At 39.2% G+C, this 72,089-nt stretch overlaps 2 protein-coding genes and 1 pseudogene across 2 annotated transcripts in view; all 3 read left to right on the top strand.

Annotated features, from left to right (window-relative positions):
* The window catches only part of LOC143555808 (wall-associated receptor kinase 2-like), a 19,062-nt gene extending 10,204 nt beyond the window's left edge, over positions 1 to 8,858 (top strand). The window contains exons 2-4 of the mRNA XM_077045300.1: positions 5,808 to 6,524; positions 7,287 to 7,460; positions 7,598 to 8,858. Coding sequence (XP_076901415.1) covers positions 5,808 to 6,524; positions 7,287 to 7,460; positions 7,598 to 8,817 — 2,111 coding nt within the window. The 3' untranslated portion in view covers positions 8,818 to 8,858. The remainder of the gene's footprint in view (positions 1 to 5,807; positions 6,525 to 7,286; positions 7,461 to 7,597) is intronic.
* Positions 8,859 to 13,974: 5,116 nt separating this feature from the next.
* Positions 13,975 to 14,511, top strand: LOC143555804 (unknown protein 1-like). Its single transcript, XM_077045298.1, has one exon. The coding sequence runs from the start codon at positions 13,975 to 13,977 to the stop codon at positions 14,509 to 14,511; it is 537 nt and encodes a 178-aa protein (XP_076901413.1).
* A 9,925-nt stretch (positions 14,512 to 24,436) lies between these two features.
* On the top strand, positions 24,437 to 55,263 carry LOC143555807 (wall-associated receptor kinase 2-like; annotated as a pseudogene).
* Positions 55,264 to 72,089: the final 16,826 nt, after the last annotated feature.

Here is a 72,089-nt window from a genome sequence, read left to right as displayed (position 1 = left end):
CCTCTATAGCTTATCTCCCCCTGAGATGCCAAGAACTCCTTCAAGGTATCTATTACGTTCCTATGCTCAACCTCAACCAAGAGTAATCAGTAAAAAAAAACATAAAACTATCTAAAAAAAAATTTAAAGTATAAGGGATCAAATTTCAGTCTAGTTAAGGACTAGCACGTTTTAGAAAAGATCCTAACAGGAATCATACTAACTATGTGACTGTCACATAGACCCGTGTTTAGCTGTATTATGACATAAAGAGACAGGTTGTAAGCATGTAAATAACTTAAATGGTTTTCATCGTTTCTGTGATACGGATTAAGGTTCAGTTAAGCTCAAAAATTTAAGTTGGCAACAACTCAGAGGTAATGATATCTTCTATCTATTCTCAAAGCGTATTTGGCTATACCCAAGTCACCCCGAATTGACTTCGACCCATAGTGTCTGATTATCCTGTAGATACACATTGTCTGCTTCCCGGTCTCTTCTTACTCCAGACTTGAGAAGTCTTGATTGTTACTATTTCTCATAAGTACAAATATTTTTTTTTTTTTTTTTTTTTTTTTTTTTTTTTTTTTTTTTTTTTTTTAAACAAACATTCGTATTGACTTCGGAGTATTAAACCACTGCAAGTCCCGAATCTGGATCACTGCAGTGTCTTGAAATGCTTTCTTCACGGGAATCAGAACACTAACGGGCTCGTGTATGACTGGGTAGTTGCTTTTCTGCCTATCATTCGGAAAGATCTGTATGAAGACATACAAAACTCTTAAGAAGTTTCCACGTAAACTCGAGTAATTTAAGTTAGTATCACATACACTTTTACGCACCATAAAAATCACCATGACATACAATGACTGTTCTAAAGTCTTTTAAGCTTAATAACTTCACTAGTTAAGCCCACACAATCAGTATATATATCATTTTCCAAGGTTGGATCAATTTTCTGTTAAACACAGCAAAGAACTTCTTACGAAGTAATAGACTTGAAAGGTAATTTCATTTCCCAAAAAAAAAACATTTTGACTTCAATCGCCCCGATCACGACAAAGTCTTCAGGTAAACGGCAATCCTGAAGATCCAATGGATCAACTGGACCGACCACATACTAGTATGTGTCCTTGTAACTAAGTATGAACGACTAATTTTCAGCGACAGAAAGAAAACACATCATAACCGCCCCGGTCACTTTCAGTCATCTGGTTAATGGCGACCCTCATTCTCTACAAGTAGGAACGAGGACCAAAACATATCCGAGAATATGTCCATCAAACTGAGGTAACCGACTAATTTTAAGCAATAGTGACGTTTTTTTTTTTTTTTTTTTTTTTTTTTTTTTAAATGAACACAAAAAAAACATGGTTACTCGTGATTGAGCTTCAGCTCTTCAACAAAGTTCATATTTTCTAACGTCATCTTCCCGTTAGTTACCGTATCCCTTCCTGTTATTTTGCCTCCACTCTCACCGGCAAAACTGACTCTCGCTCCTTGAACAGGTTTTAAATCTTGTAACAAATTTTTGTTACCAGTCACGTGCCGGGAACAGCCACTGTCCACAACCCAAAGATTATTGGAAACCCTGTTCAACTGTTCCTGCACAAATAAAAGAGATTATTAAAATTTGGGGACCCAAGACCTCTTGGTCTTGGGTCGATTAACCTTCTCAACCGAACTCACACACCTTGGCTGACCAAAATTAGCATTAGAAAAATTTCCACAAGTCCTAACAGGATACCTCCTTGGAGACTGATAGTGAGGCCAACCAAAACGACGCACATTAAGAGACACAAAAGAATTATAGCATTTGGTTTGGTTATTAGTAGTGTAAAAACGAGATGTGTTTCTTTGAAAACCTGTATTATCTCTCAAATTTGAATGGTTTTCATTTTGAACATTTAAACGATTACCAAAAACCTTAGTCTCAGTTTTCGAGGGCCTCACCTCTCTGATGCGTTGCTTCAGAGGGCAATCAGCAACAAGGTGCCCTGTTTGATTACATCTAAAACAACACCTATGTTCAGCTTTCTTTTCAGCAGATGTTTTAGATGTGGAGGCAGTATTACCAACCGTACGTCTCACATAAGGTGGGACATATGGGTTGAGTGGAGTACTCATTTTAGTTGATTTAACTTTTTCTCCACTAGTGGGTAACACTACCTTCTCTTTTGTCTTACCCGACTCGGATGATTTACCCGAATCAGGTGAGACTGGACTTGAAATAGAGACTTTCACACTTGAAACAGGCGAACTCATTTCGCCACTACTAACGCTTGGTTCTTTACTTGTAACCTTGATTGGAGCTGTCTGAGGAACTTCGAAATCAACAGATTTCTGAACACTAGGATTAAAAGTATAATTGTGGTTAAAAGGTGGTGGAACCTCGTGATAACCAATTCCTCCCCTCTTCGCAGAGGTACCTTGATCACTAACGAGATGATCAAGAATAGCTGAGGAATTTCTGAACTGCTCAAGTTTGCGGTTCAGTTCCACCACTTTCACCTGGTGGTCAGCAATCTGCTTTTCTCGATCAGCAATAAGTTTAGTTTTTTCTTCTAAAACCTCATAACTTAGATCAATTACTTCGATTTTCTCAGCAAGTTTTGTTTTTAAGCTTTTAACGTCTTTTTCACATGCTTTTATTTTAACTTTATAACTGTTTTCTCTTGCTTTCATAAAATGGTGATCTTCTTTAAGAGTTTTAAATTCAGCATCTAAACGAACATACTGATCAGTTATGGTAGCAAGTTGCTCAGACAATTGCTCACATTTATTACAAATAGGCTTAGTACTTACCTCGGAGAGTTGATCCTTGTTATCTGCCATGAAAGCTGCTTCTTTTCCAGTAGCTTTCTCTTCTCCAGTAATCTTCTCACATTCTTCATTCTCTACCTTAGCCATGTTTGCCTGCTCACCAGTTTCATTCGAATGCAGGTTCCAGTTGTATTCACCTGCTTCTCTGGACATCATGGCATTGATTTCTTTATTAACCTCAGTGTGCTGTGCAGACCGGCCTTGACCACGTTCAACTCTCTCGATTCTGCAGTCTTTAGCAAAGTGCCCATTTTGTTGACAATTATAGCACCTCACTTTAGACTTGTCGAACCCTGGCCTGCCACCAACAAACTTTCTCCCCGTCTTCCTCATAAACCTCTTCACTCTCCTTACTATCATAGCCATCTGCCATTGTAAATCCATCTCTTCCATATCATCAGCATCTATTTGATCATAGTCTTCATCCAGCATCGCTGGATCAACAACCTTTCCTTGAATATAGTTTTCATATGAAGCAATAAACGAAGCATAGAGTGCAAACTGCTCTTCAGCAGATTTGACACTCATTGGCATCTTAGAGTAGTTATTGCTTGAAGCACTGGGAGAGAAACTACTCTTGGATGCTTGAGGTTTTGAAGCACTTGATCCTCCAGCAACAAAGCAAACATCACCGTTCATGTTTACTGACATATTCCCTTCATGAGAAGAGTTAGAACCTGACTCTCCTTTGGAGTAGTAAGCAGCAGATTCAGGCTTCGAACTTGAGCCTGAGTTAACTTTGGCACCATACATACCAGGGTCTTGAACCTGATCCATTGGCGTCTCTTTACGAACCATATTAAGCTCAAAGGTTCTGAGCTTGTTTACTGCTGTCTCCAAGTCATAATTAGGAAAGTCTTTGTCTTCCCTCATTAGAACAGTGTACATTTCCCACTTCGGTGGGAGAGCATCGAGAAGTTTCTCAACTATTTCCTCCTCTCTGTAAGCAATAGAATAGTTGTTCAGCTCCGTCATTAGATGATAATATCGAGTGATAATATCATCGAGCGATTCGTTCTTCAAATACTTGAAGACAGAGAACTGGGTCTTTAATAGCTTAATCTTCGAGGCACGAATACCAGCGTTCCCTTCGAATCTATTCTCAAGAGCATCCCAAAGCTCTCGTGCAGAAGTGTACTTCCTGAATGTATGGAGAATCTCTTGAGGAAGAGCCATAGTAATTGCAGCATGGGCCTTGCTCTCGGCCTCATACATCTTTTTCTCTTCTTCCTCCATCTGGCTGTACTTCTTTACCACATCCCGACCTTCGTGTTCCATTGACGGTGGAATATATCCATCCTGGATGCACACCCACATCTTTGCATCCTGGTATTTAATATACTGAATGAACCTATCCTTCCACGCCACAAAATCGGTTACTTTCAGCAATCTTGGGGCCTTAGTAGCAGATCCCGCTTCGACTTCCATTTTGACTAAGTCTGAGATGTTGATTGATGACATCCTTCTTGAAGACTATTTTTTTTTTTTTTTTTTTTTTTTTTTTTTTTTTTTTTTTTTTTTTTAACTTCGCCGAGAAGTCAACTTCGCCCAAAGTCAACTTCGCCTGTTCGTAACTTCGCTAAGGCGAACTTATGAGGTAAGCGAAGTTGTGGTTAACTTCGCTAATCCTTATATCTTCGCCGAAACCCTAATCTCCAGTGACGGCAACTTCGCCTGAATTCAGCAACTTCGCCCGATGAACGGTAACTTCGCCCGATGAACACGAAGAACAGTTCAGATCTGAAACTCGGATTTTAACGAGAATTTTGAAGGTTTAAAGGCTTAAACACACTGGTAGGTAGCTTGAATGATTAAACACACCAAAAACTCGTCCCGGTAACACCCGAAATGAGACGAAATCTACACCCGCGTGAAATCCCGAACCTCACAATCGAGCCGATGGCTCTGATACCAATTGTAGGTTCCGGACGTGGATCGTACACGGGAAATCTCTAACAACGCAGGTGCGGAATCCCTGCGTAGGTAGGTTACGAGTGTAGATATAGAATAACACGAGCAATGAATCAAACACGTTATATTAATAACCAAACACGTGACTCGTAGTCACTAATACAGACTCTGGAACTAGCAAACACGTCTGCTTAAACTCGAACACTTGACTGAAACCCTAAACGAACAACCTTTTTCACGTTTCGGCTGAAACAGTGAATATATAAACGACAACTTCGCCACAGGCGAAGTTGTCTGTAACTTCGCATATTCAACAAGTTCGCCTGAGCGAACTTGTTGACAACTTCGCTTGTTCAACAAGTTCGCCTGAGCGAACTTGTTGACAACTTCGCTAGTTACACAATCTAAAACATAATCAAATACACAATTACAATACAGACTCGATTACAATTTCTAGACTATGAACTACTGACAAACATGTACCAACAGTAACTGATGAAGAGAATGCAAAAGCTGCTGGAAAGAGGCCTGAGGATCAAAAGGCAAACAACTCAGCTCCAAGAATCGGGAATCGTCCACACAAGGGCAGCTCAAGCTCAAACTCAAGAGCCCTTGTTTCTCAAACAGAAGTTCACACTGGTATGGATTGGGACGAACAGTTTCAAGAGCTGCAGAATCCGCTGAATATGGCTAGCATGGCTTTCACTGCAAACAATGAAGCCTCTTCATCTTCTGCTGACGGTCCTAGTGCATCACACCTTGATGAGGTAAAACGAAATCTTTGCACAGAAGCATGTGTTAACAAAGTTACATGCTATAGATACTTGCAAGACGAAGTTTTGAAAGAGAATGCAAAACTTCGTCAGTTGAACACTAAATATGTAAAAGCTGATAAGATCTACATTGAAAAGATCAAAACTCATCATGATGATGTCGCGAATCTTATACTTGAAATTTTTCGAGAAAAACATAATGTCATTTACATATGTTTATGTTTACATATTATACAACCGCGAGTGCTATGAACAGCGTCGCAAAGCCAGGGTTCCTAGCCATGTGTGGTAATCTGTCAGTTCCATACCCTTTCGGTATAGGCAAAGACACGGGTTGTTCTCTAGACGAGTCATTTTACGTGACTTGTAACACGTCTTATGCAGAGCCGAAACTATTCTTCCAGTCAAGCAACATACAAATATACAATATTTCAGATTCAGAATTCCGCATAGCCACAGACTCAGGGGTTTCTTATAAGTGCTTCAACAAAGACGAGACTCTAAGTTGGGATTACGGAGGGTGGTATTCGATAAGTCCATTTACTTTCTCTACAAAAAACAAGTTCATAGTTCTCGGGTGCGATGATTATTCTTTGTTCAGTGGGACAGACGGTGCAGACATTTCTAGTGGCTGTGTGACAATATGTAGCAAAGCGCAACATGGGACCGATATCAATGGGCAGTGCTCAGGAATGGGCTGCTGTCAAACGTCTATACCCGAGGGGCTAAACTACTACAATATTACACTTTACAGTTTTCAAAACCATAAAGATGTTTTGTCTTTCAACCGTTGTGGCTATGCATTTCTTGCTGAGGAAGGCAGTTTTGAGTTTAAAGGAGCCATTGATTTAATCGACGAATGGGCGGTTTGGGAGAGGATATTGGCCACTGTCCCGGTTGTGGTAGACTGGGTAGTTGCAGGGAATTGCTCAGAATGCAAAGGAAACAGCTCCTGCATTAAGATAGATGGCGATCGGTATCTTTGTAAATGCATTAATGGTTATCAAGGTAACCCTTACCTTGATCCAGGCTGCCAAGGTTAGATTGCTTTTCAACTTATCAAAATCATTTTCAACACTTATGTCAACATCTATGGCAAGTATTGTTACTAGTTTATGTCAAATAAATGGGGACCTAGCTAGCTAACTGATTTAATTTGTGTTATATATTGTTTTCTACAAACATGTTTTGACTAAGATAATTAGACTAGTCATTATCTTTACCATATCTCATGTTATAATTTAAATATTATATACATTATTATTATTATTATCTATCTATAGTAAAATTGAATTTTTGTGCCGCAACAAGTTTGATTGGGTCAAGTGATAGAATACTATTGAGCCACATCAAATTTTATTTTATTTTTTTGTCCTTTTGTTTTTATTTGGAAATAGTAACAAATTATAACTAAAATCAATTGAATTTACGTCGACTCACCACTACTACGCTCAGGTTTTATTGACTCACTGCCTATAGTAAAATTGAATTTTGGTGCCACAACAAGTTTGAGTGGGTCAAGTGATAGAATATTATTGAGCCACATCAAATTTTATTTATTATTTTTTTTGTCTTTTTGTTTTAATTTGGAAATGGTAACAAATTGTAACTAAAATCAACTGAATTCACGTCGACTCACCACTAATACGCGCAGGTTACTGACTCACCATTTTTCTTTATTAATTGAGTCAGTGATAATTTACTGTGTTTTGTAAGATTGCTTAGATTATGGTGTATCACTATATATCTTATTATGCTTTCTTTGAAAATGTTACATAATTATTTTTTTTCCTCTTTTAGACATCAATGAATGTGAAGATCCAGGAACCTACCCTTGCTATGGTGATTGCATGAACACTCTAGGAGGTTACACTTGTAGTTGCCCATCAGGATCTTTTGGGGATGCAAAAGCGGTAAATGGGTGTGATCAATACGCGAAAGACTCGAAAAATTCTTCTACCATATACATTATAGGTATTTCTTTCTTGAAAGTATTACTATGGTTTCATGTGTAATTAGCTTTGAAAATCAGTCTTTTCAAGATTGAAGTTTCCGAAAAATGAAGTCACTCACTAACTGAAATGTCTTGATCATATTACATTCACATGTAGCAACGGTGTTTGGCTTGTTAGCATTACTATCCGTCATAATGGGAATTTTATTTGGTATAAGGAGGAGAAAGCTAATGAGCTTCGGAGAAAAGTTCTTTGAGCAAAATGGAGGCGTTTTGCTGAGACAAAAGATCAATTCACAAGGGTCTCATGAGGCAATGACTTTGTTCAGCACCGCACAGCTTCGTAAAGCCACCAAGAATTACTCTCAAGAGAACATCATTGGCTGCGGTGGCTATGGTGTTGTGTACAAGGGTATTTTGTCTAATAAACGCGTTGTTGCAATAAAGAAATCTAAAATAATGGACGGGAGCCAAGATGAACAGTTCGTAAATGAAGTTTTAATCCTTACACAAGTCATCCATCGAAATGTGGTAAAGTTGTTGGGGTGTTGCTTGGAAGAGGAAGTCCCTGTACTAGTTTATGAGTTCATCTCTAATAACACTCTTTTCCATCACATTCATTCTAAAATGGGTGGAATGAGTTGGTTATCATGGGAGAATCGATTGAGAGTAGCTGTAGAAGCTGCCGGTGCATTCGCATATCTTCATTCAGATGCTATTATGCCAATCATACATAGAGATGTCAAGTCTACTAACATATTACTAGATGATAACTACACAACAAAAATTTCAGATTTTGGTGCATCAAGGCTAGTCCCATTAGATCATGAACATGTAACTACTCTTATCCAAGGAACATTAGGGTATTTGGATCCAGAGTACTTCAACACAAGCCAACTAACTGATAAAAGTGACGTATATAGTTTTGGAGTAGTCCTTGCTGAACTCATAACAGGGAAAAAACCCATCGGTGTTGATAGAGCCAACGATGGCAAGAATTTAGCAACATATTTTGTCAATGCAGTTAAAGAAAACCGCTTGTATCAAATTGTTGAACCTCGAATATTACGTGAAGGGACTTTTGAGCAGATTCAGGCCGCAGGAGATCTGGTAAAGAGATGCCTAAGTTTACAAAGACACGATAGACCTACAATGAAAATGGTGGCGGTGGAGCTAGACAACTTAAGGCAATTCACAGCCCATCCTTGGGTTCAACAACAATCATGCCAAAAGACTAGAAGCTTAGTTTTAGAAGTTGAGCAATCTGATCTTTACGAGGTCCCATTAGTTTCACATGGTACTAATGATTCAGAATCTTACCATGGTAGGACACACACGGCGTTTGAAGAAAACAAACCACATGGCTGCTTCTCATGACAGCCAACTTAATTGTTCATGATCATGACTACAGTTTGATTATATTAATGTTTAACTTTGATGCTTTGTTTGGACACTTGAATTTTTATAAATTGTGACACTTGGGGTTCAAAGTTATTTGTTGTGATATTGCTATGTTATTTTAAATTGCCAGACAAGTTTTATTCAACCTTAGTTAATACCTTAGTACGGAAAATACAGTTTGCAGGAATTTGTATAATGTAACATCCCAAAGTTTCATAAGCATATTCAAATTGCAAGACGAAAAATGTCTTGTTAGTTGTTACAAAATGCACGTTGCAATATTGAAACATATAATAGTCTTAAGGGACAGTGAATATTTTAAAAAAATTTAAAACTATAATTTTGGTGTTCAGTATATAATAATCAAAACTTTAGGTTGCTTGCAACAGAAATATAAGGCCTTAACGGCTGAAATCGCAAGTAAGCTAAAGATGCTAAATTAGGTGTAAAACATCGGGAACAACACGTGTTTTTTTGTTGGCCCAGATGGATCAAACAAACTAATAAACAAACGAATACGAGATATTGGGTGACAACCAGCGACTCTTTTCATATAATCAAACAAACTTAACAAACAAACATAACTTCATGAACATACAAGGAGAAGAGACTCCTCTTGACATAATCAAAACAATAACCTGGACCCCTATTTATAGATCCACTAAACTTACTCTTCAAGCCAATTACTAAACTTCCTCTCCAAGACGAAACCTTTCCTAAACTTATTATAATTCAATTAACTAAAATAAACATTACAAAATAAACCCTTAATAATTCAAGATTAACCTTCATATTTCAACAAAATCAATTTGGGGGATGTGAGTGTTAATTTGACTTCAAACCATGCATTGAAAGTAGATGAATGGTAACTAGATTTCATTACATGGTAATGTTTTTATCTATAAAACTTGATGCTGTTGATGCTTGTGTGATACAAGTTGCATTCTTGTTAAGGATGATATACTCATGTTCTTGAACTTGTCATGCGAACTACATGCATGGTTAATTTCTTAGAAATTGAAAATTTTATTCCATTGAATGGTGATGGATGAAAAATGGCGAATTAATAGAGCAAGATATATGATTTGACAGACAATATAAAACTTGGAGTCTGTCATGTAAACATAATTAATCTAATTGCTTTATATTTTTAATTTTCTTAATTTTGCGGTCTATAAAAACCAAAACTTTGTTTTTAGTAGGATTGAGTTTACTATCCAAAAGAGGGTTGCGTCGCAACTTGTTGTTCGTTTACATGTCACTTCATTGCAATCGTTTGAATGTCTTTTATATTGAAAATGATTATCATGTACTCAAAAAAATTAATAAATTAAATCTACATCATTTACTTAATTATTACTAAGAATGACATCAAATTACCTCTTAATCATTCAGACTTAAGACTATATTTTAACCATTAAGAGGTAGTCTCTTAATAACAATTAAAAGGCTAGCAAGCAGCCCCTAAATAAGGTGAATAGTTGGTTTTGAGTATGCTCAAGTCATGATATGTGATATCCTTAAAAGTTTCAAATAGGCAACACAATACAATAAAAGATATGGTTTGTTTGTGGGCAAATTAAAAAATATTGATCAGTACAATGACTGAATATTACAAACGGCGTTACTATCACTCATGTACCTTTTTTGATGGTGAGGAGCAAACCTTGTCAAGGACAATGGGTCCCAAAAATGTTTGGAACATCTTAGGCCGAGAATCTTGCATCCCTAATCACCGGTCAGGAAAGCGGGGTACATATAATGACGATAAGAGGGTGTTTGTAACACCGTGGAACATATTAGCATCACATGCGGTTGTGATTCCTTAGAACACCAACCTTAAATCTCACCAACATGTTTTAACCCATTAGTGTTTTATGAGACGAGAACTCCATAAGTTAGCATGTTTAATTAAGAGCAATCTATTAAAAGTGACCTACTAGTTACTTTATTTATATAAATAAACAAAAATAATATCGATTGCTATAAGATGCATAATGTTAGCAACACTTAATTGATCAATAGCTTTAATCAAAACCAAGAGTTAGAAGCCACTCTATTTAGTGCATATATAAATTCTTTTCGTAACAATCCATTTATTTTCTTTATTTACCTTTACAACTAACAATCCTCAATTAACTAAATCAATAATCATCTTAAAATATAATAAATAATAAATAAGTAATTAAAGCCTTTGGCCTAACTATGTTGTAATGTTGATGTCCATAATGATTAATGAGATATTAGATATATTAATAGGTATTGCAAAGGAACTTTAATAAAAAAAGACTAAATTAATAACCAAATAACTTAAAATTCCCTTACTACGCATGTTTGCATGGCCCTAACATATTTGTTACTTCATAGTTCATACATAGAATTTATATTTAATGTTCACATTTTAGTAACAGATGTAAACCTTTACTAAAAATTAAGTAAAGTGCAAAGCTACACCAAATCTCCATATAGTTGATTTTATTTTGTTTGTGTTTGAACAACTAAATGTTGCACAATACAATGTTTGAACCCCTAATCTTCTATATCACACCTTAACCGGAATGACCTCCAAATATTTTATTAAATTACTTTATGACATGATTAAAAAATATTGAATTGCAAATCAACACCAAAACTACAAACATAACCCTAACGTGCTTGTTACTTCCTACATAGGATTCGTAATTTATAAATTTCCAATGCTCATATATTAGTTAAAGACGCAAATCTATGAGGTAAACAAATTGCAAATCTACAACAAAAAAAAAACTCCAAATATTATTTTACATTATTTATAACCAAATAATATTTCATAGTTACATGAATCTAAATATTTTTGTAAAAATATTTTCTCCGTATTTGATAGAGGTGCACAAACCAGGTATTTTGTAGGAACCGGTTTTAGATATGGTCAAAAAAACTCAAAACCAGGTCGGGTAGAAACCGATTTCGGGCATAGTCGGGTATTTGACCGGGTTTTTCAGGTTTTTTTCAGGTAGGGTAGGGTCCAGTTTTGACCGGGTAAAGGTGGAACCGGTTCCGGGTACAGATCCGGGGAAAAACACAATACCAGATCGTACCCGCAGGTTGGATACCAGGTCAGATCCAGAACCGGGTATTTTGTGCACCTGTAGTTAAAGGTGCATAAATCGGGGTTTTCAAATACCCAATTTTGGGTATTAAACCGGGTATATAACCGGGTTCGGGTATGACATGGTATTGAAAAATCGGGTATTGGCAATACCCGGGTCAGGTTCGAGTCCGGGTATTGCCTCTAAAAACCATACCCTATATATTGATTTCGGATCGGGTATAGAACCAGGTTTTCTAAAACCAGGTATTTGAATACCCAATTTTCGAGTATTGAAAAAAAACCTATTTTTGGGTTTTTTTTTTCCGGGTATAGATTGGATTTTTTAAGCGGTTGCATTATTAGGGAATTTTCAGGTATAGATCGGGCATATGAAAAACCCAGTTTCGGGTATTGAAACCCGAATCTGGGTATGAAACCGGTTCTGGTTTTCGGGTATTACGAGTACAAATCGGATCCAGTTTGGGTACGGGTTTTGGTACTGAAATACATACCCTATCCGTATCTTACGGATAGGGTCGGTTACAGATTCGGGTATTAAAAACCCAAATATCAAAAGAACTTATTCCAAATTTTTTTCAGGTCTGGTTCTGGTTTGGGTTTGTTTTACGCCCCTCACTAGTGTCCGGTTCCAATTCTAATCTAATCCATCTAAAACAAGTGTAAACCCATTCATGGGCTAGTTTAATTACCTCAACGGTCAAATTAAATAGTCAGCCAAACGTCAAATAACCCCCATGCAATCTATTACTTTCCTCCTCTATATATTATTAAAATAAAATAATCACAAAAATAATAATAATAATAACTCTAATCCACCAACCACTCTCCGCAGGCGATTGATTCACCAGAAACCAATCTCCGGCATATATATTTCCGGTAAGTCCACTTTCTGTTTATTCATATTCTTAATTAGATTTTAATTTTAAAGTTTTTTAAAATAGAATTTAGTTTTTTTTTTTAATTATGTTATGAATTTGATGTTCAATTGATTAATTTATGGTTTAGTTGTTGTCATTAACCTAATTTGATTAACTGATATTAGTTTAATTGATTTAGTTTTGGTAATTTGTGTGTTCTTGGTGGTCTATGGTTATTAGGGTTTATGTGAGTTTGTGATATTTTAGGGCAAATCATGGTTCATGAAATTAATCACAAATTGATGTTAATTAGGGGTGTGCATGATACTGAAAAACTTATCCGAAACCCGAATTTGAAACAGAAAAAACCGATCCGAAACTGAAACAAAAACAATAAATTTGGTTCAGTTTTGGTTTGGTGTGTGACTAAAACCAAAAAACCGAACCTAACTGAATTTATAGATTTTCATTTTTTGTCCAAATCTAAGTAGTTAATGCGGAAAGATATCGGTCAAGGACCGATATTTGAGATATCGGTTATCGCGGTGAGATATCAGTGGGATATCGGTAATTTTAATATCATGCAGAATTTATATATATAGCACTTTAACACTAACAATTCAGTATACTCTTTTACTATTAACAAATTATCCTTTTGTAACTTGCAAAACACTAATAATTGTAGCAAGTAGGAACTGATTAAGATTCAAAACACCAACATTAAACACTAAAAGTTGAAAATTAAGTCTTAAAACACTGATATCGGGAATATCGGTGATATATCGGTCAAATATCGCTGATATTATCGGTACCGATATTTTGATTGATATTCTGACTGATATTTCACATGAGGACCGATAATCGAGATACCACCGAGATTGACTGCATAGACCCAAATTAATAAAAATTAATTAGCTGTTAACTAACAAAAAATTTTAGGCCCAAATTCAATAATTTTGGCCAACTTTTTTGTTCGCCTTAAAATTTCAAGCCTAAATAGCAAAACTGAAAAACCCGATAATCGATGCGCTAGTTTTTGTTTCGGTTTTAGCCCAAAATTGAACTAAGCCGACCCATGCACATCCTTGTTGTAAATTCTTGATTGTGTACATTATATGCAAATTTTGTAGAATATTAAATCTATATCTGATTTTTTTTTTCAGAAAAAAAAAGAGTATGAATCAGATGGATGCTGTTGAATTTGGAAACGCATCGGTTAAGAAATCCGATAAAAATTCCACTCTCATGGAATCCAAGAACAGTAATATCGGTGCTTCTATGCATCCCATAACCCCGTGTTTAGCCGAAGCAAAAGTCAAGTTTACACCGAATGATAGCCCGTCAAGTTCAACCCCAATGGAAGATGTTTTTGACGTGTGCGCACCTGGCCCGATTCAAAAGAAACAATCTGGAAAGTCTGCTTTGAGGAAACTTGATTACGGTTTGAATGATTCCGTCTTTGAAAATAAGCTTAATAATGATTCATCAACAGGGACCGTTTACGAGTCCGTGTTGGACGCTATAATACGCAAAGAAGCAGAGGATATCCTTGCAGATATTTTGGCTTCTGAGACTGACTCGAGCCATGATGTGCTCAGGACTCCGCCTGCTCGAGTCACTGGGCCAGCGGTGTGCCCTGGTGCACCTTTGAAGCCGAAGCGAGTCGAACACAAGAGGATTGTGGACATGAATTTGTGTCGAAAGCTTGATTTTGGTTCTTGATTGGTGATTTTAAGGATTTGATTCTAGTAATTTTAATTTGACACGACGATTTTTAGGACTACAAAGTTTATGTTTGTATTCGGTTATGGTTTGTTATTTGAACTGCACCAGGTACTGAACTGGTTTAGATTGGTCTAGCTTTGTTTCTTGTTACATTGAATTGATTATGTGTTGATTTGTGTAGTTAATAACAGCATAAGTTAGGTTACTTTATGACACAAATTTTTTTGTAAAAAATTTGTACATATGGATTATTTTGGTAGCTTTAGTAACAAAGAGAACAAACCTACTTAAGCAGATTGTGAAATCACATTTGTTTCTCTCTCTACTTATGCAAGTGTAATTATTATTTTTATGATTTTTGTGAGTCATGTAAACAAACTAAACGTTTAATAAACTGTTCCATGGCATGTTAGTCTATGTTCGTTAGTTCATGAACAAAACTTTTTGTTCACGCGGTTAAATGAATGAATGTGAGCACATGTGTCTTGTATTTATTTATGTTCTTTTACGACCATTCATTTAAATTCCTTTATGATCGTTTGTTTATGTTCATTCGTCCAAGGCCGGCCTTGGGGTATGGCAGGGTGGTCGACGGCCACAGGCCCGACACCCCGCTAGGCCCGATTTTTTTTTTAAATTATATGTATTTTTATTAAAACAACATGTATATTAGTGTTTAAACGCAATTACATAACGATTAGCTTGGTCTAGTGGCAAAGGGGAATCTTCGCGTGGACAAAGAGAGAGAGAAGAGAGGGCTATAGGTCAACCTTATTGATTGTATTATATAATTCACAAAATGATTTATTTTAGATAAATGGCATGAAATTTGGTCAATCATGGCGTTTTTGGATTTGGAGAAACCTTGTACGCATGCAATAAACGGTTTCTTTCGATCTTTACTTGTAAAACTTCATTGATGTTCCATTTTCCCACTTTTTTATTTTATTATAATGTTTGTCTCTAAAAATATGGTATCAGTAAGTGTCATTAATTCATTATATTTGCATGTCTAAATATAGTAGTATTTGAATCACAAAGATTTATATGTGATTTAAAAATATAATCCCTACAAAAAACTATTAAAAAAAGCTTGGGGCTTTAAAAACTTTGTGTTATAAAAACACAAACATGCATTATCGTGGTAACGTCATGAGTTGTTACTAAACAGTAGAAACTGCTCGGGCTGGGCCGTCTTGTATCATGTGCAAAGTATGTAGCTGCACAGGGGCCACTAACCCGAGGCCTATAAGTATTAACATTTTCTCAGATATAACCTATAAACGCAATTGAGTATGCTTTGATTATTTGGAAATTTAACGCAACTATTTTAGTATTTTGAAAATTTATCACATTTATCTTTATATTACCGATTACAAAGATTTAAGTTTTTTTATTAGGGGCTTATGTTTTACTCGCATAGGGCCCGTGAGGGTCCATGCATTCTCATAAACGACTATGTGCTCTGGTTACCACGTTGTTGCTAATACCGATGTGCGAGTTTCTACTTCTCGTTTTTATATTTTTAACCTTTTGTATTAGTCAATTTATTAGTTATATATCCTTGTTGAGATTTTAACTTATAACTTATAATCAAACATATGATGTAGACTATTTAGATTAATATTATTTCTCTCATCTTATATTATGTATGTAAATATATAAAGAGTATGCCATTAGTGTTAACTAAACCTTAGCAAAATGCATGCAAAACCAAAACACCAAAATGGTGAACAAGATGAAGAGAACGCCACATTTAGGGCCGTCCCCGAGAATCCCCGAAATTCAAAACACCGAAGATGCATATTATTATCGGTAATTCTAACTATACTCGCCGTCGGTCTCCTCATTCTAATTCTCGCTCTCACCGTCTTCAAATCCAAAAAACCTATCACAACCGTCAACTCTGTTGCCATCAACGACATAAACGCCTCCATAAACCTCATTCCACTGATGGTTTCCGTTAACATCTCGCTCCACATAACGATTTCCGTTAAAAACCCTAACAAAGTCGGAATCACCTACCATAACGAATGTGAGTTAACGAATGTGAGTTAACGGATGGTTTCCGTTATTTTTTTCTGACATCCGTCAGTTCCATAACGAATGTGAGTTAACGGATGTGTTCATATTCGTTCAAGATTTAACAAATGTGGAAGGTTTGGTTACTTATAACGAATGTGACTCATTCGCTCATGGTTAACGAAAGTGGACAAGGTGTCATTCGTTGTATACAGTTGTAGCAAAAGAGGAAGATAACGTATGAGGAGTAAAAAAAAGTATTTTCGGAAATTTTCTTAAATAAAATTTTTCGGGGATATTCCGAATGTGTGGGACACTCTTTTTGAAAATTTTGATGATATATTTTCCGGCTAACTTTTCACGCATTTCGACGGCCCAAAGGGGAGTGCTAGACTAAGTTAAGGAAATGTTTATTGAAGAATTTAGAAGATTTTGTTGGGACTTATATTTTAGACCGATGCATCGAATTATTATTATTATTGTGGGTGAAAATAATGAATATCTTTGGTCTCAACCAAGGGTGGATGGCTTGAAGACCAAGACATGCTAGACTAGTATAAATAGATATATTTGTTAATTTGTCTAGGATGAGTGTATTTTGTGTATTTGGTGAGATCTAGGGTTTATCTCTTTGAGTTAGCCGCCGCCTCCAGGATGAGATCTCCTGGAGGTGGCTGATCTTTATTGTATGTCTGAGTGCTATGTATGATAATCTTTTGATAAATGAAATCATACTGCCACTTCTTTATCTTTATGTTTCGATTGCATATATTTGTTCATCCAGTCTATTGTCAATGTAATAGATTCAGGCTCTCTCCCAAACACCACTCATCCGTCCAAATCCCCCTCTCAAGAGCGAATACGATTCGATCATAGCTCAGATCCGAGCTCCTCCGTTAATAACGACCATTATTCACGCTTCCGCACCGGGGCTCGGTACACACAATTGGTATCAGAGCAGGTCGCCGAATCGTTCAGACTAACCGCTGAATCTAATTCACCTCGCTCTTGAATTCACCATGGACGTTAAACCGTTGAGGTTTGTTGAAAAATTTTTAGGGTTTTGAAATTATTTGATGATTTGGGTAAAATTTATGTGGATTGATGTTTGGGTTGATGACTCGTTCGGAGATTCAACATCAATTTCATGTTTATTTGGTCATATCAGTCTAGATCTGATGTAACAGTGTTTTTAGCTCGTTTAGGGGCAAAACTGTTATTGAAGATGATTTTCAGATCTGTAACGGCTGTTGATAGATTGAAGATAGATGGTTGATATCGAGATGACTGGGATATTGCTACAACGACTACTTTCAGATGAAGAAGCTTGGTTCTTGATCTGAAAATTAGGGTTTTATGTGCTTGTAACTGTTTCTGATATGAGTGTGCTGCTTGAACAGTAAAGGGAATATTGAAGAACATTGCTGCTGGTACAATCTGATATGCAGAAGTCAAGAATGAACAGGTACCAGGAGCAATCTAATCATTGTTTATAGCAGCAGATGGAAGATGCAAAGGGAATATTCAAGCAGGTTCTGTATTGGAAAATCATTGATTGATGATGCAGAAAAGAAGTCTGGATGTCTCGAGCATGGTAAGAATAGTCTCGAGTATGTAAAATGACTAAGTGTTGCTTCGAGCACAGCTTATCTCAAGCATATCTTATATCGAGCACATCAAGTTTGGTTTCGAGCACATGAACCCGAGCACATCCTGGTTTATATCAAAATCTCTCTTTTGGTCTCGAGCACACTTTGTTCTACTCAAGCAAACCTTCTTCGAGCACACTTTGCTTTTGTGCATGCTCAGGAAAAGAAGAAAAACTAAGTAATTTTCGAGCAAGGTCTTGAGCAAGCTCGAGTAAAGACAGAAGCATGCTTGAGTAACAACAGAAAAATACAAGTGTTTTCTCGAGCAAGGGCCTCGAGCAAGCCCTTGAGCATGCTCGACACAGAAAAACACTAAGTATTTTCTCGAGCAAGGGCCTCGAGCAAGCCCTCCAGCATGCTCGACGTGAGAAAAAGACAAGTATTTTCTCGAGCAAGGTCCATGCTAGAGCAAAAAAAAAAATTGCTCATGAAGGGACTTTGACTTATGTGTGCCCGTGAACCGATAATCCATGAATGAATTACACTTGAGATTTTTGGTGCCGTTGACCGTTTGACCAAGCTGACCTTTACGGAAGATATATACCAGGGGTATTTTGGTAAATTTTATCCAATCATCAACAAGCAAAAGGAAATCAAAGCCTTATCATTTTTTCACAAACTTCATCAAAGAGCTTTACAAGAACAAGTGTTGACCAAGCTTACGGATTTCATCCCTTATGAGTGTCAACCAACATAAATGTTTTGTTTATCTTTGTTTATTATAGAATCAACAATCTTGATATGGATGGTCAAGGTTGTTTCACCCATACTTGATTTGAAGACACAATTTTCAAAGACAATTGCAACGAAATTGGGGGAGTAAAAATTCTTGAATTTAATTGCAAATTGCTTGCTTCAAATCAAGTGAAAAGACTCAAGTTAAGGAAAAGTTGATCAAGATCAATAATCCAAGATTCTTTAGAGACGTTCGTTTGTTTGTGAGTTTTCAGATTTCCTAATACAGTTGAGAAGATAGAGTCATCACTAGTAACATGGTGAACGGATGATCAGTAGAGTTTAACCTCCTATGATAACAGTCACTTGACAATCAAGAACGGGTTATGGTTGACTTGAATTCTATCTTGATTCAGGGAAAGGTTTGAAGATGAGTTACAAGGGAAGAAATGGGTTTGAAGAATGGAAGATTATTTGATGATCACATTGAGTTTATTTCTTTTTATGATGACCTTGCTACTTGAAGTTGATCTTTGAAGTTCAAAGCCTCGTTCATATGCCTATACAACTGTATCCAAAAATGATATAAGAGAGATGATTCGAAATGAACAATGGGAGAAGCTTAACGTGAGGGGGAGAATTTCAACGAAAGACAACGAGTTTTTGATGTGATCATGGAAGAAATTCGATGGCATCGGTCTAAGGGGGAGATTGTTGGGACTTATATTTTAGACCGACGCATTGAATTATTATTATTATTGTGGGTGAAAATAATTAATATCTTTGGTCTCAACCAAGGGTGGATGGCTTGAAGACTAAGACATGCTAGACTAGTATAAATAGATGTATTTGTTAATTTGTCTAGGATGAGTGTATTTTGTGTATTTGGTGAGATCTAGGGTTTATCTCTTTGAGTGAGCCGCCGCCTCCAGGATGAGCTCTCCTGGAGGTGGCTGATCTTTATTGTATGTCTGAGTTCTATGTATGATAATCTTTTGATAAATGAAATCATACTGCCACTTCTTTATCTTTATGTTTCGATTGCATATATTTGTTCATCCAGTCTATTGTTCATTGTAATCGATTCAGGCTCTCTCCCAAACACCACTCATCCATCCAAAACCCCCTCTCAAGAGCGAATACGATTCGATCCTAGCTCAGATCCGAGCTCCTCCGTTAATAACGACCATTATTCACGCTTCCGCACCGGGGCTTGGTACACACAGATTTATTCAAGACCTTGCCGAATTTGTCAAGAAAAGGGGGAGATAAAACTTTCAAGGATTTTATTCGATTGGTATCTTCCTACGTTTGTAAGGATTTCTTGAAATATTACTGCAATTCAGGTGGTAATACGTGATTGCAAAGCTACGTTTGACTGAGTTCAAGACTGATATTATTCTTCAATTGTGGATTGATTTTTTCAAGATTGAAACCTGACTATGTGGGATACGAGTGTCTGTCCGTTTACTTCTTTTCGAGGGATTTTATCCTGACAATGTTGCCTACGAGTATTCTGCGGATTGCTTTTGTTGAAGGGGACAATTCTTGTATGGGTTGATCGTGTTGAGGAATATACCGGTTTTGTCATCTGATTGAAGAATGAGATCGTTTCAGTGTTGATTAATGAAGGTTGGAATTCTGAATCGTATGCTCAAAACAGTAGTGCATCCAAGCATATTGGTTGCCGGAGAGCTTCAAAGAGTTATATTTTGGGATAGACGTTATCGAGAGAGTGAAGACCTAAGTGAAAGATGTTGAGTGATCGGTTTGTTCATGAAGATGTGTGACGAGGTTAAACGTAAAAACATTTTTGCTTTACCAGTGCAACAGATAGCCGATGATTTTCTGCTAATTGACTTGTGAGATTGATCCATATCATATGCCAGTTGGATGATCGGGATGATCACCTGGACATGCTTATTTGAGGGGGAGATCTGATACGAGTAGCTACAAGTTGTTGGTTTGCTTACAAAGAGTTATATTTTGTCTGTTTGCACAAGCCCGAGAATCATCAGCCAAGGTGGAGGTTGGTATTACTGCTGATGATATGCAATTAAAGTATTCACGGTTAAAGTATTGAACATTAACGTATTCGACATTAACGTATTTGTCGCTAAAGTATTCGATGTTAACGTATTGGAGGCTAAAGTGTTGGATGCTAACGTATTGGAAAGCATTCGACAGCTACGAAAAAGGGGGAGTCTGTTAGTACACAGATTTGGTGTCCACAACTGTTCGAATAGGATAGGGGTAGTTTAGTATTTATATTTAATGTATAAAGGCTCATTCTCTAAGTATGTTTAGCGAATGAGGCCTCATTCGTTAAAGACTAGGCTCATCCGTTAAGTTAGGAGCCCATTTGTTACTACAGTGTAACGAATGGAGGCTCATTCGTTAAGGTATACCCATTCGCTAATGGTGTTTAGCGAATGAGCTATGGAAAGACTTATTCGTTAGTGATGTTAACGAATGAGATGTCTCGTTCGTTACTACAGTGTAACAAATGAGGCATGCCTATAAATAGGCCTTCCATAGTAGTTTAGCATAGAGATCTATGCCATATTTATCCATTGTAATGTTATGCTGTCGGAATTTCTCCAGGCTTAATGTATTGATCTCCGTTAACATATGAACATGACTTAACGTATTGGTATTGCGACTAGATCTTGGCTCGTAATAATGTTTTCTCAATTCTCATGCGAGGATTTCGTTAACTATGCATCCATAATTACTTAGATCGTCACAGGATCCTCTTAGTTTGTTTGTTCGTGAGGGTTCGAAAAATATTTAATGGATATATAGTAAAGATAAACTTTAAAATTTCATTATGAATTAAAACATGTGAATTTTAAATTTGTATGAACAAAAATAATATATTTAAAAGCTCGAGGTTATCGAATGAAATAAACGAAACTTGTTGTACAACTAAAATAATTAGGACTTTTAAAATAATTGAAACGGAAACATTTTAGCTTTTGAGAATATCTATTTGAACAAAAACACACTAATTTTAAGGCGACGTATGAAAATAAATAATATGAGGATTGGGTTGTATAGTTTGAGAAATTCATGAAAATATTGAATACATGTGGCTTCTATTACCTGGTTTTTGGTAAACAATTAAGTTTGGTAACGAGTCATAAATAGTGTACTAAATGGTATAAATTGAATGCAACAAACAACCATAATAGACAATAACGAGGAAAACACTATAAACGGATTGATAATGTAAAATTGATAGACAATGAATACTTGAAATTAAACACAAACAACCAAAAACATAAATCCAGAAAATCTTGAGTACAATAAATTATTTATTGGAATGACATAAATGAAGGATAGATAGATTAAGAGATTGACGCCCTTGTGGGTAGTGGTAGACACTTCAACTTAGTTATTTGTTATTTGAGACTTATTGGCAAAATTCATTCATCCTCGAGCACCTTGAGCAGCTTGATCTCCTTGACTTAATTGGGTGTATTCAGTTAGACTTGAATGGCTTGAACATGTTGAGTTTGAATTGGTTGAGTTTGAGCAAATGGGACTTGATTGAGCTCAAATCTCATAGTCACGATAAAATTGACAATTTCATTGTGATAATGAGATTTGAGCTAAATTTCATCTTGACGATAAGATTTGAAGCTACGTGGTTCCTCATTCGACGTTTGAATCTCATCGTGAAGATTGAATTGGGACGATTCTTACTTGGAAATTGACAGGGGGGACATTAATGAAATCTCTCTCCTAATTTGGATTATTTTGAAAATAACTAACCCGTGTGGTGCTGCTACGAGCCGAGGTGAATTCAATTGTTGCTAGATTACAACATCGAAAATAAAAAAAAAATTTGTTGGCACTCAAATACGTCAAATTGGCATAACAAAACTGCGTGTTATGATGGTGAATCACGAAAATTTGGTTGGTATCGAGTTATGTGGCCAACACTAAAAAGTAGGCTTAAAATAAATTAAAATAAAAAATATAAAAACAAAACTAAAGTGGCCAAAAGGGATTGATGGCACATGGACTACTCAAGATATACCAAATCTTCTAATTGTTATGTATAACTCTATCATACTATCTATAAAATTCTAGAAATCTATAATATATATAAATGAAACCACTAAAATCTTACGTGTCGTGATGTGGTCGCTCCCTTTTTTATGGAAGTCACCAGATTGCTTGATTTTTAAATGAAGGCCTCTCATTGATTTAACCCAAATCATGGGTATGGGTTTTACTAAAACCAGATAGCTCTTAAACGGGTTTCTCATTAAATTAAAAATTAATTTTACCAATTATTTGATATGAAAACCCTATAAAATAGGGATATACTAAAATTTAATATCCAATTTAAAAAGAAAAAGATATTATTTATAATTAATAAACAATTTTATAGTAAAACATAAGCGGGTCATGGGTCACCAATCCAGATAGTTTTTAAACGGGTTATAACATATCATTTATTTATGAAACCCTTTCATCATCAAACCCTAAGTATATTATTAACTTTCTTATAATAAAGAAAATTAAAATCCAAAAAATAAATATTAAAAAATGAAAAATGTAAAACAACCATTCTCTCAAGCCATCATATTGCTTTATTTGTAAATGAAGGCTTCTCACGCATTTGACCCGAATTCACGGGTAATTATCTCACCAAACCCAGATAGCTTTTAAACAGGTTATAATATCTCATTATATTAAAAATTAATCTCATCAAATATTTGATATGAAAATCCTATAAAATAGGGATATACTAAAAATTAATATCTTATTTTATTTAAAAAAAAAATATTATTTATAATTAAGAAACAATTTTATAATAAAGAAAATAAACGGGTAATGGGTATCACCAAACCCAGATAGCTTTTAAACCGGATTATAACATATCATTTATTTGTGAAACCATTTCATCATCAAACCTCAAGTATATTAATTATTAACTTTCTTACAATAAATAAAATTAAAATTCAAATATAAATATATAAATATTAAAACGAATAATGCAAAACAGCCCTCGTAATACGGGTGATAAAATCTAGGTTAATTTATATTATAGTTCTACGAAGGCAGAATTTATTAAACAATAGTTATTCGCTGATAGGATATTTTGTTATATGCTAATATTTTCTTCTTGTTTGGTGATCTATCTAACCATCAAGCCCCGACTTGATCGAATTTTCATACTTAGATATTTTAACCCAAGCAAGAAGAAATTGCATGGTGGATACTAATTTGGGACCAACCAGAATCTTCTTTTTAATTTCCACAGCTAGCTTTATTCTCCCGACGTTTTAACGTTCTCCTGTAGACGACAAGGTCAGCCAAAGTCTTTGTTGGATGCATCCCATACAGCCATACACACGATCAAATCATAGCAATTTCGTAGAATCACAAGATAAAAGTTGGCTCTGTCAGGGCAGAAAAACCAACAACATTACTAAAGGAAAATGAAAAGAAAGTGTTAGCCGTTGAAATGTAATGTCTATAAATAGATATAACAACTGTTACTAAAACACGCACAAAAAAGTGTTGTACGCACCACATAATTAGTAGAGAGAGAGATAAACATGTTTCTTCCTTTCATTATTTTTCTCTTTACGTTTCCTCTTACAATGGCCTTGGGAACCTTTCAAGGTGCCACCACAAACAACACAGCCAAATCAGGTTGTCAAACCCAGTGTGGGAATGTTACAGTTCCTTACCCGTTCGGTATTGGCACGGATTGTTCCCTAGATGACTCGTTTTACCTGACCTGCAACACTTTTAATTATAATCCCCCAAAGTTGTTTATCAGAAATGGCAACCTCGATATATACAGTATTTCAGATTCAGAGATGCGCATCTTCACCGAAGTATCTTATAGATGCTACAACCGAAATGGGTATGCACATGGAGTTACATCATGGATTAACTTACCGAGGCATGGGGCATTCACTTTCTCAGCAAAGAACAAGTTCACAGTCATCGGTTGTGATGATTATGCTTTGATTACGGGGATAAATGAAGGCGACTTTTCTAGTGGTTGTTTTGGACTATGTCGCAAACAACATGATGTGCCTAAGGGGGAATGCTCGGGAATCGCATGTTGTCAAACATCTATACCCAAGGGTGTTACGTATTACAATGTTACGCTTAACAGTTTACATAACCACTCAGATGTTTGGTCCTTTAATAGATGTGGCTACGGCTTTCTTGTTGAGGAAGGCAGTTATGAGTTTGGTGGTGCTAGTGATTTATCCACTAATTACTCGGACTTTGAATACTGGATAAGGACCACTATGCCCGTTGTGCTTGATTGGGCAATCAAGCGCAATAAATCTTGCGCCGAAGAAGTGGTTAACGCATGCCAAGGAAACAGTTCATGCTATGACGTTGAAGGCGGTGGGTATCGTTTTAGATGCAACAAAGGTTACGAGGGCAACCCTTATCTTGATACAGGTTGCCAAGGTCAGTCAGTCTCCAATTCTTATTAAAATCATTTTCAAGTTGTAGTTGTATATGTTTAATTTATTTATACATATTATTAAATTGTGGGATATTAGATTTTAACAAACCCAACTAAAAATTGTAACACGAATGTTTCAGCTTTCAACCTATTTTCCTTCACCGAGCTTTTTATTAACAGAGTTTAACCACTTTAGTTTTTATGACGTAGCTGCATTCGTGCACGCTTATGGGTTAATATTGGCTTTTTACTAACGGAGTCTAAACAAAATGACCAAACTACCCCTCTTATCACAAGCTAGCAATATTATTATTATATATAGTAATTAAGAAGTTTGACGACATAACCATGTGATTGGTTCGTGCGGCCTCACGTGGTTGGTCGGCCTTTTTATTTGTTTCTCATTTGTTTTTCGTTTTTAAATTCGTGTCGGTTCGCTGCCGTAAAACATGGTTTTCTTTTGTTATCGTTGATACCGTCAAATGATTCCAGCCAAATTCGCGTCGGTTTGCGGTCGCGTCAGGTCAAGGCTACAACACACGTATATTTTTTGTTTTCACCACGGTCCTTTTTGTGTAAATATGTTAATTTGTTGTATCATGAGTGTGAACGAATTAACTTATTGCTATAATTTCGGTGTCATAACCTGATACCAACCGAACTCGTTGTAAACAAAAGTGGTTAAACACTTTGATACAAGCCAATATATGTATTGTAATCATGAAACTGTTTTTACTCATTCTAAACTTTTAACAAACTAACAATATTGTAAACAAAACATTCATTCAGACCGCCATAGATTTATTTTAACAAATGATCATCACATATAATTTAGAATCATCATACCAAAACTCTCTATATCACATAACATGTCGAAAATGAATAAATACCAAATATTTAAAAATTAATGAAAATAATAATGTATACATTTTTTTTCCTGAGGCGAGCAACAAGATTCATGAACCAAGGAAAAGAGAACGCCTCTTCCCAAATGAATTTTGAAATTTGAAATTTGCTGGTTAGGTTTGGGGAATCAGGGTTTAAGGTTTCTCTTCACATCAGAACCATCAGATCGTCTGATAAACGCATCAGGATCATCCTATTCAAACTATATATCCACCTCTACAACAATATTGTACCACAGACGTTCACAAAGCATTTTAAACAAGAAGCCACACAATTTAGCATTATTGCAACTTCACCTGTGTTCTTTTTTTTAACTGTAATTTGAGAGTTTCCTTCCCTAAAACTCCAATAAGTGCTGCTAATTGTGAAAATAGAAAATATAAAGAGTAGTACCAGACTATATAGCACGGGAACGGGTTATATTAGGGTTTTGAAAGTTTTGTTAAAATTATAAAGAATAAAAATCATATAAAGGAATTGAAGAGTAGTACCAGACTATATAGCACGGGAACGGGTGCAGGACCAGGATACGGAGACGATACGAATACGGGGAACGGCAAAAGTCAAAAGTCAAAGATAAGGGCACGACAAAAGTATGACAAAAAAATAAAAATATATTAAACAAAGTCCAAAATAGATATATATTGATGTAAAGTTTGAACACATCAACCATAAGTAATTAATTATCAATAAAAAATAAATAAATATATTATTTTTATCTATATATAATGTCAATTTTAAACATTTTATGTATAAAATTATAAGTTAAGAACCAGATGTAAACTAGTCTAGATAGAGATGATTAAATGTTAAAATGCGTAACATAATTTAACACTTTATGTAAAAGTTAATAAGTTTTAGGAACTAGATGCAACAAGTGAAAGATCAATGGGTTAAATGTTAAACCTGAACTTATTTAACCCTAAAAAACTAACGCTAATGTTCCAGCCGCCTCCTTTCTTCTTCTTCATGGGTTTTCCGGCGCCAGAATACGATATGTGGCCGCTCCGCCATACTATTGGCTATAGAAACGTCCCTCGAAACGGTTTTCGAACTGTCCCCAAAGCCCCGGAATCGATTGTTAACTGTCCCCATTTAACGGGTTCGTTTTGAAAACGTTTCCAATGAGTTTTCGTCCCCACGCCGTCCCCGGGATCGGTACCCTAACCTCCAAGTCGTCCCTGTGCATCAAAGGTACCAGATGAACCAGAACTCTATTAAATGTGTGACCAGAACTCGCTACTACAAATCATTGTGGTTAAACCAAAAGTTGAAGGTTTGAGAACATACCTAGAAACGTACACGTGGAGGAGTAGTTTGGGGGTAGATGACGGCGAGGACGGCGTTTGCGAAGGGATGACAGGAAAAGAGAAAAAGTCAAAGTAGGAGTAGTTGGGTTGCAGGCGAACATTCACATTCTAACCCCCAATTTATGTTTATGTGAGTAAGGATTTTATAATTTAGGAAGTAGTTTAGTTTAGGGCGTTGTGAAAGAATGAGGTATGTTTGAAAAGTTTCTGTAGCACCCTATAAATTTTTTAATATTTTTTTTAAAGTAGTTATGAGTAGAAGAGAAAGCAAACATAATGATAGATGTATAAAAAAAATATTATTTAATTGGAAAGAAAAAGAAAATGTAATAATTTTTAATGTAATTTTAAATTTTGAGATAGGGAAAAGAACGTGAATGCTCTTTTACGGTTTCAGCAACTATGATTGTTTGAAGGTAACATTGTCACCGCTATAAACAATCGCCCCGCCCCCGAGGTTCCAAAAATGAAATCGAAACATTGCATAACATCATCATTGAACTTCTGCCAACGCCATACACAGTCTTCCTCATTGGAACCCAACAACCGACGATATCGAAGTCCATAAACACCTAAAAAACATCGACATTATTAGATCGGTGAGTTTCTTTAATGTCCGTTTTTCCAACGAACTAGTTTTCTGGTAAAACACCCAGCAACAACTCCTGCCTGAATATCAACTTAAAAATACCCTGGATCTAAAAACATGATCCTCTTCCATGAAAATTACAGCGTTTTGGAGGTCGACGAGGATGGTGGGATTGGTTATCGGAGATGAAGTTGGACACGATGGTGGTGTTGTTGGGTGGAGGCGGGAGATGAGGGGTGAGGAAGAATGGTGGTAGGGAGGATGGTGGCAGGTGGTGTGATGGTGGTAAGGAGATGATGATGTTGCAGGTTAGGAGAGGGGGGTTTGGGATCTTATTGGATCTGAGTATGGGGACGATGGAAGTGAGTCATGAGATGATGATGATTATTATTATTGGTGAGCTTACTATTATTATTGTTATCAAATTGCTCTTGTCATCCATCGGTCAACTTACAGCTAACTCATGGCAGGAGTTAACCTATGCCCACCCAAAAACGATAGGGGCACAGAACATCGCAAATTGAGAATCGGACCTATAGAGTGCACCCGCTCATCCAACACATATAATAATTTTCTCTATAATTTAATTAAAAAAAAAACATATACAACTATACACCTTGTTGCTTCTCCTTTAGAGTAATTATAATAAATAAAAGGATAACTCAAAAATTGTTGATCTCAAAATGTAAAAAGGTGAAATAAATTTGAATCTTTTAAAGTTAATGAAATACATTTTTTCAGTTTTCTTTCCTACAAATTTTCTCGCATTTCCAATAAACCCTAAATTTTTAATTGTTTTTCTATTTCTATTCATATTACACCAAAAATATCGCCTATAACTTGTTTTTCCACCGCTCTGGTCATTATTCTTCATCGACAAGATTAGTTAGCGCATAAAAAAATCGCTCCCAGGAACTGTTTAGTCTATCTCATAAGAAAATCGCCCGTACATGAAGACCAAAAGTTGTCTCCTCTTGCCTCACCAGAAAAGCTCCCTAAGTGCTCACTTTCTGTAAACTGCTCGCCTTATGTCGTCTACTGCGCAAGGTGGTGGTGGGGGTTTTGTTAGGCTCGTTTTGTATAGTTAGTCTTTTGTATTGATTAAGTTATGTATTTGGGCCGATGGGTCATTTTGTACATTGTTGGGCCATCATTGTAAAGAAGCCCATTGGGCATTAGAAGTACCTTACTTCTCATGCATGCTTCCCTATAAATAGGAAGCATGCCATGAGAAGCAAGGTTGTTCGTTGTTAGTTGTTAATGCTAGTGATTAAAGCTAGTTGTTAAAAGTTGATATACAAAGAAAACCTTTTGCAAAAACATCTATCTCTCTCACTCGGCTCTCTCTCTCTCACTCACTCTCCTTTCCTTAACAGAAAATAAACTCAAGATCCGAGACCTCTTGGTTGCTTAGTGTGATTTCCGCTAGCACTAAGTTAAGTTGATCCAAAGACGTTATTAGATCCACCCGACTTTGGGACCTACAATTGGTATCAGAGCTTCGGCTCACTAGTTGAGGGTTTTTGGATCACAACCTTGGGTTTTGATCTTGAAAAGAAGAAGATAAGTGTTCAAGTGTTCTTGACAAAGAAAATTATCAAAAATACAAAAAGAATTGGCAAAAACTTCATAAAATATCTTAGAATGTGTTCTTGGTGAAAGTCTCAAGTGTTATAAGTGGTGTTTACGGGTTTCAAGTTTACTTGTTTGAAAAGTAAAATTTCGCTTCGCTCAAACATTGTACGAAACATCGTACTTGAACTGACAAAAGTGGGTGGAACAGATCCCAAGAAAGATTTGCTTTCTGGACCATTTCACTTCGCTTAAGAATTTCTTTCGCTTCGCTTGGATCCTTTCGCTTCGCTTGGGATCCTTTTGCTTCGCTTGAAGCCATTTCGCTTCGCTTGAAGCTGTTTAAGCGAAAAAGTTAACTGTTTTGAAGATTAAGCTCTTTTGAAGGCTTATACCATGGCTAGTACTGATTCAGAATTGTTGAAGGGTTATTTGCTATTGGAAAATCAAGTGGGAACACCTCAAAAACCTCCTAAGTTTATGACCTTAGATGATAACTTTATTGATTTCAAATGGAGGTTCATGAATTTCATCTCATTAACTGAAACTGATTTGATGAGATGTTTTGAAGTTGGTCCTCATGTTCCAGTAACTCGCACTGATGCTGGGGAACAACCTAAGGCATCAGAGAATTATGATCAAGATGATTTGGATAAGTTAGCACAAGATAAGAAAGCGTTTATGTTGTTGACAGTTTGTCTTTCAAATGATATCACAGAAACACTACGAGAACACAGAAGTGCCAAGCGATTATGGGAAGCTCTTGTTGAGATGGTTGAAGGAAATGCTAAAATAAGAGAAAACAAGAAAGCACTGTTGAAGGAAGAATTCAACATGTTCAACCATCATCAAGGTGAGGCTGTGCTAGACTTAGTGAAGAGGTTTGAGAAGCTCATGGTCAAAGTAAGAGCTATAGATGTTAACATTCCCAACACTGAGGTGAATCACAAGTTGATGAACTCTTTGCCTTACAGCTGGAGTGTAAACACAATAACTATCAAGAGAACTACAAATCTGAATGGGATGACTAACGGTGAACTAATATCCACTATCAAATCATTCGAAATTGTTGAACAGATGAGGATGACAATAACATGAATTCTCTGAATCAAGCCGGAGTAAGTACTACATTCTCAAGTGTGCCAACAGCTTTTGTCAGCAAAACCCAACCGAATGTATATCCCGTGACCAATCCCAAGTACTTACCAACTGTTCCTTCACAATCAACAGCATTTATCTCCACCAGCAACCCATCAACTCATCCAGTGCAAGTTCGTTTCAAAAAGCAGTTGACAGTGCAGTTGCTCAAGCTCTGAAGGCACATGGAATTTCTGCAACAAAACCTCAAGCAAACAAGCCCTCCAGCTATTGTGAAGCAATTCCCATGCTGAATGATTCAAATGTGACACTCGTTAAAGCTTTTCTGTCTTGTCATGAAGAGCTGTTGCAAAGGAATTTGTTACCGGCTCAGTTTGAGATAGGTGATCTGAAAGACATAAATCAAAAGGATCTTGAGAAAATGGACATCAAGTACCAGATGGCCATGGCTGTGCAAAGGGCCGCCAACTTCATCAAAACCTACAGAAAAGACAGCTTCAATGATTTTGATCGAAAGAGAATTGGTTTTGACAGGAGCAAGCTTCGATGCTACAATTGTGCAGAGATGGGTCACTTTGCCAGAGAATGCACAAATCCTCCCAAACCAGCAAACGATATACAGGTGACAGAAGTAACTGATGAAGAGAATGCAAAAGCTGTTGGAAAGAGGCCTGAGGATCAAAAGGCAAACAACTAAGCTCCAAGAATCGGGAATCGTCCACACAAGGGCAGCTCAAGCTCAAACTCAAGAGCCCTTGTTTCTCAAACAGAAGTTCACACTGGTATGGATTGGGACGAACAGTTTCAAGAGCTGCAGAATCCGCTGAATATGGCTAGCATGGCTTTCACTGCAAACAATGAAGCCTCTTCATCTTCTGCTGACGGTCCTAGTGCATCACACCTTGATGAGGTAAAATGAAATCTTTGCACAGAAGCATGTGTTAACAAAGTTACATGCTATAGATACTTGCAAGACGAAGTTTTGAAAGAGAATGCAAAACTTCGTCAGTTGAACACTAAATATGTAAAAGCTGATAAGATCTACATTGAAAAGATCAAAACTCATCATGATGATGTCGCGAATCTTATACTTGAAATTTTTCGAGAAAAACATAATGTCATTTACTATAAGGACATAATCAATGATTTAAAAGAAGAGATTAAGAAATTAAAACTCGAAGTTACTAATAAGAAAGAAATGGAAAAACAAGTCGAAAGATTTGAGGCATCATCTGAGATATTAGATGATCTTATTGGAGCCCAGAGAAGTACTAAAGTTAAAGCAGGGTTGGGGTACGACTACACTGCCGTACCACCACCATTCAATGATAACTACACCAGTATGCCCCACTTTAGCTATAATACTTCTCCTGATGAAGAAATGGCATACGGTGTTCGTAGGATACCAAAACCTGTGACATTTATTCCTGCAACATCTCAAACTGCTACTCCAATTCAATCATTTGATAAATCTAACGTCTATGTGTCTTGTGTAGCAGGTGATTTAAACAATGGTGATTGTGGGAAAGTTAATCAGGGTTTTAAGCAAAATGGAGGATTAGAACCATGTTTTGAGTCATGTGTGGATCTAACAAAAAGCATTAATAACCCTGTCTGTAACAAAGTTTGTGAATCCATGTTGGAATGTTTAATGTCGGAATCAAAACCTGTATTTTGTGAAACCACTTGTGAAGAAAATTGTAAAGAAGTATGTAATGAAATTGAATGTTCTTCATCTGATTCTGAGTGTGAAACAATTTTTGATGAAACAAATGTGGCTAAAGTTGATGAACAGACAAGTTCTAGTTGCTCATCAACTGATCATGATTTTGAGGACATACGAAAACAAGAAATTGTCTTTGAAAATGAAAAACCAAGCACGTCGTGTAAATATGTGCCTTCAAAGAAAGCTTTCACAAAATACTACTAATAGAAATAGTTCTCAATTTTATGATCAATTTGATAGTTCATATTACTACTCTGGTCATAAACCTAGGCAGTCAAATTACTTTGCAATGAATCATTCAAATGTGTTCATAGATAGAGGTTATCAGTACATTAACTCTTCCACATCACCTCACCCCACATATTTCAGTGATCAACATATCTATGATTGTAACAAAAGAAAATGTTTTTTTGTGTGTGGAAATCCGTCTCATCTTGCGAGACACTGCAAGAACTGGCATAAGCAACAAAGAGACGCCAAAAGCATTTTTGGTCAGACATTTACTGATTTAAACGTTTAACCTAAGAAAATGTCTTATCAAACTTGTACCTCAGCCAGTAAGATGGATTCTAGAATTAAAAGAACCGACAAACCCAAGAAACCCTTCTGGCTAACACAAAGAGTAAGGAAGCGGTTAGCCAAAGGGTCAGAAGCTGAAAACCCTAAAAACCCTTCTAAACCGTTTTCAAAAGCAAACACAGAAGATTTGATAATTAAACCCAAACCAAAGCGAAGGCAATCAAGAAAATCTTTTCAGAACCGAGGAAATCTTAACACAAGTTCCTCGAGCGATTGCATTTCAGATTCAGATTCTCCAAAAGATTACATTTTCAAGAATCATAAAATAAAACTGGGTGATTTTTTGTTTGCTTTTCCCGAGACAAGTTCGTGTCGGGACCCTTCTACTAACTAGCTGCTCATGTATATAGGGTCAGCCTAGAAGGCCTGTCAACAGTATTTGGTACTTGGACAGTGGCTGTACCCGACATATGACAGGAGATGAGCCCCTGTTGTTTGACATAAAACCATTCGATGGTGGACATGTTTCCTTTGCTAGTGACATAGGAGGAGAAATCACGAAACAAGGCAAGGTCTCTAATGGCACATTGATCTTCGACGAAGTCAATCTTGTGGAACAACTCAACCACAACTTACTCAGTGTCTCTCAAATCTGCGATAAAAAATTTTCAACTCTTTTCACTGAAAATGAATGTCTTATTCTTAAACCAGGCTTCAAGGTCCAGAAGAGTGAATTATGTTGCGTACTCTGAGGCACAATGACGCTTACATTCTGGACATGAGAAGCAATTATTCCATGCGGACTGCTTCTTGTTTGATGTCCAAGGCCTCGGAGAACAACTCATCCTTATGGCATTGACGTCTAGGGCATGTCAACTTTAAGAACTTAAATAAGTTGGTTAAAGGTGACCATGTGAGGGGCTTGCCTGTAAAATCTTTTCATTGTGCTGAAAAATGTTTATCTTTCTCTAAGTGCAAACAGCACAAACTCCCTCACCGCCCCAAGACTGTTAATTCCATAAACTCCACTCTTCAACTGTTGCATATGGATCTTGTTGGTCCCGTTCAACCAATGGAAATAGGTCGAAAAGCCTATTGTCTGGTTATTACTGATGATTACTCGCGTTTCAGTTGGACCTTTTTGCTAGGTCATAAGGATGAGACATCTCAGTTTCTTATCAGATTCATCGTGTTGGTTGAGAATCAGACAGACAAACGAGTCAAGTGCATCAGAAGTGACAATGGAACAGAATTCCGCAACAAAGCCATCAACGAATTCTGTCACAACAAGGGGATTCTTCGTTAATATAGTGCACCTTACACTCCTGAACAAAATGGGGTGGCTGAGCGACGAAATCGTACACTGGTTGAAGCTGCAAGAACCATGCTATCATACTCCAAGCTTCCCTTATTCTTCTGGGGGGAAGCTATCAACACTGCTTGCTACACTCAGAATCGTGTGTTGCTGAACAAAAGACTGAATAAGACACCTTATGAAGTCTTTTATGGAAACAAGCCAATGGTTAATTTCTTCAAGACATTCGGTTGTCCTTGCACAGTTCTTCAGCCAAATGTTGGTGCCACTTCAAAGTTTGCTGAAAAGGCGGATGAGTGCTACTTTGTTGGCTAAATAGCTGACAAAAGTGCTTATCGTGTGTTCAACAAGAAATCCAGAGTGATTTTGGAGTCCTACAACATTGATTGGCAAGAACTGAACCATACCGATGCACACAATGGTCCTGATTGGATGTTTGATTATGAAGGCTTGTTCAGGCAGTTTCGAGGAATATATGTACCACCATCTGCACCAGTGATGTCTCCTGTTGTTCCTGCACCATCTCCGACAATTGTTGATCAATCAATCTTGATGCATGCCGTTGTGAAAGGTTTGACAGATATTCAGATTGCTGCACCCGCACCTGCACTCAATGGTCCACACGGGGTTAATCAACCTGTCCCGGAAGTCAATGTGCAAACATCTGCAGAATCTACAGTAATGCCAACTGTCAAAGACACTGGATGATTTAGACACCGACTCATTTATATCAACTGACAATGTGGGAAACGACCAAACCATTCAAGCGGCGGATCAACAAAACCACCAAATGGAAACTTCCCCAGCTGATGATCCAAGTATAATTGAATCAGTTCCTACACCTTCCTCTGGAGAAGACGTTCATGGATCTGCTGAGGAAGCTATTCAAGAGAATGTGCAGAATGACACCGTTCCAGTTGGAACTTCTCACACCACTGACTCATCATCGGTACCTGCTGTCGTCGTACTTTCTACGAAAACCTATGGGAAGGCACCATCGCTCAAGATCATTTGGTTGATCAAGAAGAAGATGCAAGAGACCCCCAACCAAATGCCGTTGTCAATGTGACCACGGTCTTTCATCCCATAGAGAGCCTGACCATTGAGCTTGAGGCAACGCCAGTCGAGAGTGTCGAACAAATTCCACAATTACCGATACATCGCCGACATCCGACTGAGAACATCATTGGAGATTCGTCCGCTGGCATCCAAACACGCAGCACCTCTGGTAACATTAACAGATGTCTTTTTGCTTGTTTTATTTCGCAGGTAGAGCCCAAGGACTACAGAGTTGCTTTGAAGGAGAACTCTTGGGTTAAAGCAATGCAAGAAGAACTGTTGCAGTTCAAGAAGCTAAACGTTTGGAGGCTAGTGAAGAAACAAGATCACAAGAAGCCGATCGGAACAAAATGGGTGTTCCGTAACAAGAAAGATGATAAGGGGGTGATTATAAGAAATAAAGCCCGGTTGGTCGTACAAGGTTTTTGTCAACGAGAAGGACTTGATTACGATAAAGTTTATGCACCGGTGGCCAGATTGGAAGCAATTCGTATCTTTTTGGCCTATGCCTCGTACATGAATTTCAAAGTATATCAGATGGATGTGAAGACTGCTTTCTTGTACGGGAAAGTAAAAGAAGAAATTTATGTGAGCCAACCTCCAGGTTTTGAAGACCCAAATTATCCTGACCACGTTTACTCACTTGACAAAGCACTTTATGGTCTTCACCAAGCTCCTCGTGCTTGATATGCCACACTGGCTGATCATTTAGTGAAGAATGGATACAAGAGAGGCATTGTTGATCAAACTCTCTTTGTCAAGAAAGTGAAGGATGATTTGATTCTCGTTCAAGTGTATGTTGATGATATTATCTTCGGGTCCACGAATGAGACTCTGTGCAAGGAGTTTTCTGAGATCATGCAGAAGCGATTTGAAATGAGTTCCTTAGGGGAGATGACTTTCTTCCTGGGCTTACAAGTTGAGCAAAAGAAGGACGGAACTTTGATTCACCAAGAAAAGTACGTTCATGACATTGTTCAGAAATTTGGTTTTAAGGACTCAACTGCTTTCATGACACCAATCGCTACGCGTCCTATTCTCGCTCCTGATCCATCAGGAAAACCAGTCGATCAACACCTTTATAGGTCAATGATTGGTTCCTTGATGTATCTCACTGCAAGCCGACCGGACATCATGTTCCCTGTTTGTAAGTATGCCAGATATCAGTCTGACCCAAGAGAATCCCACATGACTGCTATCAAACGTATCTTCAGATACTTGAAAGGGAGACCATGTTTGGGTCTTTGGTACCCAAAGGATTCTCCCTTGGAACTTCATGCTTACACCGACAGTGATTATGGAGGATGCAACTTGGACAGAAAATCCACATCTGGTGGATGTCAATTCCTGGGAGATCGGTTGATCTCATGGCAGTGCAAGAAACAAGTCCCAATTTATTTTACTTTATTATAATAGGTAGATATTATAACTAATAAAGCGTCCACGCAGGCAGCCATGTCATAAAAAACTAACATAGTTAAACTCCATTAGTAAAAGGCTCGGTGGAGGAAAAATTGTTAAAAATTGGAACTCTCATGGTATGTTTCTTAAGTTGGGCTTAGTGTCAACCAATGGGTCAAGGTTATTAAAATCCAATCTTAAATTAAAAATATCTCTTCATTTCAAAAATCAATTTAAGGTCCGAAACACAAATTAGTTATACCTGTAAATCAGTGGATCTGGATCAAATGCACATCAGGTTTTGAAAATAGGTAGGGCAGGAAGAAAAAACCCCAAAGCTTGATAGGAACTCAAGGTGAAAAATAAAAGAACCGATTAAAAATCTCGAATCGTCTCTTAGTAAGATAGAAACTAAAGGTGAAAACAAGCATTGAAGCATAACTATAGATTCTGTGAAGATTAATACCATTAAGATTACTGTAAGTCAACGTTTAATTAGTTGTTACAAGTTTGTTAGTGCCACGACTACAAAAACAGATATTTGCTACGGTCATATCCGTAGCAAATACATGTTTTGCTATGAATTTGCTACAGATCTGGTTCGTACTTACAAGTCTCATAGCTAATTTACTTTGCTATGACTTTTGTTACAGAATTTTATTTTGCAACGAATTTAGCTACTAAAACAACCGTTGCCATTTTAGCTACGAATGTTGATAGGGAAGTGTTTGCTACGGGTTTTAAGTTACGAAAATGTTTGCTACGAATTTTTTGCTACGGAAATATTTGCTATTAGAATGTTTGCTATGGATTTTGCTACAAAAGCATTTGTTATAGAGCTTTGGTATTGCTATGGTTTTTGCTACCTATTAGGCTACGGGATTTTGCTACAAATCTAGCTACGCGTTTTGAGAGGTTTTCGCTACATATTTTTGCTACCAGTTTCGTTTTTATTTTCACAATTTTTGTTTTTATTTTTTATTTTTTAAAACACTACATTCATATTTCAATAAATACATACAAATCACACCAAAAATAAATACCCAACCAAATTGAACAAAATACCTTGCTTATTCACATGCAACACAATAAAGTTCCAAATTATCCAGAAAAACGATACATAAATATTCAAATTATTGTGTTAACTAACATAAACTCGTAGTTTACTTGACTTTAACAACTATTGAAATCTTTCAATCATTTGTGTATAACCCGCACAATGTCTTCAAATTTCTCCATCGTAATATCATATCATACTTCTTTAGTTTATCTTGTTCCAACTTTGCTATTTGTCCTTGGACTGTTAATAATGCATGAATATCAGATACATTATCAACTCTTAATACTATATGTTAACAAATTACAAACAATAACTCAATATAAGACACACATCTAAATTGTCCCCAAAGATCCACATGCTTTCTAACAATTATAGATCTTTCAAACACTTAAAATAATCACCTAACAAGAATATTTAATTTAATCATTAAATCATGTTAAGCATTAAGTGAGAGATGGTATTCTAGTTACATATAATAAAGAAAAAAAATCCAAACCATAAAAAGCTAATGGGTGACTTCTACACGAACTAAAAATCAAATTTGTAGTATTGTACCAGTTTACTAACTAATGCAGATCATAAATTCAAAATCAAAAATAAGATTTCATGTATTGTTATGCTAATAAGTACATATATATATATAATGGTGAACTTACCCCAGATCAACTCATACTGATGATTTAGCAAATTTTGCGTTGCATTGATGTATCTAGCAGCTACAAATCTGCAATCATACCATAGCATACTAAACTAAGTTATTGATTGAATAATGTGAGGACACTAAAACATATTAAAAATCCAAGATTATAGCAAACACATTGCTACTCCTTTTATTAAGTCAACCATGTCACCTAAAACACAATGATGTGGAGCACGTGTATAAAAGAATTTAACTTTTCAATCTCAGTGTGTAAGACTAATTGTGTACAATATAAACCAAAACATGTCAAATTTTCTTGAATGATCAAGTACACAATTCAATGGCTGGTACCCTCGCAAGTCAGGAGCGTTGAGTTCCACTTATATAGATTCTCCCTGAGGTTTTGGTAGTTTTGAACATAGTGATCAATTATGTTAAAACAACCAATTCCATCTTGGAGCTTCAAACAATCTAGTTCTCGACGTTCCCGCTATGCGGGGATGTTATTCCCTTTTCCGCAAGCATGGCCCAGAAGATCCTTCTTGGTTTCAATTCCCTGCGGAGTGCTAGGTATGTGAAGGGTTTCGCCTTGACACTGTACCCGCACTCGTCTTATAGTTACTTTACTTCCAAGGTATTCCTGGCTTCAATTCCCTGCGGGTACTAAGTATGTGAAAGGTTTTGCCTTGACACTGTACCCGCACCCGTCTTATAGTTACTAGGTTGCCAAGGTATTCTTGGCTTCAATTCCCTGCAGGTGCTAAGTATGTGAAGGGTTTTGCCTTAACACTGTACTCGCACCTGTCTTATAGTTACTTGGTTGCCAAGGTAAGGGGTATAGTCCCGCTTACTTTTGAATCTTTTTGAATCTTTTTGAAATTCGAAGAGTTGGTGAAAGGATAAGAACAGTCCAAACTGTTGAAACGTCGTCCGACGGTTTCTTCTGGCAGTGTCAGGACGTGCAGGAAGTTATGGCGACGTGACAGTATATGGTCATTCCAGACGCTTTTTCAGGCACGTGGGCGCGAGTTTTCGGGCGCGTGGCCGCGAAGTTTACGGCACGCGTCCTGTCAACAGCTGTTGCCAGCTTGCTTTTTCCACGTGTCATAGTTTCATTGCACCAGTGTTTTCCTCTCTCTTTCGCATTAAATTCATCGCATTCATTGCGATGAGTATATAAAGGGAGGAGATGTTGCATCTCAACTCACAGTTTCACCTCTTTTCTTCTTCTAAACGATTTCCGGCGAATACTCTAACTTTTCTGTCGAGCATTCTCCTGAAATCGTTCTTCTTTACATCCAAAACATGTCTTCTGTTCATGATCTTGAGGCTACCGCCGAGGAGTCTGACGTGTATGCCGAGAATCCGTCGTCCACGTCGGACAAGGATGACAAGAGTACTGCTGGCGAGTGCCAGTGTGCTCTTCCGGCAGACCTCTATCAGTACGTCGTCAGGAAGTTCATGCTCGAGCCTTTCGAGCCTGAGTTTCCTGCACCTCATCAGACGGTGTACGATGCCCCCAAGGGCAAGATAGGGGTGTACGCTGCATTCTTCGTCTATGGGAATCTCAGGTTCCCATTGACGAAGTTTGTATACCGTGTTCTGGAGAGACACGGTGTGCATCTGACTGAGGTACACCCAATGGCGATCGCCAAGATCCGCCATTTCGAGTGGGTGTGTCTCATTCTGGGTGTGGAGCCCCATGTTGACCGCCTGATGACCTTCTATTCCTGGAGGTGCATCCAGGGGTGGTATACCTTGGTCACTCGGATCAAGGGTTTGAAGATCTGCGCTACCGAGCGCAGTCTTCGATCTTGGAAGCGGGAGTTCTTTTATATCTCCGCTCGCGTCGTCCCCATAGCGATGACGTTCAAGAACGGGAGAGCTCTCCCGAACCTTCACGCCTCCAACTACCAGGAGGCGGAATGGTTCTCCAAGGTTTCCCGGATCCAGTCTCCGGTTTACCGCTTTGCGGAGTCCGGGATGGTGATGCTCGGGATGAGCCGGGTGTGGAAGGAGGCGTCACAGATTCCCATCGTCCTCGAATACGGTTTTGAACTCTGTCCCTTACGGTATGCTTCATATTATCCGTTAATTTAGGGTTTTTGTTCTAACCGTTTTTTCTTTTTGTTTTCAGAGGGAAACGACTTGCAGTCTCTCCTGCAGCCGCGGGAGAGTGATGGTCCCGCTCGGATGGGTACTCGTGCTCTAGATGAGAACGAGTTGCCCATCCTTGAGCAAACGGCGGATCGGTTCGTGGAGGTCTACCCGCCGGGCCACCCGATTCTAAGCGCTACGCGGCCAGGTAAGGAGTTGTTTAACCCTCGACCTGTCAATGCTCAAACCTCTGCTGGAATTCCTCTAATCTTGTCATCTTCTGATGAGGAATCCGCAGATGGTCCATTCTTCGTGAGGAAGAAGAAGGCTGCTGGCGGGAAGGGGAAGGCGAATGTTGCCTCCACTGCCGATCCGGTGAATCGGTCTGACTCAAAGACCGAAAGCGAGGAGGTGGCGGGGAACCCTGGTGGTGTTGAGATCACTGCTCCGGAGGGTGAGACGGCTGTCACCTCCGGGCAGCCCAGTACAGCGACGGTGACCGGCGTAAAGAAGCCGGTTCCATCGGGTTCGTCCCCGCCTGTTCGTACCTTCAAGCTCAAGAGGACTCGTAAGTACAAACTTCCTTTACTTTTAACTTCATATCTTTCCGCCATTATACTTATATATCTTGTCTTCGTGTAGGCGTGGATGCTACCGCATTCCAGGGTGGAGCGGGGAGGAGCACCTCCGGACCCATGATGGTAGGTTTGGTCAACCTACCTGAGGCGATGACCCAAGCGGCTGCGCCTGCTTCAGTTGGTTCAGTTGCTTACTCGGTTGAGGCAACTGCTCCAACTGTGACAACGTCTCCGCCGGTTGTCAGTGCCATATTCACTGATTCTTTCACTGAGCCGGCGGTGAGTTTTTCTGTGGTCTCTTCCGCAGCAACGACCGCGGTTGTGAGTTCACCTCCGGTGAGTTCACCTCCGTTGGTCTCTACCACGGCGGCCTCCGCCATGCCTCCTCCGGCGCCGGCGACTACGGCCGGTCCTTCAGGTATGTCCGGGGTTGCGGCGTCTAGCCAATCTCTGCCTCCTTCCCATATGCCTGACCTCTTGGATGGATATCCGTTAGGTTCGGGTGATGGGTTTGGCGGCTACAGGCCTGTCGTCGACCCTACAGGTGCATAGGGTTATTTTGGCCTGTTATGTTTTTTTTTTTTTTTTTTTATATCATCTTTTCCTAACTGCTTTTTGTTTTTGCAGTGTCGGATTCGAATGAGTTGTTTGTTCCGCGGTGGAACATCCGCCGGGGAACCACCCTTCGGACGGCTGTGGACTGCGTCGAGTGGGCGCGCCACGCCGCCACAAGTGGGGCGATGGGGGAAGCAATGTCAAGCTACCAGGAGGGTAGGCTGACAAATGAGCTCCGGATTCTCCTAGCTCGGATGCAGCCGCTCGTCGAGCTGCTTTGTCGTGAAAACGACAAGTTAAAGGCAGCTCGTATCCAAGAAGTAGCTCAGGCGCGGGCTGTCCAAGAGGAGAACAAGAGGCTCTCCGTTGTTGCTGCGGGGAAGGAGAAGGCCTTCAAGGCCCTCGAGGTTGAAGTTCAGGCCCGTCTCGAGGCCCGTTCCAAGGCTGCCCAAGCTGTTAACGAACAGCTTCGGCTGGCTAAGGAAACTGCACGGAACGCAACTGAGAGGGCCACCAAGGCTGAAGCTGTTGCTGAGCCTCTACACCTCGAGAATGAGGAACTTAAAGTCAAACTAGAGAGGCTCCAACAGGCTCATGATGCCTTGGCCATGGAAGACGCCAAGAAACTCCAAGAGATCTTGGACCAGAGGGGCGTGCTTGACCATACTGAGCGTAAGCTAAAGGGCGTCGAAGAGGCTGCGGCTAAAGAAGTGTTGCTTGCCAACCTTAACAAAAGTGAAGCCGAACGCGCCCGTAACCAAGCTCAAGCTGCCCTCCAGGAGGCTCTGGTTACCAAGGAATGGCTTCTACGTGAAGCGTTGTCGCAGGTAGGCTTAGCTTCATAACGTCTTTACGCTTTTCTTTGTACTAAGAAAAGGTTTTGATACTAGTATTTTTTCTTGTATGTTGTGCATCGGGTCTTCACGGACACATCATATGACGATGCCATGAGCGCAGCCCTCAACGCTTCTCATGAGGATGGGGAAAAGGCTGGCTTCCTGCTTGGTCTAGGGTTCGTTGAGAAGGGCATCCCGCCTTCCAACTTCCCTTTATATGATGTGGATACTGAAGCTGCCTATGACCAAGCAGTGAACCAGTATGCTGCCTTCCCGCATCCAGTGGTGGAGAAGGTGAACGAAGTTGCTGCTGCTGATGATGGGTTAACCATTCTCAAGACCTTCCTTGAACCGCCACAGCCAACTGATGGTGCGGGTACAAGTGGGTTTGGAGGGAGTGGTCCTGAAGCTTGAACCTTTAGATCCCTTCCCACTGTTAGGATAGGTTTATGTTTTTGTATAGATTTACACTCTTGTAGGCGGGTAGATACCCGGCCATTCTTGTAACAATTAAATTTTTATGGAATGTAAATCCTTTGTGCGGGTAGGACCGTCACTCTTGCTTTATAAACGTTATACGACTTGCTCATGCATATTATAGTTTAATTTGGCACTTGTTTTGCCGCATAAACAATATATGATTCGCTTGTGCATATTTTAGTTTAACTTAGCAATTTGTTAAGTACTTTGGATAAGTTAACCTTTCAACGTGGCAGATAATAGGTTAAGGTTTTGCTTCCTCTTTCGTGATTGTGAGGGTAAGAACGTCATTTTCACTTAGCAGGATGGCTAAACTTTACCTATATCTGACCTGCGTGGAGGTTTTCCTCATTTTTTCCTTAAGAGATTTTCTAAGTGTTCTGAATAAGTTAACCTTTCGACGCGCGGTTGTCAATAGGTTAATGTTCAGTTTCCTCTATCATGATTGTGCGGGTAAGACCGTCACTTGCATTTAGTAGGATGACCAAACTTTACCTATGACTGACCTGCGTGAAGGTTTTCCTCATCTTTTCCTTAGAAATTCTTGCCGTTTTTTGTGTTTATGCGGGTTTTGCCGCCTTCCACACGCAACGACTTTTCACACTTATTTATGCGGTGAATACCGGCATATCAGTGTTTTGAATAAATTAACCGTTCGACGCGCGGTTGTCAATAGGTTAACGTTCAGTTTCCTCTATGATGATTGTGCGGGTAGGACCGGCACTTTCATTTAGTGGGATGACCAAACTTTACCTATGACTGACCTGCATGAAGGTTTGCCGTTTTTTGTGTTTATGCGGGTTTTGCCGCCTTCCACACGCAACGACTTGTTTTCCCACTTATGTATGCGGTGAAGACCGGCATATCAGTGTGGAAAGTTCATTAAGTATAAATGTAAGACCATCAGCGTCAATGTGATAAGGAGAATCATTTCCATTAGAAGTGGCTCTGGGCCTTTTCTTTTACAAGTTTGGAATTGATCTACATGCAGACTGTGTAATTGAGCTCCCTTCCATGTTCTTGGGAGTGTCATCGAGCCTTTCGAGCCGATATTCACCTGGTTCGGAATCTCGTTGTTTACGCAGTATGTAGTCTCCGACATTGAAGCTGCAGTTTTATTCGTGTTTTCCCCAACTGGGGTTCTACACGCATTAGCCTGCTCAGCGTTCATTACGCCACGAGGTGCGTGAGCGTCCCATCTCTGACAAATGCTTCGACGATGTCCTTCAAGTCTACGCATTCCTCGGTGTTGTGGCCTCTTGTCCTGTGGAAGTCACAGAATTTGCTCTGATTAGCGTTGTGACGTTCTCGGATTATTGGATCCTTTGGCCATGGGAGCCTCTCGGTGTCGAATATCTCGGTGACGCTTTTGGTGAGTGGCGTCCATCTGGAGTTCCGGTTCGACGACTCCTGCTCGGATGGGTACCCGTGCTCTTGATGAGAACGAGTTGCCCATCTTGGAGCAAACGGCGGATCGGTTTGTGGAGGTCTACCCGCCGGGCCACCCGATTCTGAGCGCCACGCGGCCATGTAAGGAATTATTTAACCCTCGCCATGTCAATGCTCAAACCTCTGCTGGAATTCCTCTAATTTTGTCATCTTTTGATGAGGAATCCGCAGATGGTCCTTTCTTCACGCGGAAGAAGAAGGCTGCTGGCAGGAGGGGTAAGGCGAAGGTTGCCTCCACTGCCGATCAGGGGACTCGGTCAGAGTCAGAGACCGAGAGTGAAGAGGTGGCGGGGAACCCTGGTGGTGATGAGACCACTGTTCCAGAGGTTGAGACAGCTGTCACCTCTGAGCTGCCCAGGATGACGACTGTGAGCGGCGTGAAGAGGCCGGCTCCATCGGGTTCGTCCCCGCCTATCAGAACCTTCAAGCTGAAGAGAACTCGTAAGTATAATTTTCATTTACTTTAACTGCATATCCTTCCGCCATTATATTTAACTATCTTGTTCATGCAGGCGTGGATGCAACCGCATTCCAGGGTAGAGCGGGGAGGAGCACCTCTGGACCCATGACGGTAGGTTTGGTCAACCTACCCGAGGCGAAGACCCAGGCGGCTGCGCCTGTTTGCAGTATTGGTTCAGTTGCTCATCCTGTTGAGGCAACTGTTCCAACTGTAACGTCATCTCCGCCGGCTGTCAGTGCCATATTCACGGCGTCCTTCACTTAGCCGGCAGTGAGTTTTTCTGCGGGTTCTTCCGCAGCGGCGGCCACGGCTGTGAGTTCACATCCAGTGAGTTCACCACCGATGGTCTCTACCGCGGCGGCTTCAACTGTTCCTCCGGTACCAGCGACTACCTCGCCCCCGGCCGGTTCAACAGGTATGTTTGGGGCTTCTAGCCAATCTCTGCCTCCTTCCCATCTACCTGACCTCTTGGATGGATATCCGTTAGGTTCGGGTGATGTGTTCGGCGGCTACCGGCCTGTTGTCGACCCTACAGGTGCATAGGGTTATTTTGGCCTATTCTCTCTTTTCTTTTTTTTTTTTTATATCTCATCTTTTCCTAACTGTTTCTTGTTTTTACAGTGTCGGATTCCAATGAAGTGTATGTTCCACGTTGGAACATCCGCCGAGGAACAACCCTTCGGACGGCTGTGGACTGCGTCGAGTGGGCGCGCCACGCCGCTCCAAGTGGGGCGCTGGGGGAAGCTATGTCGAGCTACCAGGAGGGTAGGCTGACAAACGAGCTTCGAATTGTCCATGCCCGGATGCAGCCGCGCGTCGAGCTGCTTTGTCGTGAAAACGACAAGTTAAAGGCGGCTCGTATCCAAGAAGTAGCTCAGGCGCGGGCTATCCGGGAGGAGAACAGGAGACTCCGCCGTTGCTGCAGAGAAGGAGAAGGCCTTCAAGGCCCTCGAGGTTGAAGTTCAGGCCCGTCTCGAGGCCCGTTCCAAGGCTACCCAAGCTGTTAATGAACAGCTTCGGTTGGCTAAGGAAACTGCACGGAACGCAACTGAGAGGGCCACCAAGGCTGAAGCTGTTGCTGAGCCTCTACGCACTGAGAATGAGGAGCTCAAAGCCAAATTAGAGAGGCTTCAGTAGGCTCATGATGCCTTGGCCATGGAAGATGCCAAGAAGCTCCAAGAGATCTTGGACCAGAGGGGGGTGCTTGACCACACTGAGCGTAAGCTAAAGGGCGTCGAAGAGGCTGCAGCCAAAGATGTGTTGCTTGCCAACCTTACAAAGAACGAAGCCGAACGCGCCCGTAATGAAGCTCAAGCTGCCCTCCAAGAGGCTCTGGTTACCAAGGAATGGCTTCTACGAGAAGCGTTGTCGCAGGTATGCATAGCTTCATAATATCTTTACGCTTTTCTTTGTACTTAGAAAAGGTTTTGATACTTGTATTTTTGTTTTGTAGGTTGTGCATCGGGTCTTCACGGATACATCATATGACGATGCCATGAGCGCAGCCCTCAACGCTTCTCATGAGGATGGGGAAAAGGCTGGCTTCCTGCTTGGTCTAGGGTTCGTTGAGAAGGGCATCCCGCCTTCCAACTTCCCTTTATATGATGTGGATACTGAAGCTGTATATGACCAAGCAGTGAACCAGTATGCCGCTTTCCCGCACCCGGTGGTAGAGAAGGTGAACGAAGTTGCTGCTGCTGCTGATGGGCTAACCATTCTCAAGACCTTCCTTGAACCGCCACAGCCAACTGATGGTGCGGGTACAAGTGGGTTTGGAGGGAGTGGCCCTGAAGCTTGATCTCTTAAATCCCTTCCTACTGTTAGGATAGATTTACGTCTTTGTATAGATTTATATTCTTGTAGGCGGGTAGATACCCGGCCATTCTTGTAACAGTTGAATTTTTATGGAATATAAATCTTTTGTGCGGGTAGGACCGCCACTCTTGCTTTATAAACGTTATACGACTTGCTCATGCATATTATAGTTTAATTTGGCACTTGTTTTGCCGCATAAACAATATATGATTCGCTTGTGCATACTTTAGTTTGACTTAGCAATTTCTTAAGTACTTTGGATAAGTTAACCTTTCAACGTGGCAGATAATAGGTTAAAGTTTTTCTTCCTCTTTCGTGATTGTGCGGGTAAGACCGTCACTTTCACTTAGTAGGATGGCTAAACTTTACCTATATCTGACCTGCGTGGAGGTTTTTCTCATTTTTTCCTTAAGAGATTTTCTAAGTGTTCTGAATAAGTTAACCTTTCGACGCGCGGTTGTCAATAGGTTAATGTTTAGTTTCCTCTATCATGATTGTGCGGGTAAGACCGTCACTTGCATTTAGTAGGATGACCAAACTTTACCTATGACTGACCTGCGTGAAGGTTTTCCTCATCTTTTCCTTAGAAATTCTTGCCGTTTTTTGTGTTTATGCGGGTTTTGCAGCCTTCCACACGCAACGACTTTTCACACTTATTTATGCGGTGAATACCGGCATATCAGTGTTTTGAATAAATTAACCGTTCGACGCGCGGTTGTCAATAGGTTAACGTTCAATTTCCTCTATGATGATTGTGCGGGTAGGACCGGCACTTTCATTTAGTGGGATGACCAAACTTCACCTATGGTACCTGCGTGAAGGTTGGCCGTTTTTTGTGTTTATGCGGGTTTTGCCGCCTTCCACACGCAACGACTTACTTCCCCACTTATGTATGCGGTGAAAACTGGCATATCAGTTTGGAAAGTTCATAAGTATAAATGTAAGATTATCAGCGTCAATGTGATAAGGAGAATCATTTCCATTAGAAGTGGCTCTGGGCCTTTTCTTTTACAAGTTTGGAATTGATCTACATGCAGACTGTGTAGTTGAGCTCCCTTCCATGTTCTTGGGATGGGAGTGTCATCGAGCCTTTCGAGCCGATATGCACTTGGTTCGGAATCACGTTGTTTACGCAGTATGTAGTCTCCAACATTGAAGCTGCAGTTTCGTGTTTTTCCCAAGTAGGGTTCAACACGCATTAGCCTGCTCAGCGTTCATTACGCCACGAGGTGCGTGAGCGTCCCATCTCTGACAAATGCTTCGACGATGTCCTTCAAGTCTACGCATTCCTCGGTGTTGTGGCCTCTTGTCCCGTGGAAGTCACAGAATTTGCTTTGATCAGCGTTTGGACGCTGTCGGATAATTGGAGCCTCTGGCCATGGGAGCCTCTCAGTGGCGAATATCTCGGTGACGCTTTTTGTGAGTGGCGTCCATCTGGAGTTCCGGTTCGACTGCATGTTGTCCTTTCCGCCTAACCGAGGATGCGAGCCGGATGAGGTGTCAAAGTTTACCCTTGACTGCCAAATACCTAGCTTCCTCTTTTTGTTTAGTCGGGCGGTAAGGACATTGTTTTCTCTTGTTTTCTGGGTGTAGAGGTTTGTGCTCTGGGGAAGATCTCTACCCAGTTGCTTTTCACTTTCCGCGAAGCGTTTAGCTGCTGTCATGATGGCATCCCATGTGGATGGCATGCCATCTTTACCCGTTAAGGTGCGGATGAGCTCTGGGTCTTTCGCGCCCTGGATGAAAGCAGCGCGAACAAGATCTTCGCTAATACTGCCCAGACTTAGCTTCTTTAAATTGAAGCGCGTGATGAAGTCTAGTAAAGACTCATCTTCCTCTCGGATGCAGTTGAGGATTGTCCATTGCTCTTCGGTGTACTTTCTTTGTTGGCTGAAGTGTTGGCTAAACTTTTGTTGGAAGTCTGCCCAATCATAGATGTGGTGGACCGGTAGACGGTCAAACCACGCTCTAGCTGCTCCAACCAACGTCATCTGGAACATATAACACCACGTGGGTTCCGTCCAGTTGCTGACGGTTGCCCCCGCTATGAATCTGTTCAAATGATCGTCTGGGTCGGATATACCATCATAGATGCCGATGTTGGACATCTGTTTGGCACTTCTTGGGGCGATTGCTTTCGCAATGTCCCTTGCAAACTTGGAGGTTCCCGCATTTGCAGCGGTTGGTCTGAAGGTTTTAGAGAAGTCACGTGGGTTTCCATCCGCGTTTTTTGGTTTGAAGGTTTCTCCAAAATTCCTTCTTGGTTGGAAGTCCGTTTCCTTACGCTTCCCTTTCGCCCTATGGCGAGGGTTTACGTCGGTGTCGGATTCCTCCGAATCATCGTCCAAGTACTCGCACTCATTGCTCATGTTGAGCTGTTGTCGAGTGCTTCCGAATTCGTCAGCCTGTTGGAGTGAACGTAAGCGTTCGTCCAACTCAGCTTGGAATTCTTTCTGACGTGCTTCCGCCCACGCTTTAACTTGATCAAGTGTTTGGTGGGGGAACCTCGTCTGTCGTCTTTCCGCCTGGGTATCAATGAATCCCAGGGGATGATTGTTTACTGCACTTGCCCCGGCTCAGGTAACCGGGGTAGTGTTCGTAAAATTTACTGCAGTTGCTTCGGCTTGAGTAACTGGGGTAGTGTTCGTAAAATTTATGTGATCGCCGGTGTTCCTCACAGTAGCTGGGGTTGTGATTACCGGGATTTCTTGGTCACTCGCTGGCTTTGGCAACGGAGTAACCTTAACCATCTTTCCAGTTTGAAAAAACTGAAAATTAGTTCTAGCTTTTATGCACGGATGGCGCCAATGAAGAAACACTAATCGACCCCGTGCAGATTACGGATAATCTGGGGGTTAAATAGATGTTTCCCACGAGGGGTTATGTCCGGCAAAGATGGTTCTTCTGATGACCTGCAAAACAGACACCGTGAGCTCGTCACTGAGAAGGGGGGGTACCTCCTTGTGACCACCCTCCGGCGTGAGAATCAGACTAGATTGCTCTTGATTATAAGTGTATATTAAGAGATTGCTAGAGAAGATAAGATAATGAGATATCAGATAATGTAAGATAATGTCCATACCATTCCAAGGTGTTGGAGTATTTATAGCCGAAGATAGGTTTCCAAGAAGTACAGCCGGCTGAATAGTATTCCTGTTCTGCCAACTGTGGGCTACGCACATGCCATGCTGGTGGTTGGTGGGTAGGCAGCGGCTGATAGTGACCTGGCCGGCTGTGTACTATTCCTTTTCCACCAACTGCAGGCTATGCACGTGCTACGACAGGTTGGTAAGTAGGCAGCGGCTGATAGTGACATTAAGTAATAGAGCATGCTGCTCGTCATACTGTTGTCAGTGAGCTGTCGTATCTTTGGTCAGATCTTTTGTCCATACCTCGTCAGGTACAGTACAAAAGATCCTCCAGTATCGTACGGACTGGTTCATTTGTGCGGGAGTGTCCTCGGCTTTGTGCGGGAGTGTTCCCGGCTTTGTGCGGGAGTGTTCCCGGCTTGCTCACTCCTTCTTCAGGTGACATTACTGAATTATTTAAGAGTTAAGTGCCTTGTGCGTGTAGCCTTGCTGCGCGGGTAGCCTTCCCTGATGGCTAGTATCCGTTGCTGCGGGAACAGGCGGAGTACGTCGACCATTGGGAGGCTTTTCCTGCGGGAACAGCTTGCGTACTGCGCGTAAGGACGTCACGTCTCTGAGCATGGTGGGTCCTGCGGATCCAGTTGGTTTCTGCGCAGACGTCTCTTTTCAAGGTGAGTCTTGCGAGTTTAGCCTTTGCGCAGACGTCCCTGTTTGAAGGTGAGTCTTGCGGGTTCAACTGCGCAGACGTCCCTCTTTGAGATGAGTCTTGCGGGTCCAACTGGGCTCTGCTGGGACCTACCTCTTCACAGCGGGAAATTAGTGCTTTGACTTTTGAGAACCAAAATAATTTAATTGTTAGGAAAATTGATAATTTAAGGGGAAGAGGGAATTGATAATTTGGGTTAGAAGCGGAGGGAACAGGTACTTTTAGTTTTTTAAAACTTATACAAAATACAAGATCATAACTTTTTGTTAAAATAAGCTAAAAAATATTTAGTATAAGTGTTATGCACAACAAATATTTAGTGTAACCATGTCTTCTCATTGGATTCTCTAAGCCGCTCGGGAATAAAATTTTTCGGTGACAAGATGGGTGGGGAGGTGTTACCGCAAGTACCAACCCACCTAGCAACCACTCCGTTTATATCTTAATCATGAATCTTTTATATATACAAGTTACAATATAAATTTTAATTAGTCATTTCTCCTAGCAATTATTAATTTAATTGATCTATAAAATTATGGTGTAACATTATAACGTGTCATATTCATCTTAATAGGCCAAATTGAGTCTTACGAGCCATGAAATCTCTTAATAGGCATGATGGGTGGGTTATACTAGTTTACAACTAGTCATATTAGCTATTGAAGAATTCTAATCGCTTACTATTAATATATCATGTCTACTGGCTATACATGTCATAGCGATTAACGATTATATTGGGTCTTAAGAGTTATGATAACTCTTATCAATGTGCCTTAATAGGTATAAACATGTTGTAAAGGGTAATATTAGATCGTTGTAAATTTAGTGGACAGTACATGTCTTAATGTGTTAGATTTGATCAGATATATCCATGGTTAACCGCGAATGATTAAAACTATGCTTATATGATCAAGTTTGACTTTGATTAACCTTTTGGCTATCACTAACGAAGATAGGTTATAGTAACATACAAAATAATGCATATCTTAATGCGTCATATTGTGTATATTAAGAGTCATAATAGTTCATATTTATAGAACAAGATAGACGCCAATAAGTCATACTAGATTTAGTATGTCATATTTGATATCCATAACTTTTATTGATTGATCATTTGTGCCAAAGTCTAAAACCAGTCATACATATCTTGATGAGTTGTATTGACACATTTGGTATTAGTGTATTGGATTTGGTAAATTCCGCCAACGAGAATTTTATTACGAGATTTATTAAATATGCATATTATATTATATTCGGATATGCTACAAATTTTATTTATTTATTATTTTTTTAGAATGGTACTGTCTACGTTATGACAAGGGGTCACAACTTCTATGACCAACCCAGTTTGGAACCCCGTAGAGTTTCTTTCGAATGGCATAACCTCTGGTTCTCGCGTCCTCCTCTCATCCTCAGAGGAACCTTCTCCTCTGATGTCACCTGATACAAGTTGGGCTGTCACAAGAATCCAAGCCCTTTGACGTAACACAGGCGGGATAAAACCCCTGTTTTTGACAATAATTTGAACTGCCGACCTTCCGAAGTAAAACTAGTTTTTATTTTCATTGCAATAACCAAGTGGTCTAATTTATATATTTCCGTTTGCACTATGTTATTTTTTATTAAATTAAAATATTTTATTTAAAATATTTTGTTTTTTGGTTTCGTGTCACTTGCCTACATATTTTAATTAAAGTATGGTTCAACTATTTTAAATATTTTTCTTCTAGTTTTGCTATTCATTATATTAAAATTTATTTAGTTAGATTTTAATATACATTTGAATTATGAGATAACCACGAAATTTACTAGCTGTGGGCTTATTAAATCATTTTCAAATTTGTATGTTTTTAATTTGCAAGATATTTCACTCGCAATTCACGGGAAAAAAAATTAGTACTTGTTTTACGATTTTGCTACATTATTTTTACTTCTTTTTTTAATGCGTTATATATATTTATTTAAGATTTTGCAACTAACTCGCTAGGACTTTAATTAAATTATTTGTATAATTTTTAGTTTTCTTGATTTTGCTACGGATTAGTTATGTGTTTTTATCAGACCGTATTTTTGATATTTCTTTTCTTTCATGTTGCTACGAAATTGCTACGGAATTTGCTAGAGTACATTTAGTTACTTTTTTTAAAAAAATTATTACCTAGTTTTGCTATGGACTTGCTACGGATCTTATTATATTGCTTTTATAATTTTTATTTTTCTTGATTTTGCTACGGATTTTGCTATGACTCTAATTTGAAACAAAATATCCGTAGCTAAATCGTATCAAAATATGTTCGTAGCTAGTCCGTAGCTAATATGTTGCAAAGTTGCAACGAATATTTTTCCTAGCAAAAAATTTGTACCTAATACTTGTTATTGTAGTAGTGTGCTAGTTAGTTGAAATGTGAAGCAATATCATTATAACCTTGATTGATTTCACAGAGACTCTTTTGTAATTGATAGAATTTGGAATCATTAGCTTGGCCATAACGAACTTATAACATTTAAACATTCATCATCATCATTATCATCGTATTCAGTATATCCCACCAATAGTAAAACTATGGTAAGGTCTGAGGAGGGTAAGATGTAGACAGTCTTACCTCTACCCTGTAGGAATAGAGAAGCTGCTTCCGATGAGACCCCCGGCTCGATAATAGTTTTGCATCAAACCTTGGACATAAGGCACATAACACTCAACCATTGGGACACCAGCCTATTGGTGCGTGCACCCTTGTCTTCCAACTATCAACGCCACCACATGATGCCTGATTAACCTTCCGCCAATTTAACGTTATTTTCACGAGATTAGTAAAATAACGTCAAAATTAGTGCAATTTCACTTTTGCCCACCTAAGGGTTCACACGTATTTACATTTAAACATTGACTAACAATAATCTTAACAGTATTAATCTTCACATATTCATAATGTTCCTTTTTTTTATGAGGGATTATATTAATAGTAATGAGCATGTAAATTTTGTCTGCTTATGTTTGTTTAGATGTAGCTAGCTTAATTTTCCTTTTCTTGTTAGACATCGACGAGTGCAATGGTCAAAGAACCAACCCTTGCAATGGTGTTTGCATTAATACTATAGGGAGCTACAATTGTACGTGTCTGCCAGGATTCTTTGGTAATGCAAGCACAGCAAATGGTTGTCAACCCGTTGCTGCTAAAGGTTCAAAATTTCCGTTGACCATATTCATGATAGGTAATTCTTCCAACCAACCCTTGCAATGGTGTTTGCATTAATACTATAGGGAGCTACAATTGTACGTGTCTGCCAGGATTCTTTGGTAATGCAAGCACAGCAAATGGTTGTCAACCCGTTGCTGCTAAAGGTTCAAAATTTCCGTTGACCATATTCATGATAGGTAATTCTTCCCACATATGACTTTTTTGTTTCCACTAATTCAACCTTGAAAACTGCTATGTTCAAAACAATCACTACTGATTAAATCTTTGTTAATTTTGATGTGTATGCAGTAATGATATTCGGCATGTTTGCATTACTATCTGGAATGCTAGGTATCTACTTTGGTATAAGGAGGAGGAAGCTAATAAGGCTCCGAGAAAAGTTCTTTGAGCAAAATGGGGGTGTGTTGTTGAAACAAAAGATCAAATCACAAGGATCTCATGAAGCGATGACTTTGTTTAGCACTGAACAACTAAGAAAAGCAACTAATAATTATTCTCAAGATAAATTATTGGTAAAGGCGGCTATGGTGTAGTGTACAAAGGAGTTTTTTCGGACAAGCGTGTAGTTGCGATAAAGAGGTCTAAACTAGTGGATGAGACCCAGGCAGAGCAGTTCATCAATGAAGTCTTGATGCTTACACAAGTCATTCATCGAAATGTGGTAAAACTTTTAGGTTGTTGCTTAGAAGAGGAAGTCCCGGTACTAGTTTATGAATTTATCCCCAATAACACTCTTTTCCATCACATTCATCCAAGACCAGGTGGAATGAATTGGTTATCTTGGGAAAACCGATTGCGAGTAGCCACCGAAGCTGCAAGTGCACTTGGTTACCTTCATTCAGAAATTACCATGCCAATCATACACAGAGATGTCAAGTCTACCAACATACTATTAGATGGGAACTACACAGCAAAAATTTCAGATTTTGGTGCATCAAGGTTAGTCCCGGTAGATCATGACCAGGTAACTACTCTTATTCAAGGAACGATGGGGTATTTGGATCCAGAATACTTCAACTCAAGCCAACTAACCGATAAAAGTGATGTATACAGCTTTGGAGTGGTCCTTGCAGAACTCATAACCGGGAAAAAACCAATTGGTTCAGATAGAACCAATGAAGAAAAGATTCTAGCCACATATTTTGTTAACTCGGTCAAAGGAAACTGCTTATTTCAAATTGTTGAACCTAGACTCTTACGTGAAGCGACTCTTGATCAGTTACAAGTAGTAGGCGATCTAGTAAAAAGATGCCTTGGCTCAGTGGGACGTGATAGACCTACAATGAAAGAGGTGGCGATAGAGCTAGATGGCTTGAGGAAGTTCACAACTCATCCTTGGGCTCAACAACAAACATGTAATACTAGAAGTTTAGTCCTAGAAGTTGAACAATCTGATCTTTACGATGTCCCGCTAATTTATGGTACTAATGAATGGGAATCATCTTCGAGTGTTACAAATATGGCGCTTGAAGAAAACAGTCCACGTTAGCATTCTTTGCACTTCTTGTAGCGTCAATTGCATGACCTGTGTCGCCATGCTTTGTGTTTTATATAGCATGACTTTCTTTTAATGGTCTTCTATAAAGATCATTTTGTGAGATTCTACGATGATTGTGAATAAATAAGAATTGTTTACTGTTTACATTCTTTGTCAGTTGGCCAATATAATACTTCAATAGTATTAAACCGAAAATCCAATAGAAGTGAACTACATATTTTTTGGGTTTGGTTTTAAACTATAATATAACTAGTATTTTACCCGGCGCGTTGCGCCGGGCAAGTTGGTAAAACCCAAGCATTATAGGTCTCTACTTTGAGGCAGTAAGTTGACACGAATTCGGTCAGTTTTAGTTATGTGCGTTATGGCACCAGAACTAAAACGAAAACAATTTAAAAACTGAGGTGGACCAATGGGGTGTTGTCGGTCAGTAAAGCTCGGGCTTTGGTAAAACCCGAGTGTTGTCGATCTCTGGCGATGAGTCTACACAAATTTGGTCGGTCTCCGTCACGTTTATTACGATACCAAAACTAAAAAAACAAAAATAAAAACAAAATTGGTATCCTGTCAGTTTTCGTTACTGTACCGATGCTAAAACAAAATGCGGTGATGCACGCAAACTCGGTCGGTTTCACTTAACAACACAACTTTTCGGTCCACGTTAAATTTAATGTTGAAGAGTTTCACTTACCAACACAACTACCCAGCCAACACCAACACATGTGCCATCTTTCAAAACCATTCTATCATAAACAAAAACATAAATAACACAATAAAAAAATAAAAGAATGACTTGCTGGAAATGGGATTCGAACATGGGTTGCAAGCCTGCACAAGGAGTTTCTCTTACCAACACAACCACCCAACCAACACAAGCACATGTTCTATCTTTCCAAACCATTAATACATATACAAAAACAAAAAGAACCCACTTTTGTGGCACCAAAGTTCTCATTTATACTAATTAGATAATTAGGACTTGAACCCATGTTCTTCTCCCTAAAAAGAAAGAGCCTTTACACTCAGCCAAAAGTGGTCTTCTCTCCGCCTCGAGTCACGGAAGAGGAGGTGGGTAGAGCAGGAGGCATCCGTCGTTGGAGCTCGAAGAAGGGTGTCACACCCCAACCAAACGTCGGAAATGCCAGGGCGCAACTAAATTTGTATCATAGTGTGGCATTCGTGACAAAATCGGATACACCTCAGTATTCACAAATCGAATAAGCGTTTAACCGGTTATTGTGTAACGAACGAACGGATAACAAACGGGTATGGTTATGACCCAGATATTCCGGGGGGCATCTATAAGCGATATACGTTGAATATAAGCCAACATATTAGTATTATGGCCTTAGTATGATAGCAAACCAGTTAAACGAAAACATGCTCGTTTAACTACCCGCTTTGAACTTAAACGCGAAAGAGAATTACAAAACAAGCATGTATCATCCGTTAAGCCGAAAAAGATTTACAAAACACTTAATGGGAATGTTTTAAGCGATCCGTAAAAATATTTTTACTTTTTACAAATAGATAGTATGTTTTAATAAATTTACACCAAAATGGCCGAAAAACGATTGTTTTCGCACTGTTTGTCGTACCCGATAAATTTTTTGTCACACCCCATTTAGCAAATTGCGGAAGCGTAAAATGGAAATGTAACATACACCTATGGTATCAACCACATTGTTTATAAAGAACAATACGAACTAATTTACAATATTTTACATCGATTTAACTTCATTTACAACTAGGTGATACAAAATAAATCCCGCCCGTTAAGCGTCTTTACTTATTACTAGCACACTTGCATCAATTCACCCAGCATTGATCGCAAGTCAAACACGTAGCACATTGACTTTTTAGTCCAAGTCTGATATACATGAAAAACATGTTAAAACAGGTCAACTACAAATAGTTGGTGAGTTTCGGAGTTCCAAGAAATCAATTGTGCGTATAACAATCATAGTTGGTAAATACGCAAGTATGCATGTATGTACGTTCGCAAGTACGTTTGTTTGTATGCTCATGATGTAATTTTGCTAAGCTACAGTGAAGCCTTGACTGTTCGTGCTGTGTGCCTCCATTTCCCAAGCTCAATCAACCACTATGGCCCCCGTTCCGCCCACAACATGCCCCGAGTAGCTATGTCTAACACTACATAGAGTGTTTCTATAATTATGGTCATGTAAAAACGACGTTAAGTGTGACATGGCAACCAGGCTGATTCCGTTTGGGTTTGTCAAACCAATAGTACTATTCACAAGCCACGGCTCAAAGTTAATCATTGTGTCTGTGGGGACTTTTGTGTGTTAGCACTTAGATAATTCCCATCATCAAACAATTCAGAGCATATAGGTATGTATCAACATGTTTTTCACCCTAAAAGTTCGTAAAAATAGTTGAAAGGTGAGGTCATGAAACTCACGGTTTAGTAGAGATCCTGTATGGTGTCAGCTCGCAGTTTGTTTAACTCGCTATCACTAGCCCCTATAATCAATATTATAATAATATTAACACTTTAATATTATTATAATCTCTATAGTGAATTGTGCTGTATATCAAGTCTGGGTACAGCTGTTACACCCAAAAAGTGTCAATAGGCTTAGATTGTGATTTGTTCAATGTCTAATACTTAAAACTGAACTTGGCTCAGTTTCCCCGTTTCACAAGCTGGGCCAAGTTGTTCATTTATACGTTTAGAAAACAGGTATGAGTATGTAAACTTGGGTAAATGTGTTACTTGATGAAATGATTAAGTTATAAAGAAAGATCACAATTTAGGGGTTTGGATTCGCTACGGGGCTCTCGTTTCCGTTTATTTACTTTGATTTGGAGAGAAACGCGCACAATTTATCAAAGTTGTCCGGATTTCTCACAAAAAGTTTGTTTTTACTTAATTAATCCAAAAATATGGTTTTTGATCACTCTTGATGTTCTGATATTCCAACCGGTTCATTAATTACGGACTCGTCGGTTTTTATCATAGTTGAATTTGTTTAAATTTCAAATTAGTACAATTAATTATCCGTTAATCATTAAATTATGAAAATTTAGTCACTTATCAATTAAAAAATGTAGATTTTTATAAAAATATTCCTGCAATTATTTACTAATTTAATAATTTCTAAAAAATCATTTTATCTGCTATATTTAGCCCGAAAATAGTCCGTTTATACCAAACGATTTCCTAAAAATCCGCCAAAATTTCTGAATGATCAAAATGTTTCCCAAAACCACCTGTAAAAATTCCAGAAGCTAACAATATTTCCAAATACTTTTTTTCGGCCCAAAAACGACTATGAAAACTCGAATAAATGCGAATCCACAAAACATACTTAGGGTTTTCCAAATGACCCCGAATTTCATATGCGATCATATTATACCAAATCTGAGTTCCCCACAAAATTACTTATTTTTTCAAGCATTTTAAATATTTTTCCTAAATAAACGTCCCAATTCGGTAATAAATTCGCCAAATATTCTCGGATGGTTGACAAATTACCAAATTTAAGTACAGGTCCTATATCACAAACCAAGCATGTTTCATCAGTATGGCAGCCTTGGAACTTAGTGTTTCGGCTGAGGTATTAAACCGAACTTTTGAACCGTAAAAACATCATTTTAAACCCCTTAAATCCCGAGTTCAAATTTATTTTGGGTTCGGTTTTGGTACGAAAAATATATCGAGTACGATAAATAGTGCGAAAACGAATGTTTTTCGGCTATTTTTGTGTAAATTTATAAAAACCTACTATTTTTTTGTAAAAATCGAAATTATTTTCACGAATCGCTTAAAGCATCCCAAATAAGTGTTTTGTAAGTCTTTTTTGGCTTAATGGATGACACAATGCTTGTTACGTAACTATCTTTCGCGTTTAAATCTATAGCGGGTATTTAAACGAGAATGTTTTCGTTTAACTGGTTTGGTATCATGCTAAGGCTATAATATCAATATGCTGGCTTATATTAAACGTATATCACTTATAGATGCCCCCCCCCGAGATATCTGGGTCATAACCAGACCCATTTGGTTATTCATTCGTTCGTTACGCAATAAGCGGTTAAACGCTTATTCAATTTGTAAATACTGAGGTGTACCCGGTTTTGTCACGAATGTCACATTCTCCCCCATTTAAGAAATTTCATCCTCGAAATTCAATATAACGGTTAAAAGTTTCTTAGGAACAAACAAGAATATTTTTTTTCGTTTTCAAATGTAAATAATTCCCCGTTGTAAGGCATTTTACCGAACTTTGACCATTGAAATTCTGTTGAGTCGTAACTGTTTGACTTTCCTGCCAATTATTTCTACGGGTTCTTTACAAAGTTTTGTTATGTGTGAGTTTCCAAGTGGTACTATCTCTGCCTCGTCAATAAGGCACTTGTTTGTTTCGGTATATAAGAGATTGTCAGTTGAACTAAAATCGAGAGTGAACTCTTTTCTAGAGATAATTTATTCAATATGCTACGAGATTAATTTTTAAGACAACCTCGTACAGTTCTATGTATGTTGATGTCAAATTATCATTTTCCTCAACTCGAATAACACTTTTCAAAAGTCAACAATTCATTACGTACATCGGTATAGTTCTTTTATTAGTCTTATGCGGCTTTCAGTTTGTTTTTGAATTCTACGAGTTTTAATTGTGGTTTCCGGAATCAAATTGGATTTTACATTTTGAATGTTGTTAACTTTTAGCCTACTCAGGTAACGATTTATATTCTTGCTCGTATCGTACCAGTTATAGTGTCGCTTGTATAATATTATGGTAACTATTAATATATGAGGATTAGACCAGTGGAAAATGCTGGCCTTAATTTCCTCCAAGATTTAATATATAGTTACAATGTAATTCTCCCAACATCTGTATTATTCGTCCAAATCGATCATTTATTTGGGAATGACAGGTAGTGCTTAAACCTTCCTAAGTTTTGCCAAAAATAAGAGGCGAAATGACCATCTCGATCTGAAATAATTGGGTTAGACGCGCCATGCTAAGATATAATTTTGTTAACATAATGGTAGGTGAGTGTTTTGAGTTATGTAGTTGTTATAGTTCGGGAGAAAGTATGCAATTTAAGTTAGCCAGCCAATTAGTACCTAGAGTACACTGTGTTCTCGGAATGATTCACGAAAGTGTGTTATGAGGCTCATTGTAATCTGTTCCCACATCTACTGGTGTTTTCGGTTGTTATAACATTACTGAGGGTTTTTGATACTCTGCTTTAATTCTAGCACGAGTCAGGTATTTATCGATACGTGTGGTTCATTTATGATTAGTCACATAAGTTATTCAGAGTTGAAATCTAGCCTCGGTTTTTGAAGAATAGGATTTCGTCGGTTTTCTTTTCAAAGTTCTGCTTGTCCCCATGCCAGATTTTATTTTCTAAGTGTTATGCTCTTAGGGCTTTCTTTTGGGCGATATGAATTTGCCCGATAAAGTTTGTCTAAACAATCGTTTCAACTGCATGTGCTTTCCGGTGTTTAACTTTATCCCTTCATCTTAAGGCATCGGTTTTCACAATTACACTTGTTTCACAACTCTACTCATCTTCCTTATCCCATAGTTAGTTTTGTCAGATCAATTGCAGATCACAAGCTTCTGTTATTCATGTAATTTGTGCGTTTAATGGCATATAAGTAGCATTCCAATGCATTAGGTGCAAAAGCAATCGCCCCATACTCCAAGTTAAGGATATTATAATTTTTCTTATGCGTTTTTGATTGTCGGAAAGCATATGCTATAACCTTGTTTCTATGCGTTAGTAAGTATTCCAAATCTTTTCGGGATATATCACAATAGATTATAAGTTCATTAGTCCCTTTTGGGAGACTAGCATAGAGGTATGACAAAGTTTCTATCTCAACAATTGAAAAGTCATCTCTCGTTCTTCCCCCCAATTGTAAACACGGTCTTTTTAGGTTAAAATGGTTAAAGGTTGGACTGTACTAGAGAAGTTTTCAATAAATCGCCGGTAATACCCAACTAATTCCAAAAATTTGGCGAATTCCTCTTGTTGACTATGGTGTTTACCAGTTTTGCTCGGGTGTATGTGAATTCCGTGTCAACTAATAACGTGTTCTAAGAATAGTACTCCTTGTAGCCAGAATTTGTACTTGGACAACTTGGTATATAATTCCTCCTGCCTTAACATCTCCAAGATTGTTCATAAATGTTGCTCATGTTCCTTCTTGGTTTTCGAATATATCAGGAGATCATTAATAACGTTATAATAAATTTTTCGCGGTATGGTTTACAAACTCTGTTTGTGTGATTCATGAAAACTGCGGGTGCGTTAGTTAGCCCGAAAGGCATAACTAGGAATTCATAGTGACCATACCGAGCTCGAAACTCCATTTTAGAAACATCTTCCTCTTGGATTTTAACTTGAAGATAGTCGGGTCGGAGGTCGATTTTCAAGAAATAATTCGCCCCTTGGAGTGATTGAACCAATCGTTTAATTATGGCGGGATATTGGTTTTTGATGGCAATTTATGTAGTTTCCAGTAATCAACGCACATCCTAAGCTTTCATCATTCTTTTTTACGAACAACACTGGTGCTCCCCAATGATGATAGCTAGGTCCCATAAAGCCCTTATCTAATAATTCTTGTAAGTGTGTAATTAGTTCTTACATTTTGGAGAATGCGAGATGATAAGGTGCATTGGTAATAGGAGTTGCCCCTAAGGTTAGGTCAGTTCGGAATTCAACTTGTCGGATGGTGATATTCCAGGTAGTTCATCAGGAAAGACATTAAAGTATTCGAGGATTACGGGGTATTTCTTATATGTTTCATTGGGGTTTTTTATGGTTACGTTTTCCAGAAATGCCATACAACCTTGGCGTAAGCGCTTTAATACTTTAAGATAGACACGAAAGGTGATATTGTATCAACTTCTCTCCTTGTACCATAATCGCTTCATCATCTGAGAGAGAAATTTTAACTAATTAGTCATGACACACGATTCCCGCCTTGTATTTAGCTAACCAGCACATACTGACAATTACATCGATGCTTCCCAACTAGACCAGGATTAGGTCAATAAAAATGGTTGGTTGTTTAGGATAATAAGATAGTTTTGGAGTATTTGGTTAACAGTTCTAGGTTTACCGTTAGTCAAGCCTATAGCGTAGGGGTCTTCTAGTTCACTAACCGATATATTTCTTGGGGATAAGAAATTAGTGGGGATAAGACTTCTATCAGTACTTATATCAAGTGAATTCGATGCATATTAATCAAGAATTACAGATGTACCCTTCACCGCATCTAAGTCTTGCTGTGTTTTATCAGGTCCGATCATTAATCGCTGCCTCTAGCCGAGTTAGACGCCAATGTTTGTTCTTGGTTTAACTTGGGACAGTTTCTTTTGAAGCGTTTCGTACTTCCAAACTCAAAGCGAGCATGAGGGTTTGTTATAGGTTATGTGTGAATTGATTGCAATTGGGTTAACTGGGAAGGGTGAGGTTAGAACTATCTGTTTACAACACTTATAATGGTTCCAATCTTCTATTTTCTTTTTTTTTTTGTAACGTATCTTTATTCAACATTCCTTTATAATGATTACATAACCACACCTTGGCGAAGGTTCATTTTATATTTTTTTAACAAGAACTAAAGTTAATCGCTGTGTCGTTTTGAGTTGTAGGGCACATACGTTTAATTTTTTGTGACTCTTGTCCCCTGTTTTGTAATTAGTTCGTTTTGTACTAGATGATTTCCCCGGGCTTTCTCATCACAATATTTCTAACCAAATCAAAAGCTATCACACCGGCTTGTGTCACGGTATTTTTAAAGATTTAGGGGTAACTGAATTAATTAAAGTTCCTGCTTCTGGGGCTACTAACTATGGCACCAGTCGAGCCAGATCATTAAAACGGTTCGTATCTAATTTCTAGATTTCATTCCTTAGACGAAAATGTTTTAATAAAAGGGTTTTAAGTTTTGTCCAAGTCATACTGTTGGTTATCTCTTGTTCCCGAATTTGTACAATCGTTATCTATCACATATGTGATGATCAATTTCTGGTATTGATAACAGATTACAGCTTCGATTCATTTTACTAACCCATTTACTCTTTTAATACCACTAGAATTTAAAGGTTTGCACAACGTAATTTGTTTAAACGAGTATTTCCATTATGAAGGATCACTGTTGTTACGACTAGTATTCGTGTTCGGCAAGAGATTTTTATTGCCAATGGCATTTAGTGGGGGAAATTATCATTATCGGTAGTATCATTAGTTGCTCAGTGGGGGAGTATTATTCGTGACAATGTTCGTATTTATCAAGAAAATAACATTTGCAACTGTATTAGTATTGGGCGGCAAAATAATATTCACGGCCTTATTAGTATTTGGCATTTGATTTGTATTCATAATCGTACTAATACCGGCAGTGAATCGCGCTGCTATTTTCAAAGTTACTATCTGCAGCTGTCGGATAATTATCTCGGCCACAACTGCCTCAGATCACGTGTTTGTTTTCTTCGGGGCCATTCTATAATGATAAACGACTATACTTTAATTAATAATAACTTCCCATATATTCATTGTGCAGGGAATTACATTAGCTAATACTCAAGTATTTCAATAACACATATGTATCACACACATCGAATCGTGTATCCATGTTCCAAGGATAGTACATTGATTTAGCCCAATAAGGCCATTGTTTGCATGTATATATCGAAATTTGTCACCCAGTGACAAGTAATTTTAACCCGGTAAGGGTCAATGCTTGTAATAAAAGATCCAAATCGTCCTCCATATCAACATAGCACACTACCATATGCTTGCATGGAGTATCGAAACTATACACAACGGTACAATACTATCCTTGTCTATCCGAGCACACATTATAATAATCATGAATAGTTCACAACATGCACAACAATTATTCCGATATAATCCCACAATTGGGGAACTGTTTTATCCTGCCTCTCCAGTGAGTAGACATTTGTCCGTTATGAGTTTAAACAGTATGTTATAATCGGGAGACATTTGTATAATCCCCTTGACCTTTAGATGCTATTAATTGTAATGATAGAATATTCTTTCATCAGGTCATTCGGTACCCGCAAGCATGCTGAGTCTACTAAAAGTGGCGATTTATTAGTTGGGAGTAAGTATGTTCTCTACAAGCCATGACACATCATTGGTCCGCAAGCGTGAGGTTTCTTTTCTATGATAAATCGATCGGAGTGGCAACAATATTGGAGTGGTTGGAGATACTCGTACACAGATGATTTAATGAATTTACTTGTTAAGGAGGGTTCATCAAGGTCGGTGGTACTGGTGAGGTATAAAGAAATTATTATTATTATAGCTGGTGTATGATATATGTAGGTGGTCACGGTTTGTTATATTATTAAAAATTCAATAGGATAGTTATTATGTTTATAATTTGATAAACCGTACTCTTTAATAGGTATTTTCTTAGGAGTAGTGTTTATTTTTGAACAATGGAAGTGGAAAGATGACTAGAAAACAGTTCAGTTTACTATTAGAAATTGGTATATGAGATAAAGATTAAGCCCGAATCGAGAAGTGTTGTGTTTCCTTGAGATGATCTTATGTAGATCACACCTTTCACTGTCCCTTTCTGGGCCTTGAATTTATGTTCGGTCCGTGGTTCTATCATATAATAAGATTCAGTTTGGACTCGGTAAAGCCTTATTAAAATTCTCGCTTATAAGTAACACCGGTTCTTCATCCGATATGAGGCTACCGATCTCGACATCTTTCGGTTCAACAATTTGTCATAAAAATAATATTTTTCGATAACAGGAATCAGAGTAGAGAATATTATTACTTAAAGCCAAACAAAATATTTTATTTGTTATGACCATATATAATATTAATTATGATAAAATATAATATTAGTTTTAATAAAATATAGTTTTAATTGTAATAAAAATTAATATTGATTATAAACGAATATAATATTCGTTACAATAAGATTTACTATTATCAATAATATAGTACGTACACGTATTCGTACACCTTAATCCAGATAAGCACGTATGTATGTTACATATACATACATACATACATACATACATACATATATATATATATATATATATATATATATATTGATGTGTTGTAAAACACTCGTATTTTTCGCACGGTTTATCTAGGTATTATATTATATTTTATATGTTTTAACTCCATTTAGATAGGTTTTACATACATTTATTAATCTTGTAGGTTTTGGGTGAAAGAAAGAAGAAAACCGGGACTTTTCGAGCATTCTACGAGCCTTTTTACGCATACAAGTTCAAGACAAAGCTCAAGGCCCGACCCGTGTGCATCATGGAGGCCCAAGACCATATTATATTATAACATAAAAATAAAAATAAAAAAACCCTAGTCCAGCAGGTTCCGATCGGGATTTCCAGCAGAAAGAAAAAAAGAAAAAAAAGTTTTGTGGAGCTAGGGTTGGAGCTTATGGTGGCTAGGGAAGGAAGAAGAAGGCAAGGACAAGTCTCGGGATCATTCATCATCAATTTTACAGCCAAGGAGCAGCCCGAATCACTCAATATCCATCCATCTTTTACATTGTTCATCAATTAATTTTACTTGTTCAATTGACTACATAGTTTTGCAATTGTGTTTGAGATTGACTTGTTTATGATTGTTATTCATTGTTGGATGATTGTTAAGATGTTTGGTATGAGTTTAATGATGTGGTTATTAATTGTTCATGGTTGTCCAAAGATGATTATTGGCTAATCTTGTTAGTTCTACCTAGGAAAGATGAAAATTGTTAGTGTTTGATAGGTTTTATGGATTGTTTGATTGATAGACTTGAATTGTTATTGTAAAGTTTGATTTAGACATGAAATAGGTTGTGTTTAAGGGCTGGAAATTTTAGTGATTCATTGCATAAACCCCGTGTGTTGATTGATTAGTTTTGTATTGATTGATCGGTGCATTATTTGATTCTAGACTTTGTGTTTAGGGTTTGTTTGCGGTAGGAACAACCATAGGGTTTTGTTGCATGATTTATTGGATTAAGAACAACGGTTAGACACCTTTTCTTGAGACCGAGAGGTGTTAGGAAGTTAGGGTTGTCTCATTGCCTTTGCATGCTAGAATAAGGATTGAGCGAGAGCGAGTTCGTTTCTTGTCAGGTTTAGGTGTTTTGAGCGACAAGTTGATCTATTTTGGTTTAAGTTGAATTGTTCCTCTATCCTTGGTTGTGTAGTATTCATTGCCATTAGGGTCGAGTGTTGGTGAGACCGAGAGGTGATCCTTCATTAGAACACGTTAGCAATTGTTTCCCGGTTTGGTCGTTTTAGGCGATTTTGAGTAGTTTAGGCTTGTTGAGTGAGACCGAGAGGTAATCCAGTGAGCCCGAGCGATCCTTAGTCGTGTCATCTTTAGGGACCGGTGTCTATATATCATACAGTCCATTAGCTTGTTAGGCCTACAATTTGATTCAGACCTAGGTAGACGTTTTTCTCCATCTTAAGTCAACTCAGTTAGTTTTCCGTTAAGTTTTCTATTTTAGGTAACTTTTGTTAGTTAGTCCAGTTAGTCCAGTTAAGTAAATAAAAATCAAAAATCAATAAAATATTATTCTAAGGTAGGTCTTGTCTAGGGTTAGAAATCGTTAGCGTATTACGTGTCCACGTGTTTGATACTCGGACTTCCTAGGTCTATACTACTTGCGATCGGTACACTTGCCGGTTGTGTGTGGTTTTAGGATTTTCATTTTATATTTAAAGCTTAGTTGTGAGGGTCATTTTTATAGGGTTATTAGACACACATCAAGTTTTTGGCGCCGTTTCCGGGGACACGGTTTTAGGCGTTTTGAGAGCAATCCGAGTTAGGACTTATCTTTTGTGCTACTTGTAATTATTTTTGTTTTATTTTACTTATTTGATAGAATAGTTTAGATAATATTATTCCTAATTATAGTTTTATGCGACAGACTCGATCTCTAGGACCACCCGACACGGAAGCATTTCCCGAGCCAGAGAGAGAGTTTCGTGAGAGACGTCGTCCCGTTTCAGGTGGTCCTAGAGATCGACGTCTCTAATCTTGGAGTTGCGATGAACTGGCAGATCCCGTCGAACATTCTAAATACCATTGCTCATTCTGCTTAGTTTCAAGGGTTGCTTCATGAGAACCCGCACTCTCATCTCACTCGCATCGTGCGTATTTGCGACACTTTCCATCTTGCGGGCGTTTCCGAAGACGTCGTTAAGCTCCGCGTCTTTCCGTTTTCACTCGCTGATCAAGCGAGTCTGTGGCTCGAGTCCCTCCCATAGGGCTCTATAGTTACTTGGGCTGCCATGCAGACCCAATTTCTTGAGAAGTATGATCCTCCGGCTAAGGCCGCTCGTCTACGTAATCAGATACATTCTTTTCAGATTGAGGACACCGAGAGTTTCTACAAGACCTGGGAGCAATTTAAGAATCTATTATCATTGTGTCCGAACCACGGCTTGCAAGATTGGGCGGTTGTCGAGAAGTTCTATAATGGAGTGATGTACGCGACACAGAGTATGCTCGACACTGCTGCGGGAGGAAATCTGTTGACGACTAAGGACCCTGATGAGTGTATCGCTTTATTCAATGGGCTAGCCATGAGTGGATACCAGAGACCACCCGCCAGGGGTGGTAAGACCGTTGATTCCATCTCACGAGGCATGCAATTGGTGGACACGACCACCGCATTGACGGCACAGGTCGAGGCATTGGCGAAGATGGTAAAGGACATGCAGACGAAGAGTAAGTTGTATGAGATCTGTAGAGGGGGGCATGATACCGTTCAGTGCCCAGTCAGTTCCCAAGAGGAGGCCGTAGACTTCGTAGGAAATCCAAACCGAAATCCAAATTCTTTCAATTCGTATAATTCGGGATGGAGGGGAAATCAGAACTCCAACTGGAGGAGCGACAACCAGTCCGGTTTTCAGCGGCGTCAGAACCTATTTCAGGATGCCGGTGAGGGAGCGAGCAGTGGGGAGAAGAAGCCCACTTTGGAGGATATGATGGCGCAACAGACGCAGATGTTGTCGCAGTTTATGACGCGTGAGGATTCCCGACACAAGGAGACGCAGGAGAAGCTTCAAGAGCACGAGAAGTTCATGTGGAATCAAGGAGCGTCGCTTCAAAGTCTCGAGCGGCAGATGGGAGAGAGAGCGAGTAGGTTGAACGAGAGGACGCAGGGTTCACTACCGAGTAACACCGAGCAGAACCCAAAGGGATTCACTAAAGCTGTGACAACGAGGAGCGGTGCAGGGGCACGAGAGGAGCCCGGGAGTCAGCAGAGAGGAGTCGTCGAGGAGCTTGCAGTAGTTGTAGAGGAGCAGGTGGATGAGGAGATTCAGATGGAGTCTCCACCGGCCCAGGTGCATCGGAGAAGCAGCCCAGAGAGTTCAACACAGGCCGAGAGACAGCAGCTACCTAGCGAGCCGCCGAGAGTCTACAAGCCCAGAGTACCATACCCCGGAAGACTCCGCCGAGACAGAGACGAGGAGTTCCAAATTTCTTGATCTTTTGAAGCAGCTTCACCTTAACATTCCATTCCTTGAGGCACTGACTCAGATGCCTAAACACGCGAAGTTCCTCAAGGATATCCTTTTGAATAAGGAGAAGCTTGCTGAGGTTGCTTCCATCCCATTGAGTGCTAGCTGTTCTGCTGTCTTACAACGGAAATTACCGGAAAAGATGGCCGGTCCAGGGAGTTTCACGATTCCCTGCATCTTGAGTGATGATACAGTTATTCATGCGCTGGCCGATCTTGGTGCCAGCATTAATCACATGCCGTATTCCGTGTATCGCAAGCTGGGTTTAGGCGAACCGAGGCCTACCAGGATGAGTATCCAGCTTGCTGATCGTTCTGTGAAATACCCTCGAGGGGTGGTCGAGAACATGCTGGTTCGTGTCGACAAGTTCATCTTCCCGGTGGACTTTGTCATTCTGGACATGAACGACGATGATAACGTACCACTGATTTTAGGCCGACCATTCCTTGCCACTGCACAGGCGTTGATCGACGTCTGCGAGGGTAAGTTGATTTTGAGAGTTGGGGATGAGAACGTCACTTTTGACGTTCGACAGTCACTGAAATACCCCAAGTCTGTTGATGACTCCCTATACTTTATTGATACCATCATGGAGCATGTTGGTGAGTTTTTCAGCGAGATCTGTGGAGGATCTTCCTCCAACACTCAGATTCTCGATAGGGACATTTCGGAGATTGAGATGGTTGCCATGACCGACCAGTCAACGGAAGATGACGCCGAGTCACATCACCCTGAGTCTGAAGTGTCTGCTGAGATCGTACGTGACGATCCGATGGACCGACCTTCTGTCGAGAGCCCCCATCCTTCCTTAGAACTTAAGGAGTTACCTGCCCATCTGGAGTACTCGTTTTTGGATGAAGAGAGGAAGTTGCCAGTTATTGTCGCATCTGCTTTGACGAAGGTCGAGAGAGAAAGATTGTTGAGGGTGCTTCGAAAGTACAAGGAGGCCATTGCATGGAAGATTATCGGCATCAAGGGTATCAACCCTTCGTTTTGCACGCATAAAATCCTCATGGAGGATAATTATAGGACTGTCGTTCAGCCGCAGCGGCGGCTTAATCCGAAGATGCAGGAGCTCGTGAAGAAGGAGATCATAAAACTCCTTGATGCGGGGATCATTTTCCCCATTTCCGATAGTTCGTGGGTTAGTCCAGTCCAAGTGGTTCCCAAAAAGGGTGGCATGACTGTCGTCACCAATGAGAGGAACGAGCTCATTTCCACTAGGACTGTGACCGGTTGGAGAGTCTGCATCGATTACCGCAGACTGAATGATGCCACGAGGAAAGACCACTTTCCTCTACCCTTCATTGATCAGATGTTGGAGCGTTTGGCAGATCAGCAGTACTATTGCTTCTTAGATGGTTTCTCCGGGTACTTTTAGATTCCTATTGCTCCTGATGACCAAGAGAAAACCACGTTTACCTGCCCATACGGTACGTTTGCCTATCAACGTATGCCGTTCGGACTGTGTAACGCTCTAGCCACATTTCAGAGGTGCATGGTGGCTATATTTCATGACATGATCGAGGACTCCATGGAGGTGTTCATGGACGATTTTTCTGTATTTGGGAGCTCTTTCGATCGGTGTCTCTCCAACCTTCAGAGGATGTTGGCCCGATGTGTTGACACCAACCTAGTTCTTAACTGGGAGAAGTGTCACTTCATGGTACGCGGGGGCATCGTTTTGGGGCATCGTATTTCGAGTGCGAGGATAGAGGTCGACCGAGCGAAGGTCAATACCATCTCTAATCTTCCCCCGCCCACTTCCGTGAGATCCATCCGGAGTTTTCTGGGTCATGCTGGGTTGTATCGCCGGTTCATTAAAGATTTTTCTAAGATTGCGAGACCCATGACCAAACTCTTGGAGAAAGATGCCCCGTTTGTGTTTTCTGGGCAGTGTGTTAAGGCGTTTGATCTTTTAAAAGACAAACTCGTTAACACCCCGATCATGATTGCTCCCGACTGGTCGCTTCCTTTTGAGTTGATGTGTGATGCGAGCGACTTTGAAGTCGGAGCGGTTCTTGGACAGCGGAATGATAAACACTTCCATCCGATTTACTATGGGAGCCGGACCCTGAATGGTGCACAGGAGAGTTACACCACCACCGAGAAAGAGCTTTTAGCTGTGGTGTTTGCATTTGATAAATTCAGGTCCTATCTTGTTTTGTCCAAGACGATTGTGTACACGGATCATTCTGCCATTCGTTATCTCTTTAGCAAACAGGATGCTAAGCCACGTCTTATCCGTTGGATCCTTTTGCTTCAAGAGTTTGATATTGAAATCCGTGATAAAAAGGGGGCCGAGAATGTGGTGGCCGATCATCTTTCGCGTCTTGAGGGAGCTGAGTTAGGAGAGTCGGGGGTCAGGATTAATGACCACTTTCCGACAGAGAGTTTTATGTTTGTTTTGGCTCAGGATGAGGGTTTCCCATGGTTCGCCGACTTCGCGAACTATCTTGTTGATGGGTACTACCTGAAGATGTCTTACCAGCAAAAGAAGAAATTCTTTGCTGATGTTCAGTTTTACCTGTGGGACGACCTGTATCTTTTTCGTATAGGTGCTGACCAGTTGATCAGGAGGTGTGTTGATGTTAAGGAGGGATGGCAGATTCTGAGCCATTACCATGTTGGACCGACAGGAGGTCACCACGGTGCGAGTTTGACGGCAAAGAAGGTGTTTCATTGTGGTTTTTATTGGCCTTCGATTTTTAAAGATGCACACGCGTTTGTGAAGAGTTGTGATCGTTGCCAGCGTATCGGCAACATTTCTTCGCGAAATGAAATGCCCCAGAATGCTATTCAGGTTTGTGAGGTTTTTGATGTTTGGGGCATTGATTTCATGGGACCGTTTACATCTTCGCGTGGGAACAAGTATATACTCGTGGCGGTTGATTATGTCTCGAAGTGGGTTGAGGCCAAGGCCTTACCCACTAATGATGCCCGAGTTGTATTACGTTTTCTCAAGAGTCTTTTTGCTCGTTTTGGTGTCCCGAAGGCATTGATCAGTGATAGAGGAACTCACTTCTGCAATACGCAGATGGAGAAGGCGTTGCGTCGCTATGGGGTCACCCATCGGCTTGCAATCGCCTACCATCCACAGACTAGTGGGCAGGTAGAAGTGAGTAACCGGGGGATCAAACGTATTCTTGAGAAAACGGTTGGTTCGAATCATCGGGATTGGTCCGACAAGTTAGATGATGCGTTGTGGGCCTTCCGTACAGCCTACAAAACTCCGACCGGTTCTACACTGTTTCGGATGATTTACGGGAAGGCCTG

The sequence above is a fragment of the Bidens hawaiensis genome, unplaced genomic scaffold (genome assembly GCF_021521415.1).
Source record: "Bidens hawaiensis isolate Kalapana, Puna unplaced genomic scaffold, B.hawaiensis_p1.1 tig00018317_1, whole genome shotgun sequence".
Taxonomy (NCBI): domain Eukaryota; kingdom Viridiplantae; phylum Streptophyta; class Magnoliopsida; order Asterales; family Asteraceae; genus Bidens; species Bidens hawaiensis.
Note: the sequence above shows the minus strand (reverse complement) of the source record. Positions and strands in the feature narration are given on the sequence as shown.

Bases quoted from the DNA above. Each gene is read 5' to 3' on its own strand.
- LOC143555804 (XM_077045298.1), top strand. From the start codon at position 13,975: ATGGATGCTGTTGAATTTGGAAACGCATCGGTTAAGAAATCCGATAAA.